The following is a 71,257-nucleotide window of genomic DNA, read 5'->3' on the forward strand; positions in this document are numbered from 1 at the left end:
AGGGATACTATTGTTAGCTAAGATTAACCCTTATTAATATAAGTTTAATTATTTGAACCAAGATTCATATTTTTTGGTAAAACAGGTATCTTCCTCCTCTAGTGAGAATATTACTTGAATTTATTTTGCTTCATTATACTATGAGCAGTTATTGACCATATATATAGACGGCCTGGTCTATTATATTAGAACTTGACCATATAATGTCGAGCTGGGTCGTAATTTACGATGCCACAAAAATTAACAAATAAAATTATACATATTCGTTTTTGTACTTATTCTAGGAATTTGGTCCTATATACATTTAGATTTAGAGGTATACTTGTTTTCTAGTATGCTTCAACCAGTGTTGGCTAATTACTCGCGTGCTTCTTAAAACCAGACCAAATTGCCAAGTGTTTTGAGGTAATTTACATTTTGAATCGACATGGGATATTGGTGTGGTTCAATTAGATTACAATGTCTCCACAAGATTGTAGAGTTTGCAATTTAATTGAGCCGTGCCAATATCACATGCAAAGAAAATACATAGCATCCCTCGTCGAATAACTTCTCCTTTGTTGTAAATAGTTTGTGGATGGATTTCTATGTTGTAAATAGTATGAGAATGGATTTTCCTACAAGATATCTATCCTTGCACTATTCAAGATAAGTTTTATGTTACCTTTCTTGCTTATAAAAGCATGGCAATTTACATAGGTAAAGACTGCCCAAAGAAAGTGAAAAGAAAGAGTTCTAGTACAACTGTTCTTAATCTTATATCTCTTCTTGTTATTTTATTTTGCTAAATTGCTTTATTTCATAACATCAATTCATGTTTTATTTTATTCAGATTTTCCTTCATATTTTGGCTTTATTTTATTGCTGCTGAATGCTCGTCTTATTACACTTTATATTTATGTATTGGGCGTGTTGTGCTATGTATATATATTGGTCTCTTCCCTTATGTTGTCTTTCTTTTTCTTTTTTGATTTGCATGTTTTATATGTAGTAAGTACGGGCAATTTTTCTTTATCTTTATGTACATATAGTGGAAGAGATAAGCACTGTACAAGCATACCATGTGATACAAACCATACAATACCAATTGAACAAGAAGATCTTATAATAGCTTAATTTTAAGAACAAAAACTATATATGAGTTGTTTGAAAAGCTAGCTAGCACACATTCTTTCAAAAAGAGCTAATTAGAAATTGAATACTAAGAACTACATGCGGTTTTTGTATGCGTAGAGTATAATGACATTCACTGTTTTCTTGAAAAGTATTATATGGACTTGGCGTACATGTGGCTTATAAAATGTTAAAATATAATCTATTTCTATATGTCCGCAACTATATGTTGGTGATCACTGTGCATTATTCTAAATTGAGCAACTTTTAGATAATAGATTAGGGATGAGAGAGCTAGTTTTGTGGTGATTTCAGACTTTTTTCCTTCTATGTGCCTTAACATTATTAATTCCGTTCATTCTCTCAGAAAAATTATAAATTGAGAAAACCACAAAAAGACTCTAGGTATTATATACATCGATCGCTTAAATCGTTTGCCTAGTGACTGGAAATAAGGACTCATCAACTCAAAATATGACATACTAATATATTAGAGGCACAACCATAAACTACGCACATATTTTCGAACTTCTTGCCTTGCCTTTCATCCCCCCCTTTTTTTTGGGCATGTGATGTAACTCCATATCCCCCAAGAAAAACACAATAGGCATTACCTTAACAACTTCCTTTTATTTCTTCCTCACGGCCATAATAAGGCAGCCGCTCGCAACGTAATCCATAAAGAAGATCCTAAAATGTAAGTATGAAAGAAACACCATTTGATTGATAACATATGAAAATGGCATTTGTTTGCCATATTCTTCCCCAAGTGATTTAATTTTCATCAGAAGTTTTCGTCTGATTGCAATTGGATCTATGAGTCAACTTCAATAAAGAAGGGAAGATTGGAGCAACATTAAAGTTATCTCCGTGTGATGTATAAATCACGGCTTCGAGCCGTGGAAGCAGCTATTAATGCTTGTATTAGAATAAGTTGTCTTCATCACACTACTTGCAATGCGATCATTCATCGAATCCTCCATAAACGCGAAATACTTTATGCACCAGGCTGCCCTTCGGTCGATTTCAATAAAAGAATGATAAATCATTAAGGATATAAAATTGGATTGGATCAGAGGTTCCTTCCACATGATTTGTCCTTGGTCTCGTACATGTTAAAATATGCAGTGCAGGCCTCAACATTAAACAAGACTAAAAATGGATTTGTTCTTCACCTGCCACTTGTGGCCCCTAAGGGGAAAAGCCAAATTAACATTTTCATTTTCTGATCTTTGATTGCATGCGGTGGAAAGTATTATAATTAATGTTGTATCTGTTTTATTAATTTGTCTGCAGTGGATTAATATCTTCGATTTATACTCGTAAAGTATCTAAATTAGGGGTGTTTTTCTCTAATATATGTAGTACGTACTTGTTCTTTTAAATAACTCCTTGTTATTTCCCATTTTTTCAGATTCACTAGAGGAAGACTTTCACTTGCGTGGGGAGGGTGTTAAGAATTTAAAAAAAGAAGAAGCAAAAACATAAAAAATAAAGATTTGACTTATCCTATTAATTACTAGTACTAATATTAATCAAGAAGTAGGCTATATTAGTTTTTATTTTTATTATATAAAGAGGGGAGATTAGATTAAGAGATCAACAAAGACAGCATAAAGCAGTAGTGGAGGAGGGAAGAAGAGAGAGAGAAAATTAAATCCTTAAATGGACAACCTATTGGGTCTTTTAAGGATAAAAATCAAGAGAGGTGTAAACCTGGCTGTACGCGATGTCCGCAGCAGTGATCCCTACGTTGTTGTCAAGATGGGTAAACAGGTAGGTTCTCTCCACTTTTCTTCTTTCTTTTTCCATCCTCGCCATTCTTTCCATTTTAATTTTTAAATCGTCTGGGTTATTATTATTAGTTTTTTTAAAAACAATTCTGAAACGGGTCCAAATGGATCGAAATGGGTATTAACCTTTGTTTGCATGGAGATGTATCATATGATGCTTTGATTACGTAACTAGGATTTAAAGCGGGTTCAAGATTTATATTCTTTGAAGTTACTAGTTTTTAAATTAATAATTTGTACATATTTAATGAATTTATTAGGATAAATACATAGTTTGGACCAAAGCTATCGTGTTCCGACGACCCATAGCTTCTAAAAAGGTCAAACTGTTGGAAAGCCATACTTTGCCTCCAATCTTTGTGCACTGGGGTCTATATAATCAATGAATGTGACATCTGTAGAGGTTTACTTTTAGAACTGGTTTATCAATCACATTAAGTAAAAATTAGAACAGTTTTAGGTATAGTTCTGTTGTTACATTTTCATATCTGACGATTAGCGTACCATTATCAAGCTATTAACTTGGAACTAAGTAGGATCATGTTCTCCGGCGTTAACTATTCTTGTGGTCTTGTCGTGCTTCGAAATTCTTGTTGAATTTTCAATTCAGATGGCCCTGTAATTAAGTTATGACTTGTAGTAAAAAGGGGGTTGGGAAGGGATTGTTGAGTTCAATACAGTGTTCACATGTTTCTATCCGTCTTTAGTCATTGACTCCTAGAAGGTGTGACAGAGGAGATATGGGCTTTTAGTAATTGTTTAAAATTGACATCCCTGGTAGCATTTACCTTTTGGAAATAGGCTATGTAACTGATACGATGTTGTCTTATCTCACTTGTGTATTTGTTTGAGCCAATGATACCCGTTAACGGCGAGAATAGATCTGGATCAGAGTGCTTCAGAGTTTTAATTTGTGGCTGGAAAAATTATTTCATCCGTATATGTTACTGCTTTACGTGGTTTATCACTGCTTTACTTGGCTTAGTAGAGTGTTTTTAGCTTTCATGTGTCCAGAGAGATAAAACCTTTAATTTAACAAGCACTACTACTCTTAGGATAGTACAACACATTTTATGATGTTCTTTTCGCTCATAGAGTAAGAAAAATATGTTTGAAACGTCCGTAACTTTAATTTTTAGCCTTTGGCTGTTTTAATATATTGCGATTCAGAATAAGTTTAAAAGGTCCGGCTTTCATCACAGATGGAAAGAAGTCGTTTCTTTTCATGATGGAAAAGGTAGGGAGAAGTAAATTTAATTTCTAAAACTGTTGGTGGCCATTCTAGGATTTGCAGAGCTGCTGCAAATATGCAACATAAGTCACTGTTTTGTTTTGGCGAACTCCTCTGAGTTTCCATAAAAAACAGCTATGATTTTAGTGATTACATGTTCTAAATTATGGATTGGAAGAAAAGTATGTGCTTAATGTTCAGTTACTTCTACCGGATGCAAAATATTTATCTTATACACGTAATGCATGTTTCAGTCGGACTATTAAGCTTTATTAAGCCAAGGATTATATAGAAAGTTAGAAACTATATTTGTACTAAGGTAAAATCAGAGGACCCCTACATGTAACACTTAATTATTTTCATTCAAGGTTCTGGCTAATGTATATCATTCTTATGAGTAGATTCACAAAATCTCATACTGTTTGGGACATGATTGATAAGTAACTTGGAATGTGGCATTTAATTGCAAATTCTTTCCTATATTTTATAGTCTTTATAATTGCTCTTGCGCCAACTCTTAACTTGCATATGTTTACAATTTGAACACAGAAACTGAAGACGCGAGTTATAAATAAGGATGTTAACCCTGAGTGGAATGAAGATCTGACCCTTTCTGTTTCAGATCCAAATCTTACTGTTAAGCTGGTAAAGTTTCTTATTTGCTGGTGATAGTAAAAGATAAAACCTATCTTTTCTGTAGAGTATAATATTCCTCGTCTTATAAGCCTTTTAGGAATGCTCTGAGATGATCCTTTGTCACTTCAATTATTCTGATTTTGCATTTATGTTTGCCTCCAGACTGTATACGATCACGATATGTTTAGCATGGATGACAAAATGGGAGATGCAGAATTTGATATCAAACCATTTTTAGATGCTCTAAAGATGAACTTAGATGGCCTCCCATGTGGCACAGTAATCACAAGAGTAACGCCGTGCAGGTCAAACTGTCTGGCCGAAGAGACTAAAGTGGTATGGCAAGATAACAAAGTTGTGCAAGATATGTGCCTGAGATTGAGAAATGTGGAATGTGGAGAGGTCGAACTCCAACTTCAGTGGATCGATCTTCCTGGCAGCAAGCGATAGAATACGCAGGATACTATGAACTCTGGTTGCTGTTGTCTGTTGCTTATACTGTTTGTGGTTTGACATATAGGCCGAGTTCCATAAATATGTCCTTTGTACTCTGCAGCAATATGCAGAAGGTTTGTAGCTTAGTAAATTATTTGAACAACTTTCAACTTCTCTAGTAATTTGCTGGAATTGCTTAAGTTATATATGGGGATAATGATGATATAATTATATTTAGCATGCCATGTCATCTTACCAAGAGTGGGTTGCTCAGTGGTGAGCACCCTCCACTTCTAACCAAGAGGTTGTGAGTTCGAGTCACCTCAAGAGCAAGGTGGGGAGTTCTTGGAGGGAGGGAGCCGAGGGTCTATCGGAAACAGCTTCTCTACCCTGTGGTAGGGGTAAGGTCTGCGTACACATTACCCTCCCAAGACTCCATAGTGGGATTATACTGAGTTGTTATTGTTGTATGCCATGTCATCTCATGAACATAGTTGTCCACACATATAGGCATCTAGAAATTAGGCATGTTATATGCCTAAAAGATCTGGAATCAAAGAAATACTAAAAGTATACAAATGCAGTATTTAGTGTAATTTGTTTTGGAAAGGAAGACTACAATAGCCACATTTCCAAAAGTTAATTTACCCATAAAGGATTAGAGCATTGACATTACTCTTTTTATATCAACATGCTCTGTAATGTCTGATAATACTACACTACTAATGTTTTTTTTATACTATTTTCATGACCTTTCAAGAATTTAAAATTCATGAACATTTTCAATTCTTAATTTTTTTTTCTTTTTCCCAAATTAGGAGTATATATATAGTGTTTTCACACTTCCCCTCCACTGTGACTCGAACACAGGACCTAACAATCGTAGGTGGATGTGCTTTTACCAACAGAGCGGGCCTCACTTGTAAATTCTTAAATTTAGATGTAAAGCACAAAGAGTAGCACAGCATGCATTTTGTGAAAGGAAACATAGTCGCATGTTTAATATTCAACACAAATAATAGAAATTGATACTCTACGTTGTAATCATCACCTTAAAAAAGTTATTGCAATGTTAAAAATGACTCATAGAGAGAAAGAGAAGGAAGACAAAGGCTAAAAAACAATTAAGATAGCTGAAATCTAAAGATAGAACAGGGAGCAGTAATTGCAACTTTATTTTGCACAACTAGGTGCACCAATTATTGAACCCATGTATATATGCCGCTACTTTTATACCAAAACCTTCCAGTAAGCCATGATTGAACAAAGTACTCATATAAACAAAAACAAAAAAAGAGAACCGCTGCTTTCTTGTAGTTTTTTTTGTTTTTTTATGTTAAAAATATGGGACAGGGAGCAAACATTATGGTGGATGAATGACATGTAGTGTGAATATAGGGCAGTAATACACAGATATATTGTGCATTTGGAGAGATTCCCAACTCGTGTATAAATTATGTCCAAAGGGTTGGTTTATTGGATCCATCCAAAAGTCTTCTGCACATCCTTACACATCCTGGAAAGGCTGGGGAGACTGAATAAAAAAACCTAAAAATTAGTAGAGAAATGAAAATGAGGAAGAAAAGGGGCTTGGTTGTCGGTTGATTTGCGAAGTTTATTAAAAAAAATTACACTCTTTTTAGTGCGGTCTTCCATTTTTAATATTCGCTTGCAGAATTTCAAGGTGAAAAGTTAAAAGTGTTGTCTACGGACACGTGACAAATACAAAAGGGAATTGGTCATTCGCTTTGAGGCTATTTGTGTGCTTCACCCAAATTTATCTTTTAATATTTGAAAGCATGAATCATCGAGGTGTGAGTGGACAATCTATAGTACTTTGCATTAAAAAATTTGGATCCAAAAAAGAAGTTTACAATGTTTTTCTCTGTATTCCAATAATTCTTTATGACATTGTTAGTTTCAAATATTTGGAGTATAGTGGATTGCTCTTTGGAATACTCAAATCTATTTTGCTACATATACTGTTTTCAAAAACTTATAGACATCTCAATACTTAATAATACCATGTGATCTAAACTAGTAGTAATTTTTTCTATGTTTGTTTTGGGGACATTGGAGGTAGTGGCAGCACTAAAATACTTGGGAAACAAAATCAAAAATCTTATGGTATATTTTAAAAAGAAATGAAAAATGATAAAAAAAAAAATCTAGACTAATGATAAGACTGATTCTTTTTCTTTGGAATTTGTACCCGAGAAATAAGACCACAAAATATAATATTCTCTTGATCCAATGTAAGGCTTTTAAACTATAAAATTCAGCCACTGCCCTCTAGGCTACATGTACCACTATATAAAAAAAGCAAAGTAAATAGACTTTGAGTTTTATGCATAATGAATATAAAAAATATTTATACAATAAAGTTACTTATTAGATAATTTTATTATCATGGCATTTTCTTATGGTCCAAGCGAACTGTAGCAATTGCCAAAGCACTCCACCATTAAAAGCTCAAAATGCAGCATAAATATCTTATTAAAAAATAATTGATATCTGATAAAATATTAACAATGTTAAAATTTACTAATAATGAAAAAAAATAAAATCATAGCGACTTAAATCTCAAACATAAAAATAAGCTTGCTCATGGAAGTTGAATTTAACCAAGTGTTAGCGGACGTTATAAGTTTTAAAGCAAAATATATTTTCTAAATCAATTTCTGCTGGTTGCTTTTTTACAAAGACAAAAATCAGCAGAGTTCTCTTTTCGGTGGTTTCGTCGTCGCCCGCCTATAAAGAAGCAAGCCACCGCAAAACAAATTCATAACATTTTGCGCTTAGCTGATGCAGCAAAGAGGTAGAAGTTGTAATTGTAAATCGAGGTCCTTCTCTAGATCTCGCCTTGCTATTGAAGGCTTTTCGCTGCTATCGTAATTCTACCTCCATTCTCTGCAATTCAAGTTTCTAATCAAACAGTTCTCACAACCATGGCTGCCATTGATATTGCTGCTGCTCCAGGTAACAGAAATCTTCATTCTTTTATTAACTTAAACTTTTAAACGAGACAATACACACGGTTTAATATGATATCAGAACGTGTAGAAGTCTTGAGTTCAGTCACTAAAATATTTCCACATTTATTGGTCCGAAATAATCATATCATACATAAAGGACGTGTTGCAGATTAAGATAAATAAATGTGTCATGTCTCTAATTACTATGTTTTTAGATGAGAGTGTGCACGCAAGTTAACTTCGTGGTTTGTGGATTTTTGTTTAATTGGACATCTGCTAATGTTTTGATTACGAATTAATGTGGTGTGTATTAGAACAAGAGCGTGAGATTCAAAAGAGTTATTGGATTGAGCAAGCTGCTGAACTCACTTTGAAAGCAATGATGCTTGACTCAGAAGCATCTGATCTTGACAAAGAGGATAGACCTGAGGTACATTTTTCTGCTTGTTTTTTTTTTTTTTTTCCTCAATTGCTTCCGCGACCATTAATATGGTCTTGATTGCGTAAAAACCAGTTCTTTTTGGACCAACCATACTCTTTCCTAGTTTCGTTGTCTTAATTTATAAATTTTCTCTTTGTTCTGAGTCATTTTCATGGAATATTCTAAAGAGAATTTATCCTTAGCATCTACACTTAATTAGCATTTGAAAGACCATGCTTGTCCAATGAAATGGCAGTTAATCAAGACTTGTTAAATGTGAAATTTTGCTATTTTACTTGAGGAGTTCAGAATCAACACCTGATTGTTTCTCTGTTTCATAGTTGAGTATGAATTTATAAAGGGTGTTCCTCTTTTGATTATACTTGCTTTTCTAGTATCATGGAACACTGATAAAGGTTTAGTGTGTTCCTAATTTGTTTCACTCATAGTTGCCAAGCATTTTGCTGATGCATTCAGCTTAGTTCTTAATTATGTTTACTGGAGGCTTGCTCTGAAGTTATAATGCTGATCCTGCATATTATATGCGCTTATTTGCATTGGGAATTTGAGCTTCAATAAATAGAAGAGGGATTTTGATCCGAAACCAACTTATATTAACAAAGTTTTATGGTTATACAAGGTGTTTTTTTGTGAAATTACATGACTTGCTGCAAGAACATGTATTGGTATCCACTTAAATATTTGTGACGTGTGGATGGTAATGTAGGTGCTCTCACTGCTCCCTCCATATGAAGGGAAATCTGTGTTAGAACTGGGTGCTGGTATCGGCCGTTTCACTGGGGGCTTAGCCGAGAAGGCTGGGCAACTTACAACACTGGACTTTGTTGAAGACGTGATTAAGAAGGTTCGAGGCATTTTATCCTTGAGACGTTTGAATTTTCTGTTTTTGTTATATGAACCTGTGAATGAGTTGGTTCTGAGATTCACTTGTTGTTGCTTCAAGCTAAATAAATGGTGACGAATCTAGTGAATGGATTTTCATATACTTGCTTATCTATTATAATCTGTTTCCTTGCAGAATGAAAGCATCAATGGGCACCACAAGAATGTCAAGTTTATGTGTGCTGATGTGACTTCACCAGATTTGACGTTTTCACCTGAATCTGTGGATTTGATATTTTCTAACTGGCTACTGATGTATCTTTCTGACAAAGAGGTATCTTTTTTTCTTTTAATTTTTCCCTGCTTCCTGCATGAAATGTTCACTAAAGTTGCACGCTTACAAACTGATGCCAGTAAATTGTTTGGCTCAAATCTGGGAGGCATGACACAATTCCTATAATATGTTGAGTTTGAAAGAAAAGATATTCAGAACTTAAGTTCCTTCTAGGTAAAACTTTTGTTGACACCCCTTCTTCGTAGGAAGATTCTGTAAACGTTATGATTGCGCGAAAAAAGAAGTATGATAGGCACATACTAAACTATATCAATGACACATGATATTTAAAATGACATGCTTGATCAATTTTATTCTAACAGCATGTCCGAAGTATGTCCAATAGCTTTTTTCGCAGTGTCTGCGTCTAGCAACTGGAGTATTTGCATAAACAATTCCCAATAAGGCAACATTTTAGATTCAGTAGAATACTACTCCAAATGTAGATAGGAACATCTACCATGTATGATGATTATAGTAAACTGAATTTTGAAGGATCTCCGTTGTTCTTCATGCATTTTTCTTTCAATTCCAATTTGACTGATTACTGTTTAACATTTGAACTTCCCCTTTTTGCAGGTTCAGGACCTTGCAGAGAGAATGGTCAAATGGTTGAAAGTTGGTGGCTATATATTTTTTAGAGAGACATGCTTCAATCAATCAGGAGATAACAAGGGAAAGAACAACCCAACACACTATCGGGAGCCTAGGTTTTATACAAAGGTCATCCAAAAAGTGCTTTTCCATTCACACTCAACAGTGCTTCTATGTGTATTTTCTTTCCTTTTTTCCTTTCCTAGCAAATTTGCCCTGGAAAGGAAACAATTTTTCTTGGAAAATCCTAGATAAAGAAATTTTTCCTGCAACTTTAAATTAAAAAAAATCACAATAAGTTTATAGCTTTATTTAAGTCATAAGTGCGTTGGAAGTTAATGATGAACGCTCAATTACCAGTTTGTCTAGTCATCTTGTCATTCAAGTCCTTGGTTTATAACAAAATAAAAGATTGCATGCAGGTTAATGTCACTCCAAAAGAGTCATAAGCGTTTTCTTTGCTTAAATTAAACTACCTGAGTCGGTTATTTTGTTATACTCTTCTGATTATAACTTAATGCAGGTTTTCAATGAATGCAATTTAAATGACGATGCTGGAAAATCATGTGAACTCTCACTCATTGGTTTTAAGTGCATTGGAGCTTATGCAAGGACCAAAAAGAATCAAAATGAGGTACTATAATATTGCTATCATCATTACCCCTTTTGTTATATAGAATAAACCAACAATTCAATCAATGTGTTCTTGCTGCTTGCGACTTGCAGATTTGCTGGATATGGCAAAAGGTTCATTCTGCAGATGACAGGGGATTCCAGCATTTCTTGGACACTGTTCAGTACAAGTCTAATGGCATACTGCGATATGAACGTGTCTTTGGACATAGCTTTGTGAGCACCGGAGGAATAGGTGTGGTTCTCTTAACATATCAATTGCAAGTTTGTCGTTCTAGTTCTTTCTTTCCACTCACTGTTATTTAATCCTAGGATTTATCTAGAGTTTTCTGATTCTGTATTTCTTCTTGAGTAGACACTACCAAAGAATTTGTAGCTATGTTGGATCTTCAGCCTGGCCAAAAAGTCCTTGATGTTGGCTGTGGTATCGGTGGAGGTGACTTTTACATGGCTGAGAAGTATGATGTTTATGTTGTTGGCATTGACCTCTCAGTTAACATGATCTCTTTGGCCTTCGAGCGTGCTATTGGTCGTAAATGTGCGGTTGAATTTGAGGTTGCTGATTGCACAAAGGCAACATATCCTGAAGGAACATTTGATGTGATATACAGCCGGGACACTATCCTTCACATCCAGGTAATTAGCAGTCTTGCTATTCGGATGTGATTTTCAGTCCCTCTTTGAAGCTTCAATATTGTCACTGACTAGTTCAATCTCAATCGTTACATTACCACATTCTTAGCCGGCCTAACTGTTGAACAATGGTGTGTTTGCAGGACAAACTTGCATTGTTCAGATCTTTCTATAAGTGGCTGAAGCCTGGAGGCAAAGTCCTCATTAGTGATTATTGCAAAAGGGCAGGACCAGCATCAGAAGAATTTGCAGGGTATATCAAGCAAAGAGGTTATGATTTACATGATGTTGAAGCATATGGCCAGGTATACATTAATCTCATACATACTAATGTGTCCCAACTCCCATCCTCTTTCTTTGCTAGTGGTTTTAGAATGATAGAGCTTCTTTATAATTTCACAATATAGATGCTCAGAGATGCTGGTTTCAATGAAGTTGTTGCCGAGGATCGAACTGAACAGGTGTGTCTTCTGTGACTTGATTGTGTAAATATTGTTTACTCCGCAGTGCTTCGCTTTGAAGACATTGATACAAACCTAAAGTGTATGTTACTTGGATTGCAGTTCATTAAAGTTCTACAGAAGGAGTTAGATACTGTGGAGAAGGAAAGAGAGTCATTTATCCAAGAGTTTTCTGAAGTGAGTGCATTATTATCATATACTCCATTATGCACCTATATTGAAATGCCTAATGATTGTTGATATATGATTTCTTCTTATTTTTATTTCTGATTTTAACTTTACAGCAAGATTACAATGATATAGTTGGAGGTTGGAAGGCCAAGCTAATCAGGAGTACTTCATCTGGTGAGCAGAGATGGGGTTTGTTCATTGCCAAGAAGTGATTGTCCAAGTGCATGATATTTTGTGTTACTTCATGCACTTAAATCTGAATTTCTTGGTTTAGTACTAAATATATTGTGTTGTTGTCCTATGTAATATCATCATCTACCTGTCTTTTTCCCAAAGTTGTCCTTAGAGTACTAAAGAGACTCAAATTGTCCCATTTTCTGAACAAGTCATGACCTGTACCCGATCACTAAATTTGACCGAGCGAACCATCTGCCCTTATCAAATCTATTATAATTTAAAATTTTATATGCAATACTTTAACCAAATACTTTAAATCGTAGTAGCCACTGAAATACTGCTAAGTTATTATCAAAAACATCTGAATCTTAACCCATCGACTGTGTCTATGAAACCTCTACTGATAAACTGACGCACTGCTCAGGACATGAGATTGCCTGGCTAGTTCTCCAAGTAAACAAAGAAATAACTAAATAAAGATGACTCAAAGGAATACTCCATGAACAAAAGCGGAGCTCACCAATAGTACTGGAAGAGAGGGAAGTCCTAACCTGTAGCCTGCTCTCTTACAAAACCGGTTCCTAGTTGTACCGCAGACCAACGTAGGTTCCCAAAGGAGAACGTCAGTACCATCCAATGTATTCAGTGAGTCTCAACGACAGGGGACAAAACTTTAATAAAATATACATTATGAACAAAGATTCTAAATGCATGGAAAAAAACATAAAGCTTCTAAGAACAATTCTAAAATAATTGCATAATAGCAGTTTATGAATATTCTAAAAGAAATTATTTTCTTTTTATTTCTTATCTAAAAAAATACTTCACTTTATGCTTCGGGAGTTCCAACTATCCTGACTTATTTCTGTCTTAATCACCGTGTGATCGGCATGGGTTCGATCCCAACCTGATCGAATAGGCCCAATCCACGAGGTGCCATTCGCTTCATGGTTCTCAGCGCTCATTTATCATACCTTAGCCTGGCTAAGTAAATTCTCAGCAATGAGACCCTCGGCTCGTGTGCTCCCTACTTTGGCACAAGTAGTTTCAGGAAGTCAATGCCTTGGTCAGGACCCTCGGCCTGGACGATGACCCCTTCTCAGAATAGAGAATACTCCCAAAAATCTTTGCTTTCTAAAACTTCTTCTTGTGACTTTTTAAGTCTAAATCTTTTCTGGAACATCCTATACATACTCATACTGGTATCCTTAAATGTAAAGCATGACTTTAGAATGAAATAAACATTCAAAAGTATTTTTAAAGATTCTTGCTTCTTCATAAATTTTCAACATGAAAATGGCATATAAGAATAACACAAAAATCTAAAAATTTATGCACATATATCATAATAAATCATCTAAACTTTAGCTAGAACAATTCTAAGTTAATAGGTACTCACTCGCTCCAATTAAGTACATATTAACTCTTTTAAGCAATTCATCAAACACCTTATATGCGTACTTTTGTGAGTTAAACCACTCTAATAAAGGGTTATATTAACTCATCTCAAAACTCCTACCCGTCAAAAAATCGATTCTGCAAACGCCATTCATTTTAATTAATTTCAAAGTTTCACACCTAAACATGGAATCTACTGTTGATACAGAAAAAGATGGGAATTAACTATCTAATTCTTATACTATAGGATAATTGGGAATACGAAATTTTATATATTTGCGTTCAAGAACTAGTTATTTGTAAAGAAGCCTAAAAATTTCCTTGTCTGCGTGAATAGTCGCTAGAACTTGTTGCCTTTGTTTCTGTCCTTAAAAGTCTAATTATTGAATTGGTTGCTTTGTATTCTTTGAAACCCAATCCCTTGTCCCCTTTTCGTCCGAGGCATTTAAGCCTTTTTCCTTGCCCTTAAGTACAGACTATCCTATGGGCTTTAGGCCCAATTTTAAGTGTCTTAGCTTTTTTTGTTGACTTAATTAATATTTAATTATACCTACTTTTAATAATATTAAAATTATTAATATTTTTCTAATTGTATATCCAATTATTTATAAATAGAGAAGTAACTCAAAAATCAAACATAAGGGTTTAAATCCGTAATAAAAGTATAATTTAAGATTAGAAAAAACAAATTCTATGTTGAGCATTTTTTGAAACTTTTATAGATTTGAGAAGTGTTACACAAAATATCTGTTATATTTTCAATGAACAAATTAAAGAGATAGTAAAAGTTAATATGATCAATTTCATTATTAATTAATATTAAAATGTGAATTCCTTAATATGTGTGAATATAACCAAAAAATCAATTAAAATGGATCGGAGGGAGTATATTTTTTTTCATATATGTTGAAAGGATCTAAGTTTGATGCAACAAAGATTTTTTTCTACACTATCAATTTAGTTTGACCCGTAATAGTAAGTTAGTGACCATTATTAGCATGTCACTAGTAATCAATGCTTGTCATATTGATCTAATTACTTTATGAATTTAACTCATATACACGTGTAAAATTTTCTCACATTATTGGTATATTTTATTAGCTGAGCAAGGCCAAATGCACTATATAAATGAAGAATACATTCTACCTTTAGATTTCAAGTTGAGAGGGCTAAATTTAAAATTATTTATTCAGCAGTAAATTTGGCAAATTAATCATGCATTAAGTATTATTAATGAGTACCTGAGGAGCTCGATCTGCAATTTGAGGTATTTTTTGCAATTCGATTTGAGTCCTGTTAAAATACCAAGTCAACTTAGTCAGTTTCTTAAATATATATATAAAACACAAAAATCAATTTAATATAAGTCTTATTGGCATCAGTTTTAGCGTTTTTTTTAAAATAAAAATAAAATAAAGATAGTAAAAATAGGAAAGAGAATTATAATTTTTTGGGTTTTCTGCAACTACATTGTTAAAGCTCAAACAAAATATCACGTACGAACACGCATCAATTCAAGTGGTGTCGTCGTCGGAAATTAAATCCAAAAAAGGGACGCAACGCGTCTTACACACGCCTAAGTCCGAACACGTGTCTAATGCGGTTTTCCACTTGTCAAAGAGCCACCATTGCCCCATCCTTTGGGGACTTTGTTTCCGTTCATCAATTTGAACAATTTTTCCGTTAATTTCAAAATAGAATAGAGGAGAGTTTCATGGAATAACAGTAATATTCTCTTGACATTAATTAGTTGTCGTAATCTCACTAAATTAGAAAATAAAGACTTTACTTTAGTAATGTGACGTAGAAGCTTTAAAAACCAAGACTTCTGATATTTTATTTAACTTAAATAATAATGTACTTAAAAGACACATTGTTTACTAACGATTTTTGTAACCGTACCCAATTTATTTTGCATTGAACGAAGTTTGATGTTGTTATCAAAAATTTTCCTTTTAATAAAATAATGCATGCAATTCGATAACACCAAATATAACTTACACGAAGAAAGTATATTTATTTGGTAACAAGGAGGAGAAAATATGAAGAAAAAAAACTTATTCGACAGCAATACTAAACCAAATGATATTAAATAATATTTTAAAGTAATAAATTAAGATAAAAATATATATTTATTATTTTGTGTAAATGTAATTGTATGTAAAGAAAATATTTATTAAGCGTATACATTAAGAGGTCTCGAGTCGAGTCACGAGAATAGAGTCACTTTCAATAGGAGCCCTTTGTTTGTCGACGAGAACTCAAATTAATCGGGGCCCAAATTATGTACTCCCTTTTGTTCTAACTTATGTGAAGGAGTTCGGAATTCAAGAGTTCACTGTTTAATTTTAATCATTAATTCGAATATAAAATATTTAAATTTTTTAAAATAAAATTTATATTATATTTATATATAAAAAACACTATAAATCATATAATTAACCATTCAAAATATTTACGAGACACATAAAAAAGTTGGCGATCAATGAACAACGAGTGGTATTTCCCTTTTATTTCCTCGACCGTACCACTTTATAGGAAAATATAATCAAATCCGTTCGTTTCAACTGGCCACGAGTAAACACCTCTTTATCTAAACTCTGCACCTCTCAATCTTTCTCCCCCTATATATATAATCCCCCTTATATATCTCCCTCCATTAATCCTATAACGTCTCCATTCACATATAACGCCTTTTCTCAATTTTCTTTCTTCTCTCACACACAATCGAAAACAACAATGGCTACCAATGCTACCAAGCCTTCCGTTTACCTTCAAGACATGGAGGAAGTCAAAAAAGTATTCGCGCGCTTCGACGCCAACGGCGACGGCATGATTTCCGGCGACGAGCTTTCCGGCGTATTGAAAGCCTTAGGATCCGACACTTCGCCGGACGAAGTTGAACGTATGATGGCTGAAATTGATACCGACAGAGACGGCTGCATTAACCTACAGGAATTTGCTGATTTTTGCAAAAGTGACGATTCCGTTGACGGCGGTGCTAAGGAACTCAAGGAAGCGTTTGATCTTTACGATCAGGACCATAACGGCTTGATTTCTGCTGCGGAGCTTCACCAGATCCTCAACCGTTTGGGCCAGAATTGTACCGTTCAGGATTGTACTAGAATGATCACCTCCGTTGATGCTGACGGTGACGGTAACGTTAGCTTTGAGGAGTTTAAGCAGATGATGTGTAATAATAGTAAAAAATAAGCGATGCTTTTTTTTCTCATCCTTTTTCCGTTATTTGAGTGGCTGATAACGGTGAGGTACACCGAATTTTGGTGCATCCTCCAGTAGTGTGTAATTCTTTTGACCTAATAAATGGCGCTTGGTTTTCCATCGGCTTTCATTTCATTGTCTAGTATTAATTAATAGATTAATATAATGTAAATATTTACATGCTTCCTGTTCCGCCGTTTAAAAAAATTGTTACTAACAAAAATTGCAAAATCTATTCTCGCTTTGCTTTAGAAAATCTAATTGGGTGGGGCTTGCTGTTTTAGAACTGTAATTAAGTGGCTGGTTGAATTGAAAGTTGTGGAAAGTATTTGGAATAATACTATTAGCAAACGATACCAAATTCTAAATTTAGGATGCTCAAAACGAAAATAATGTTATATAATAAATGCATACGTACAATTACTTTTTTGTGACGAACATTTTTGGCAATTATCAAGACTATGTTTTGCTTTTCCCCAAACTATGTACAAGTACAACAATAACGACCAAGTAAAATCTCAGAAATAGAGTTTTAGAGTTTGGGGAGGATAGTGTGTACGCAGACCTTACCCCTACCCGAGGGGATAGAAAAGTTGTTTCCGATAGATTTTCGGCTCTTAAAAAGAGCGATTTTCCCAAACAATGTATTTTGAAAAAATGTGGAAGTTGAGAAAAGCTGTATAAGAGTAAAGATACGTGCCATTGAGCAGGAAAAGCTTAGAACCAAAGATGGACGACGCAGTTAGACCAACTCACGAAGCCCACCCCCTCAAAAAAAAGAGGAAATTTATTAAGTAACAGCCCCTAAACAAACGTCTGCTTAAATTGTTACCTTTGCAGTAGTTGAGAAAAGAGATTCATATTCATTTCCTTATTTACTCTTATTATAATACACACTAATTTTCCATATTTATTCTTCTTACTTATTTCCTTATTTATACTTTTATTTATTTCCTTCTTTATTAGTGGTCCATTTATTTTCTTACTTCCTTATTATGCTTTTATTTATTTCCTTATTTCTTATTTATGAATTTAATTAATTCATACATTAATTCTTGACTCTTTTTCTCCTATAAATATCCCTCAAATTCTCAGCTCCAACAATAAGTAAAGATGGCAGATATAGAGGAAGGATGTGAAGCAGCTTGTCTTGGTTTTCCAGCATGCCTTAGCCTCATCTTCTTTGCGCTTGTAGAAATATTTGTAAGCAGTTTCATGTGTTTTCTTGCAATCAAATCACCAAATTGTTTACCACATATGTGAGGTATATTCGTCAAAATCTCTGCAATTGCACTTGGTGTGAGAGTTGGCCTCACTTTTATTTGGCAATCCTTCTGTCGAGGAAGATGAAGCTAGCTAGTAGACATCCAGATATTTCAAGACTTCAAAGTGTATATATATATATATATATATATATATATATGAAGAGAAGATCAATTATTTACTGCAACTTTTAGTTATTATTAGGATTCTAAAACATTTTATTTTTATTTCAGATTTCGAATTGTTTAAGAGTTACAATTAGTTTTTTTTCTTGCAAGTTGATGTCTTATGTGATAGTCTAGGTTTACTATAGTTGATTACGGAGAATTTACTATAGCTGTTTTACAACTTTAAGTGGATGGTTAAATATCAATATTGAAAGCCGTGAAAAGTATTTGGAATAATATTATTAGTAAAACTGATACCAATAAATTAAATAGAAAATTTTACTTCCTATAACAAAGGTATATACTCTATTTATTATAAACCAAAATTATTTTAAAATATTATTTTCTATAGCTACCTTTTGTATTTTATTGCAAAATAAGTATTTTATAGTATATACTACCATGAGGCATGAAATAAGTCATGAAATACGCTATTTATGTTTTTCCTCTCTCTTAGACATCTAGACATACCTATTTTAAGGGATTGTCATTATTGTATTCATGAATACATGACGCGAATACATGTAAATACATGCGCATACAACTGTATTCATGAATACAACAGCGTGAATACATGTGAATACATGCGCGTACAGCTGGACTGCCCTGATTTTAGGCGCTTTTTGCTGTTGTATTCATGAATACATAACACGAATACATGTGAATACATGCGCGTAGAATTGAACTGTCCTGATTTTAGGCGTTTTTTACTGTTGTATTCATGAATACAACAACGCGAATACATGTGAATACATGCGCGTACAGCTGGACTGCCCTGATTTTAGGTGCTTTTTACTGTTGTATTCATGAATACATGGCGCGAATACATGTGAATACATGCGCGTACAACTGGACTGCCCTGATTTTAGGCGTTTTTTGCTGCTGTATTCATGAATACAGCAACGCGAATACATGTGAATATACTACCGTAACAAACTAAATAGTAACTATAGGAAGTAATTATGTATATGATACCTATAGGAAGTTAATAGCCACTAAACAATAGTGGTTTCTGAAAATACCTCGTGCCGAAAACGAAAAACAGTGTTCTATAAAGTGAGGCAGAGTAATATATAGCATATATGTACGTATGATATACGCACTCAAAGATATGTTTTCAAAATATATATATATATATATATATATATATATATATATATATATTTACGAAACCAACCAACTTTGGTCGGTTTTCTTTGACGCAAAAATGCGGGAAACTATTTTTGAGTCCCACGAAATTTATTTTTCAAGAAACCGACCAACTTTGGTCGGTTTTTTAATTAAAATTAATAAAAATTAATATTAAAAAAACCGACCAAAATTGGTCGGTTAATTCGGCCGGTCATTTGTCCGTAATTTTATTTTTTAATAAAATCGACCAATTTTGATCGGTTATTTTTGTGCGAAAATACAATTAAAGAGTATAAATCAAATAAAAGACAGTTTTAAAACGAAATACACTAATAGTCTAGTGGTAGAATAGTATCATGCCACAGTACAGACCCCAGTTCGATTCCCAGATGGTGAATCTTTTGATTACATAATTAAAAAACCTACCAACTTTGGTCGGGTTTTTTTTTTGCAATATTTTTTTTTTGAATTTAATTGACCGACCAAAGTTGGTTGGTAATTTCCGACCAACTTTGGTCGGTATGCCTTTCCGACCACTAAAATACCGTCCACACGTAAATGGTCACGTTTTGGATGGTTATTGGCCATTACAGACCAAAGTTGGTCGATATTTTTGATCAATTTTTACCAAATTTCTAGTAGTGAAACTATGTGTTTTGGGTACTTCTATTAGAGTAGTGAATGTGGAAGATTATAAATGCGTCGTGTAGATAGAAGGATTATTTATGAAGTTATATACATTATCATCTTATTTACACAATGAGATGAATCATGAGTAGCTATTACAATAAGTATTAATGGTAATCCAAATAAAAGTCGTACATAAATTATTATAACCAGTTAGAATATAAAGATTGTGTACAAAATATTTTACATTGATTGTTGCCTACTAATATACTCTCTTCGTTTCACTTTACCTGATTTTTTGATCTTTTTTTGTGGTCCAAAATATTTGATTTTTTGAGATATTAAGAAGGAATTAACTTTTTCTTTCGAAAGTTGTTCTTGTAGTAAAGAGTCTAGGAGTAATTTGTTATATTTACAATGAGCAAACTAAAATTAATATGATCAATTTAATTATTAATTAATACTAAAATTATTTAATGTGTTAAAAGAGCCCAAAAAAAAAAAATATTACTCCCCTTTTTCCGTTGTTTGAGTGGCTGATAACCGTAAGGTACATCGGATTTTGGTGCATCCTCTGGTGGTGTGTAACTTTTTTTAGATCTAATAAGTGGCACAACCTTCTTGGTTTCCTATCACCTTTTATCCACTACTAGTCTATGTCTAATTTTAATGTGGATAATAAGTTTTTGCTTTAAGTAGCTGATCATATTCTGAATTTATTGGACGGATTAATTCTGAGTTGTGTTGTTCAGTAAACTGATCACGCCCAACTGTGCCTTATAAAAAGGATTAAGCGGTCGTTGCAAATATATTCCGATTAACAATTTTGGAGTCGAATCTCACAAGGAATTAACCTATTAAACACAGCTACTAGACTCGCACAAATTCACGCAATCAGTATTCAGAAATATTTAAATAACAGATTGGATGTTTACTAACTAAATATCACGTAATGAAAATACAGTAATTAATAACTAACTACGAACATGTTGTAGACAAGAATTGGAATGGTCTAAGGTTCTAATTTCCCCTATTGGCGGAATCCTTTCTGCTACTTTTCCTATAAATTTGCCTAAGTTTTCTCTACCGATCATGAGCTCTCTGAATGTCATAATTCTCTCCCGAGTAACTACCACAATTTACTAGACATATTCTTCTGAATTACGCTAGCTGGCACTAAGTTACGGCTCACTCGGATCGCACCAAGGTTTCGTCATTCCTAATTCCACCTTTAAACCCTCCGTATTGATCTCTCATGTACGTTAGGAGTGATGCTGTTCAACAACTACCTAAATATGCACTCTCTTCTGAGTAATACATACTAAATAGGCACAGTTGATTGAGAGCTCTTCAATCAACCACAATATAAACGTAGTTGAACAAATAGAGAAAAAGCTACGACAAATCTATATTAACGTAACAGAAAAATTATCCTCCAATAGGTTCCATCAAAACCCTAGATTAGAAGTTTAGCTACTCATACTCATAGTAACAATATCCCAAGTATTTTTCATAAATAAATTATAAAGTAAAGATGAAGCAATGTAGAAATCGATAATTTTATCTCCCCAACAGGTGTTCCACGAGCTATTCTTGCCTCCGGTCGCAAAACTCCTTCAAAAATGGTGTTTAATGTTTATTTATATGTGTAGGATAAGACCTAAACGACATAGCCCAAGTCCCAATTAAACAAGGAGACAAAATAAACCTTCAAAATCCGGATGAGGCTCGCCTTAGACCGTGCCTCGCGAGGTAAATCGCGAGATGCATCTCGCCCCAAACCGTGCAACGCCAGGCATTCATCCACTCATCCTCGCCTTACCCCTCATGTCGCCTACTCCCACGCGAACTCAGAGGCTCGTCTCGCCAGCTCTAACGCGAGCTCCATAGCTCGTTTCGCCAGCTTCTTCATTTTTCTGCTGCTCACTTCTTTCTTTCTTCTTTCCAACTGTTTTCGAGCACGCTTTATACTTTAAATTTTTCTTTTGCTCTAATTTCATCTCCAATGTACCTACACATAAAATAGACTCCATTACGCGCAAATAAAGTATAGTTTGGCATTAAAGCACCTAAAATATAAGGTAAATAATGTACTAAAATATGAAATTATAGCCGAACATCAATACCCCACACTTAAAAATTGCTCGTCCTCGAGCAATCAAACTACACTTATAGACATGACCTTTATAAGCAATTTCCTTAATTCGTCACACCGAGAATCTTTAAAATATACTAAGCACAAAGGTGTAACATCCTCACCTTAAGATTTGGCTCACAAATACCATGCATTATTCATAATTCACTTACTTACTCTAACATGGAGGTCAACGACATTATATCTCCATCATGAATCACGTGCCCTCACACAACAAAAGAGATTAGTTCCACACACAATAAATTTTAAGACCGTAGGAACTCAAGATAGGAAGAATTCACTCGCTCTCAGAAATAACATTCATATGCCACAAATGATGCACCATAGGCTTGCCCGTAGGGTAATACTCTACTAATCAAGCTCATTCAGTCTAGGATAAGTAGGACTTTAACTGGTTGTAATGTAGGCTGTGGGTCGGTAGGATACATTTGGATATGAGTGACTACACCTCCCTTAAGCACTTTAATATATATACTTTAACACTCGAGTCCATACTTATGTCAAACCAAAACTCCACATTCACATCAATGTATATTACCCCATACTTCTTTAAGCACAATTACATCACTAGCCACTACTATCAAGAATTATTTTTCATACAATACAATTATATATATATATATATATATATATATATATATATATATATATATATATATATATATATATATATATATTATTTTTTATTCTTTTTCAATCCAAGTGGCTTTTATTGATATATATATTTGTTTTCTTTTCAAAACGGTGCACCTTTCTCCTTATTCTATTTGTTCCACTCAAAAGCCAAACCACCACCCCATACTTTAACTTTTACATAATTCATCATAATTCAAATGCTCATGAGAGGTGACAAGGTTCAAATATATGGTCAATTCAAATAAATGGGTAAGGCTTGTAATGTGGTTACCAAAGAAACATGATTATAGGCTCAAAGGGGTTAACTACGTTATATGACATTTAGGCGGGTAAACTATATATATCTGGCTCAACAAAGAAATGCTTATATCACTTCCCAAACTGAACAAGACTACTATTTTTTTTTGCATACACACGGGGCAAGTTCTAAACATCAACTGCACTGCACAGAATACATACAAACCTCACACAAACATGACACATAACTCACTCAGGATTGATTTTATCATGACACTCTAGTCAAAACAGTTAAGCAAATTTAAGAATCTACGATTTAAGGTGCTTATACTAGAGTCAAACACAGAGCTGAAGCGTCACAACCAGAGTACTTCACTATTCTCAAGGTATAACAAAGTCGAGAGATATAGCTGCAATTCAATTCATAGCACAAGTGGTTTCTACTCCTAAAAATTAAAACTAACTACACCTGATTCAACTAAAACCCTCGAAAAAGAACTGCGGCACAAAGAAAAACCAAGGGGACATTACTACACTACCTACAAGAAAATCTTTTTGGCTTTTATTCTTTAGACTTAATTCCCTCAAGAAAACTGTCTAGGAGATCTATCGTCGGGAAGAGTCCAATTTTTTCTACTCTTTTTTTATTTTTATTTTTTATATCACGCTAAAACGACACTAACCAAACAAATAACTAAAACAAAACTAATATTTACAAGTTACCACCCCACACTTATTGCATGCAATGTCCTCAGTGCATACACAAACTGACAAAACAAGAAAAAAATGAGTAGGGTGTATGAAAACTCCTTGATCAAGCTGCATCATCGCCTTCCTCCTCTGAGGCTACCCACTCCTCATCTTGTGCTTCCTCCTCCTCCTCCCCCTCCTCCTCCTCATCATCTGACTGCTCCGGCTCGGCCTCGGACTGCTTAGGTGTGTTGACATCCTCATTCTATGAGAGTCTGTATCCATCACCAAGCCCAACCAGCTGTTGAGCATGAGCATTGAGCGGGAACCGCTCTTCCAATATGGCCCTCTCCTCTGTAGTGGCCGGCCGTCCCCCAATCTGAAGCTGCAAGTCCATCATTCCATATAAATGGGCCATAAAGCTGTCATCGTGAGCATTACGCTCGACACCTATCATTGATGGTATAGCAGTCTCCTCCTTAACCCGGACACTTTTAATGTCCATTAGTCGTAGGGGCTGATCAATTATGTGATCGAAAACTGCTTCCTCTTCAACCTCTTCTTGTCTCAAATATTGTGTTAACATGTTTGCAAAGGGCATTCGATCAATTCTCTTACTAGTTCTCACTAGAGACATCTGGTATCGGATCATGTGGCCAACATTCACCCGCTGGCCAGTCATAAGGAAATATAGCACACACGTCCTCTCACGGCTAATAAGAGTGTCATAATTGCAAGGTAGGAGTCGTATATTAATCAATTTCAGTCATACTTGAGCCTCTGCCCTCATTTTCTTTTTAGGGAATTTTCTATGACGATTGGTTTTCTTGTCCCGAACACAAGCCGCCACATAATATACACCATAAAGAGTGTGTCTCAGTTCTCGATATGTAGGACGGGCGATGAAATTTTCCAAGGGTTCCTGAGGAACATCTGGAGCACCTAAGAAATTGCATATTGCTGAGGCTAAAAAATCTATCAACCTTTCCCGAATGGGCACCAGCTGCTCAAGATCCTTTGGATCAAAACCGGCATAAAATTCTCGAACCAGATTGACATTTATATCCCCGGTATGTTTGAACACATAACTCAACACCAAATCATTAATACCTTTCCAGATTACTTGGTACTTGGCTTGTAGGCGACGCTCATGAATAATAAATTACGTATGTATATGTCTCGGCCTACAACGTTTGTACCAGTCCTTAACATGTTGAGGTATGCTCTTGAGTCCAAACTCTCATTGTCCTTGAGGTTGTGGGCGAGTGGCTGCTATAGCTGCCATAGCTTGCAGTCCTTCATCCTGACTGGAAGTAGCTTCCCCCATTTTCTCTTCTTCGGTGTAGGTGCGGAGGGAGCCTTAGCCTTAGACAGAGCAGTGGATGTGGCCTTGCCTTTACCGATGTCCTTCCTTGGAAGCATGTTTGTATCTACACAAGTACATTAATCAGTAAATTCAAAATATGGTCTTGCGACCCCACACTTAATAGTTCAACACATGATTTTCAACAATTTCCGAGGTTACTCAGACTTCACCTCATATTTTCTTAGTATGAGAGTCAAGCAATGACACATGGGTGCTTCCTCCAATTTCAAAGCATCGGGCTACCAGTGTGCCACCCCACACTTAAAATTTTAAATTGGTGCACGGCTACATAGCATTAGTCTTACAATCCCGGAGACTCGGGCTCCAATGGAGACAAAGAATGCCTTTGAGGCATTATGACAAACACTTAGTATGCACTAGTGCTATGGGAGTGCTTGTAGGGATGAGAGATTGCCTCACCCTCCCAAATCGGCTTGGGAGTTCCGTGCTACCACTTGTTCACACAATAACAATACCATTCCTATGGGGTTTATGGGGTTGGGACACACAAATGCATTGTTACAATAAAGAACAACCCCAAAATTTTTATCCAATGACATGCATTAAACAATTTGAAATTGCCAAAGAATGGAGGTAGAAATCATACCTTAGTTGTTTAAGAGGAGGGATTGCCCTTGAATTGATGTTGCAGGTGAAGGAAAGAGCAGAGGAATGCTTGTCTTCAATGGGTTTGTGATGGAGGGTGTTTGGCAGTGTGTTCTTGGCGTGAATGTGTGAGCTTTTATGAGCAGTAAGGTTTTGGGCGTTTAAGTTAGGTTTTAAGGGAGGGGGTTAAAAGAAACAAAGGAAAAGAAATTAAAATAAACCAAAAAATCACTTATCTGGCGACGCGAGGTTACTGCCTCGCCTTACCCCTCGCGAGGCGAGCTTTAACGCGAGCTCTGGGGCGCGCGGCGTGAGACTCCATGTGATATGCATCTTGATGTAACCCATGTGAGGCGAGCTCCCACGCGAGAATTTGATCTGGCGACGCGAGGCTTTTCGCCTGGCCCAGCTCGCTGGGTACCAGGCGACATGAGGTCCAGTGCATGACCCGCCGAAATTGCCTGCAAACATGTTAGTTCCTACAAACGAGAAGAAAAAATTCTAACTACACTAAAAATCAACTACGAATTGGGTTGCCTCCCAATGAGCGCCTTAGTTAACGTCACAGCATGACGAATACAACATTATAATAGGTTGCCTCCCATGAAGCGCCTAATTTAACGTCGCGACATGACGCAGACAATCGACTTAAAACTCGCTCAACATTGTTGGCTATAGCAAATGAGTCACCGATATTACTTTCGTCTCATCCATGCCCAAATAATGTTTCAACCTGTGACCATTGACTCTGAACTTGAGAGAGCCATCTTCTGAAGCAATATCTACGGCTCCAGTGGGGTGAATCTTTAACACACAAAATGGTCCTGGCCATCTTGACTTCAATTTTCCCGGAAACAACCTCAGTCTCGAATTTAATAATAATACCACGTCTACCGGCTTAAAATTTTGCTCAAGAATGTTTTTGTCGTGCACCAGTTTCATTCTTTCCTTATATAACCTTGTACTCTCAAAAGCATGGTAACGGAACTCGTCAAGTTCATGCAGCTCTGTGACTCTACTGGTTCCAGTGGCCTCCAAGTCCAGATTTAATTGTCGTAACACCCAGAAGGCTTTATGCTCTAACTCCACCGGTAAGTGACATGCCTTTCCAAACACCAATTTGTACGGTGAGATACCAGTCGAAGTTTTGAATGCTGTGCGGTAAGCCCATAGCGCATCATCCAATTTTCTCGCCCAATCATCTGAGTAACATTTACAGTTTTGGTCAAAACACTCTTGATTTCTTTGTTTGACACCTCGACTTGCCCACTTGTTTGTGGGTGATACGGAGTAGCAACTTTATGGCGAACGCCATATTTTTCCAATAACTTTGCAAAGGCTTGGTTGCAGAAGTGGGTGCCCCCATCACTGATGATAGCTCTTGGAGTGCCAAATCATGTGAAGATGTTCTTTCTCAGGAAACCAATAACTGCCTTTGCGTCATTTGTTGGAAGTGCCATTGCTTCTACCCATTTCGAGACATAGTCCACTGCTACAAGTATGTATTGTTGTTATATGAGCTAACAAATAGTCCTATAAAGTCGATTCCCCATACATCGAATACTTTCCCCTCTTGAATTGGGTTCATGGGCATCTCATGTCGACAAGAAATATTCCCCGTCCGTTGGCACTCATCACAACTTTTCACCCAGAAGTGTGCATCTTTAAACAGCATCGGCCAATAAAAACCTGACTCCAACACTTTAGTTGTTGTCCTTACACCTCCAAAATGTCCTCCATATGGTGAAGCATGACATGCCTGCAAAACAGAAGATTGATCTATCTCGGGAATGTATCTCCGGATCATGTTATCAAGATAATTCTTGAAAAAATATGGTTCATCCTAGAAATACATGCGACAATCACGAAAAAACTTTTTCTTTTGCACAGAAGACAAGTCATAGGGAATAATACCGCTTGCCAGGTAATTTGCAATATTTACATACCATGGTGTAGCCTTGAGGCTCGTTGCTAAGAGTTGTTCATCTGGGAAAGTCTCCATGATCTCCTCCACCTCAACCTTATTTTCCGCTCCTTTAAGCCTGGACAAATAATTAGCAACTTGGTTTTTTGATCCTTTTCGGTCCCGTATTTTCAAGTCGAACTCTTGTAGCAGTAGCAGCCATCGAATTAGGCGCGACTTTGACTCCCTTTTCTCAATTAGGTACCTGAGGGCGGCATGGTCAGTGTAAATAATTACCTTTGAGCCTATCAGGTATGACCTGAATTTATCAAATGCGAACACCACAACTAGCCTCTCTCCTTCTCTGTCATTGTGTAATTTAGTTGGGCGTCGCTCAAGGTTCTACTTGCGTAGTATATAGGATCCATGAATTTATCTTTTCGTTGCCCAAGAACTGCTCCCACAGTATAGTCGCTTGCATCACACATCAGTTCGAAAGGTTGCCCCCAGTCGGGGGCCACTATGATTGGTGCAGTCATTAGTTTCTTCTTCAACTCCTCAAACTCTACCCTATGGTCATCAGAAAACACAAAAGGGTGATATTTTTCAAGCAGTTTACACAAGGGTTTAGCAATTTTGGATAAATCTTTTATAAACCGTCTGTAAAAACCGCCCTGGCCAAGGAAACTTCTTATTGCTTTGACGGAAGTGGGTGGTGGTAACTTTTCTATCACATCAACCTTTACACGATCCACCTCAATGCCTTTACTTGACACTATGTGCCCCAAGACTATACCTTCTTGTACCATAAAATGGCACTTTTCCTAGTTGAGCACCAGATTGGTCTCCACACATCTTTTCAGCACTCTTTTCAGATTCTTAAGGCAGTCATCGAACGAGTCTCCCACTATTGAGAAATCATACATGAAGACTTCCATTATTTCTTCTACCATATCTTTGAAGATGGCCATCATGCACCTTTAAAATGTGGCGGGTGCATTGCATAGGCCAAACGACATTCTCCGGAAAGCGTAGACGCCATATGGACAGGTGAATGATCTTTTCTTTCTATCTTCCGGGGCAATAGAGATCTGATTATACCCCGAGTATCTATCCAGAAAGCAAAAGTGGGACCTCCCAGCCAATCTATCTAACATCTGATCAATGAACGGTAAGGGAAAATGGTCTTTTCGGGTGGCCTTATTCAATCTTCTGTAGTCCATACAAATTCGCCATCTTGTGACTGTTCTTGTTGAGATCATCTCGTTGTTCTCGTTGTGCACAACGGTCATTCCACCTTTCTTTGGCACACATTGAACTGGACTAATCCAGTTGTTGTCGGAGATGGAGAAAATGATTCCCGTATCTAACCACTTTATCACCTCCTTTTTCACAACTTCTTTCATGTTGGGTTTCAGTCGTCTTTGATGTTCTCTAGAAGGTTTGTGGCCATCTTCCAGTAAAATCTTATGCATATAAAAGGCCGGGCAGATACCCTTAATGTCTACAATGGTCCAGCCAATTGCAGTTTTGCACTTTATTAATACCTGCAAAAGCTATTCTGCCTGCACATCTAACAAACCAGATGAGATAATAACATGTAAAGTTGAGTTAGGTCCTAAGAAAGCATACCTGAGGTAAGGTGGTAGCGGTTTCAGTTCCAACTATGGTGGCTCTTCGATCGATGGCTTAGCTGGAGTAGTCTTTCTTTCTTTTAAATGCAAAGACTCAAATTCGAGCTCTCTTTTCCAAAACCCTTGGCCTTCAAGAGCCAGCACTCACTCTGCCAAGTCCTCTCCATTTACTTCCTCTAAGTTCATGAGACAGGCTGCTAGAGGGTCTTTAGCGTTTAGAGTCTCATCTTCCTCCTCCAAAATTACATCCACAACTTCTATCAGAGAGCAGTTAGCAAATTCACTTGGTCGCTGCATAGAGTTCTACACATTGAATGTTATCTCTTCATCGTTCAGTCTCATTTTTAGCTCTCCAGTTTCACAATCAATTAGAGCTCTCCCAGTGGCCAAGAATGGTCTTCCCAAAATTATGGGGATCTCCTCATCAACCCGACCCAGAATGACAAAATCTGCTGGGAATACAAACTTTCCAAACTGCACTAGTACATCATCAAGGATACTTGATGGCCTCTTCACTGTCCGGTCGACTAGTAGTAGTAACATGGATGTGGGTCTTGCTCTTCCAATGCCTAACCTTTTGTAGATAGACAAGGGCATCAAGTTTATGCTTGCCCCCAAATCACACAATGCTTTAGCAAAAGCATAGCTGCCTATTATGCATGAGATTGTGAAACTCCCTAGGTCTGACAACTTCTCAGCTATGGGTCTCGTCACGACAGCACTACAGGTCTGGCTTAGTGTAACAGTGGCCAAGTCTTGAAAGTCAAACTTGAGAGACATCAAATCCTTCATCATTTTGGCATACCCATGCATCTCTCTCAAGGAGTCAATCAGTGGAATGTTCACCTGGATTTGTTTCAACATCTCCATGAATTTCTTATACTGCTTATCCTTCTGATATTTGGCCAATCTCTGTGGGAATGGTGCTGAAGGTCACTTCCTTCCTGTGATTTGAGTTTTATCCTGCTCAGGCACTGCTTCTATTGTCGTTTATTGTGCTACCTCAATCTCCTTCGCAACCTCTTTTTATTTGCTTGTGCTCTCTTGTGCATGTTGTATCGACACCTCAGTTAACCCTGTTGAATCATCTACTTCAATGGGTACTGGCACAAGTGTTTCAGTTGGTTGGCTTTCACGAGCAATTCCTTGCTCTAGATCTAGGTCTCTACCATTTCTTAGACTCACTGACATAAGCTGTTTCGGGCCATGCTCTTTTGGATTGACTTGTGTGTCTACAGGTAATGTCCCTTGGGGGCGATTATTCAGAGCCATTGATATCTGTCCTAGTTGAATCTCAATGCCTTTTATCGCTGATTCATGTGCATCCACACTCTCTTGCATTTTTCCATTGGACCCAATCAGTTGTTGCAACATTCTTTTAATTTCAGACAACCCATTATCTTGTCTCACTATTTGTTGTTATTGAGGCTGTTGATAAGCTAGCTGCTGATTTTGCTGGTTGCATCCATGTTGCCTTTGGTACGATACAACTTGACCCTGTGGTCGCATAGCTCCAGGATTGCTGCTATTATTGTACTGCTGTTGTGTTGGTCTATATTGCTAATTCTGTTGCTCCCAATTCTGACCACCTTGCCTCTGTCCTCCATAGTTGGTCACATAGTTCATATCTTCCTAATAGTGCTGGTTGTCACTTTCTGCACTCCAAGAGCATACACATGGTTGGTTAATGTATGGTGTACATAAGCCCCCATTAGTCGCATCAACTATGTGTACCTGCTGCTTCTGGCCTGATTCATCAATCTTTTTGGTGAGGATACTCATTTGCGTCATCAGAGTGACCATATTTTCGGCTATGGCATTGTTTGGGTCCGAAGCCACTGAGTGAACAACATGAGTGATCGTAGAGTCTCTTGTCATCCATCCTGAGTTTTGAGCCATTTTATCATGTAGGATCTTGCATTCTCTGAATGATTTGCTCAAAAATGCTCCACCTGCTGAAGCATCAACATTCGCCTTTAACCTATCTGCCAATCCCATGTAGAACCTCTTCCCCAACATCTGATCTGGAATTCCATGATGTGGACACTTAACCAGCATACCCTTGAACCTCTCCCACATTTCTTGTAGTGTTTTTGTTGGTCTCTGCCTGAAGCTCAATATCTCATCAATTTATTTGGCAGTCTTATTGGGTGGATAGAACTTATTCAAAAATTGCTTGACTAATTCCTCCCAAGTAGTGATGGAGTTTATAGAGAGTGAATTAAGCCAAGTCCGAGCCTCTCCTATCACCAAGAATAGAAACAATAACAGCTTTATTGCTTCCGATGTCACATTAGGTTGCCTTTGCGTGACACATATCGACAGGAAATTTTTCAGATGCTGCTGAGGATCTTCAGTGTAAGACCCTGAGAAGAGTCCCATGTCCTGCAACAAATGTAGCATGTTGTTTGTGATTTGAAATGATTCCGCTTGTATCTTAGGGACTGCAATTACGGTTGCCAGATTTTCGACGGTGGGTTGTGCCCAATCATACAATGCTGCTTCTGGCATAAGAGGCACCACACCCTGATTGTTTGGGTCATTCCCATTATTTCTGTTGTTTAGATTTTCTATTCCGTCATCCATGTTTGGTTCGATTTGTTCTGTTGAGTTCTGTTGTTATTTGCCCTTCTTGTTTGCACGATTCAGTGCCTTGAAAACTTTCTCAGGATCTGATAATGCTTCGAATAATTCACCAGTTCTTGAGGAGTTTTTAGGCATGCAACTGTAACACCCAAGACTACAAATGTTAGAATTTTAATGTATTTAGTTTAAAATGAAGAAAATTGGCTACATTAAGAATTCTAGCACTTCTTTTAGCTGCAATTAATAACACCGTAAATTTTTCGGTAACGGCACCAAAATTTGAACACGCCCAACTATGCCTTATAAAAAGGACTAAGCGGTCGTTTCAAATATATTCTGGTTAACAAGTCCGGAGTCGAATCCCACAGGAAATTAACATATTAAGCACATCTACTAGACTCGCACAAATTCACGCAATCAATATTCAGAAATATTTAAATAACAGATTGGATGTTTACTAACTAAATATCACGTAATAAAAATGCAGTAATTAATAACTAACTACGAACAAGTTGTAGACAAGAATTGGAATGGTCTAAGGTTCTGATTTTTCCTATTGTCAAAATTCTTTCCACTACGTTTCCTATAAATTTGCCTAAATTTTCTCTGCCGATCATGAGCTCTCTGAGTGTCGTAATTTTCTCCCGAGTAACTACCACAATTTACTAGATATATTCTTCCAAATTACGCTAGTTGGCACTAAGTTACGACTCACTCGATTCACACCAAGGCTTCGTCATTCCTAATCCCACCTTTAAACACTCCCTATTGATCCCTCATATACGTTAGGAGTGATGTTGTTCAATAACTACCTAAATATGCACTCTCTTTCGAGTAATACACACTAAATAGGCACAGTTGATTGAGAGCTCTTTAATCAACCACAATATAAACGTAGTTGAACAAATAGAGAAAAAGCTACAGCAAATCTATATTAACGTAACAGGAAAATCATCCTCCAATAGGTTCCATCAAAACCCTAGATTAGAAGTTTAGCTACTCATACTCATAGCAACAATATCCCAAATATTTATCATAAATAAATTACAAAGTAAAGATGAAGGAATGTAGAAATCGATGATTCTATCCCCAACGGCTGTTCCACGAGCTATTCTTGCCTCCGGTTACAAAACTCCTTCGAAAGTGGTGTTTAATGTCTATTTATATATGTAGGAAAAGACCTAAACGACATAGCCCAAGTCCTAGTCAAACAAGGAGACGAAATAAGCCTTCAAAATCCAAATCAGGCTCGCCTCAGACTGTGCCTCACGAGATAAAACGCGAGATGCATCTCGACCCAGACCGTGCGGCCCCAGGTATTCAGCGCACTCATCCTCGCCTTGCCCCTCGCGTCGCCTGCTCCCACACGAACTCAGAGGCTCGCCTTGCCAGCTCTAACGCGAGCTCCATAGCTCGCTTCATTAGCTTCTTCATTTTTCTGCTGCTCACTTCTTTCTTTCTTCTTTCCAACTGTTTTCGAGCACGCTTTATAATTTAAATCTCCCTTTTACTCTAATTTTATCTCCAATGTACCTACACATAAAATAGACTCCATTACGCGCAAATAAAGTATAGTTTGGCATTAAAGTACCTAAAATGTAAGGTAAATAATGTACTAAAATATGGAATTATAGCTGAACATCATAAAGATTTGTGCCGCTAGTATAACAGAAGAAAAAAAAAGAACATAAGTATAAAAAATATTAAAATATACTTATCATAATCAGTATTATATAGAATTTCATATTACCAGAAATGATATATAGTGGTAATGTCATTTTATAATCGGCATTTTCTGCATGGAGCCGAAAGCAAGGGCTGGGTTCAAGCAAGTCCCGTTCTTTGGCTTTCCCTTTTAAGTGAAAGGAGGGTGAGGTAAGAATCAGTGGCGGAGGCAGAATTTTTACTAAGGGGGTTCAAAAAAAAAAAAGTTAAAAAATTAAAAAAGATTATGACTGGAATTGAACTTGCAACATTACGAGAGGTTTTAAACCCAATAAACTATGCTTTTGGACTATGTTAAGGAGATTCAAAATATAAATTATAGAGGTGTAAACCAAATTTTGTTTTATATGTACAATGTAAATTTTTCACGAAGGGGGTTCGGGACCCCCTTCCGCCCCTGGTAAGAACTAGTATAAGAATGATTTGATCATGAATAAAGTCTCTCTTTATTCATTCTATAGCCAGGGGCGAATGCAACTAACTGTCACCCCTAGGCGGATCCAAGATTTCAAGAGTATGCAAGTGCACTGTTGTGAAAAGGTTGATCTAGAATTTACACTTGATAGGTTTAACTTTAGTCTCTTACCATGAACCTACTATACTTTTGAAATTATAGGTTCAAAATTATATTCTTCTTAAAATTTTAGTAAGTTTCACATATATATCTATACTCTGTACCGAAAATAAGACCATTTGGAGTGGGATTTGAACTGCCAATGTCACTTGTAGAGGTGCACTCAATAATAATTGCATCATATAGGTGTCTTTGAACATGGGTGGACACACATATATTTAAATAATATTGAAGAAATATGATATTATATTGTTATACATGGTTTTGGGAGAGGAGTATGGGTTCACGTGAACCCATACTCCTTAACCTAGAGACACCTCTGTTGTCACCGAGTTCATCTAAACCCAATACTTTCGGCGCATATCAAAAATTTATATGTAAAATATCACGAAAAAAACAACAAATAATAGATATCAACCCATAACTTTACAAATATAATAGGTTCAATAGTAAGAACTTTGAAGATTGAACCAATAATATTTAAGTCCTGAATCCGCCTATAAGGTGAAGATACTAATTTATCTATTTTCAAGCTCGAATCCAAAATTACTATAGCACACCTTGTGTTGATATTTTCTTTAATAGTATGGGTTATTTTAACGTAAACATTTATATGCTTTAAGTTCAGCGGTTTGGAATAATGAAAAATAGCGTTACATAAATTGAGGCAGAATAAAAACATATGTACAATTATTTTCGTGATGAATATCTTTGGTAATGGCCTAAACAATCAAAGCTATGCTTTACTTTTCTCCAAATTATGTATTTTGGAGAAGTGTGGAAGATCAGAAAAGTTGTATACATTATCAATATATTTACATTTTACACAATGAGATGAAACGTAAGTAACTCTTACATTAAGTATTAATTAATAATCTAAAAAAGTTGTACATAATTTACTATAACATATAACATGTTAAATTGTAAATATTTGTGTACAGAATTATTTACATTGAGTTTATGTACAATATATAACTTAAATCTTTCGCGGATGTATCTGTTGAAGAGTCCCATATCGCTAGTAAAAGGAACGAAGAGATGTCACAGTTGGGATTTTGAATTAAAACGACCTTTTTTTTTTGTTTTTTATATAATAATAATAATAATAATAATAATAATAATAAGAGGTGCTAAGCTTTTTATTATCTTGGGATCGAGCTATTTTTTGCATGCAGGACCTCCCCCTCAGTATAGTGAATTTAACCACCAAGTTCGGGATGAATTGGTGTGGTTCCTCTACGTGGTCTCTTCGTATGACTTGGGCTGTACTCGCCTCTTTAACTAGATTTTGTAGTTGAGTCAGACTGAGACCCATCCCAATAAGTTGTTTATCCGATGTGAATTTGGAAGAATATTCCTTCAACATACGTGAAATTATGAGCAGAAAAAGTATAGAACCAAAGATGAAAGAAGCAATTAATTACACCAACTCATGAAGCAAAAAAGGAATACCCCTTCAAATTAATGAAGGAGTATAAGTAACATTAATGAAGTATTAGTCTCTAAACAAGCGGCTGCTTAATTGTTACCTTACGCAGAGAAAAGAGATTCATATCCATTTCCTTATTTACTCTTTCTTGTAATACACACAAATTTTCCTTATCTATTCTTCATATATACTTATTTCCTTATTTATACTTTTATTTATTTCCTTACTTCCATATTCATACTATTATTAATTAATTATTTCCCTCTTATTTATGCGTCTAATTAATTCGTACGTTCTTGACTCTTTTTCTCCTATAAATATCCCTCAAATTCTAAGCTCTCAATATTAAGTAAAAATGGCAGACATAGAGGAAGGATGTGAAGGAGTTTGTCTTGGTTTTCCAACATGCTTTTGCTTCATCTTCTTCGTGTTGGTAGAAATATTTACAATCAGTGTCATGTGTTCCCTTGCAATAAAACCACCAACTAGCTTGTTTACCACATATGTTAGATATATTCCTCAAAACCTCTGCAATTGCACTTTGTGTGAGACTTGGCCTCACTTTTATTTGGCAATCCTTCTGCGGAAGATTATTTTGCTAGCAGATTTCAAAGTATGAAGAGAAGAGAAGATCAATGATTTACTAGACTACTTTTTCGTATGTTATTAGTAGCTAGGTTTAGTTGATTTTTAAGTAGTAGTTTAATTATTACCACTACTTTAGGATTCTAAAATACTTTATTAATTTTATTTCAACATTCAATTTGTGTAAGAGTTATAATTAGTTTCTATTCTTGCAAGTTGATGTTTTGAGGTTAAGAGTACTTAATTATGTAATAGTATAGTTGGTTACGACAAATTTAGTTTTATTATCTTATTATGGAGAGATTTTCGAAGCTATTGTAATTATGCCTATACGTACTCTTCTTGATTTGTTTTTTCCTGATCAAGTCATTAAACAACAGTAACTTTTATTGAGTCAACATAAAGAAAAAGGTAGGCGATTAATGCCGGAGATAATGGAAAAGAGCATTCAACTAATTAATTGGTAACAGACAATTAATATTGAATGTTCCATCTAAGAAAATCTACTCTTGCTTTGCTTTAGAAAATCTAATTTTAGAACTCTAAAGTGACTGGTCGTATTGAAAGTTGTGAAAATTAGTAATTTGAAATAATATTATTAGCAAAAGTCGTACATAATTTACTATAACCTGTTAAATTACAGAAATTGTGCACAAAATTCACAAACTCATGAAGCAAAGAACAAGACGGAAATTTATTAACATTAACGAAGTAAACAAACTGCTATAAATTGTTACCTTTACAATAGTTGAGAAAGAAAAATAAAAGAGACTCATACTTATTTCCTTATTTAAAATTTTAGTAATTCACACTAAATTTCCTTATTTATTCATTATACCTATTTCCTTATTTAGAATTTTTGTGGTAATTCATACTAATTTCTTAATTCTTCTTATTTTTGCGTTTAATATACTCCGTACTTTTTATGAGAAAAGAATCACTACATTCTATACCCCCTCTCCAAAAAATTGCAGAAATATGACACTTTTTGGAGAGGTCACGTACAATTAGTTTTCGTGATGAACATTTTTGGCAATGGCCTAAATAATCAAAGCTATGTTCGTACTGCTGGCATGAAAAATCCAAAATGGACGATTAAAAGTAAACGGAAGGAGTAATATATAACTTAAATTTTTCTCGGAAGTTGGAAGTATCTGCAATATGGATACTTGAATTTCGAAGAATATTCCTTCAATATGATCAACAACATTATTAATTAAGGTCATTTTTTGACACTTATAAAAATACAGGCAATGAACCAACTTATATTTTACTGTTGAGTAGCTCTCGTTTGGCTATAGATTTTGGCTTCATTTTTTCAAAAAGAAAATTGAAATTTTTTTTTGTTTGTGAAATATGATCATGTTTTGGAAAATAAAAATTAAAAAATTTCAAGTTCCCAAAAACTTGTTTAGGGCAGTTTTTGGGTGATATTTTTTCTTCCACTCACAAAACTTCAGCTGTTCTTCAAATAAAATGCATGTCCAAACACAATTTCAACTTTTAAAAATTATTTTACAACACAACTTCAAAAAACTATTTTTTCAAGTTTCAATCAAATTTATGTCCAAACGCTAGCTTAATATCCGGAGGTTTGTTATCTCATTCAAATAGTGAAAGGGATTATTGTTTCCTAAAGTTCAAAAGTGAAATAATTCATATTTATTTTTTTATCCTTATTTGTGCGTTAATAATTCATATAATTACATAACTTTATTTTTTATTTGTTGTTCTTGGACTAAATATTAACTTTCCAGTAGTTGTGAAGGATATGGACAGGAAGCTCATACTTATTCCCTTAGTTATACTTTTAGTAATTTGGTAATTCCGTGTCCAAAGTTTATTATGTTTAACGAGGCCTAATTCTTTTAGGTTCGGTTTAATTAGTTGAATCCAAAGTTGTACGGGATTAGGTTTCTATTTTTGTAAGCATAAGTCGTTCGGCTTACAGGGGTGGCATGTGGGCCAGGCCCGGTCCTAAGTGGGCCGGTCCTAGGAGGACCGGTTCTAAGCGGTCCCGAATTTCGCGGGCTTCTTGTTGGAACCGGTCCGGGACCGGGACAATGAACTAACGGTCCCGTGTTAAGTGGGCCGGTCCCGGACCTAAGCGGGCCCAAACGATCCTAAGCGGGCCCAACAGATACTTTCTTTTTTTAAAATTATTTTTATACAAGTTAGACAAAAAAAAAATGATAATAAAAATATCTAAGGTAATTCCTAGTAAATTATATTATAGAATTGTCACCTAAATATTTTAATTCAAATTTAAAGACAAAAATATTATAAAGAGATATTCAAAGCAATGCGTTATATTTTATATATATATATATATACTATACTATACTATATATATATCTTAAGATATATAAGCTATATTCGATTTACTATATATACATCTTAAGATTTATACATTAATATTCGATTTATATACTATATATACATCTTAAGATATATATATACTATCGAATGTGGCTTAAGATATCTCTCTCTCTCTCTCTCTCTCTCTCTCTCTCTCTCTCTCTCTCTCTCTCTCTCTCATATATATATATATATATATATATATATATATATATATATATATCTTAAGATATATATATATATAGTATAGTATATATATAAGCTATATTCGATATATATATTTATATACTATCGAATATGGCTTAAGAAAATTTGGGGGGTTAAATGGCTATTTTGCAAATAGCCAACGGCTATTTTGGCAGACCAAACGGCTAGTTTTTAAATGGCCAAATGGTCAAATTTTTTTTTTAAAAAAAAATTATCCGCTGGGCCCGGATAGGACCGTTTAGGACCGCTTGAACCGACCCACTTCTCAGTCGGTCCCGGTCTCGCGGGCCTCGCCTATGAGACCGGCCCACTACCCGGCTCACCACCCCACGGTCCCGGTCGTATCCGGTTAGGACCGTTTAGGCCCACCACCCATGTGGGCTTGCGGTCCTGGACCGGTCCCGGTCCTAACCGGCCCACATGCCACCCTTAGGCTTATTGCTGCTAACTAGGGTGTACATAGGTCGGGTTGGTTCGGATATTTTAATTACCAAACCAAACTAATTATATCGAGTTATTAAATCTAAAGACCAAACCAAACCAATAAAAGTTGAGTTTTTAAATCTCGGTTTTTCTCGGATTTTCGGGTTGTTTCGATTTTGTTTTTCATAAAGTCTTCACAATACAAAACATAGAATTTGTGCTCCAAATATTTCTTTAATCCTAGTAAGGCAGAACTATATAAGGTGTTTTTTAATAAAATAACATAAATATGAGATGATTCATGGTATTGTACTAAAATATTCAACAATAAAGATGAGAAAATCGCATAAAATAAATATTATTAATAAGCCATAATGAAAACAAACATAATTTAAAATTACTAATAAGTTGCTAAAATAAGTACGACTAACAAGTACTATTATTTACGTGACTAAACATTAAAAGAAAAATAAGTTATGCATTTTATCTAAAACATAAAAAATTTAAATAATAGATATCCAACACTATTTTCATTCGTATTACAATTGAATTGAATGTAGTCTTTTATTATCATTAGTATTGATTTGATTTTGGTTTAGGATTTATTTGAGTTACTAACATTTATGCACTATAAAATTTATTGGCGCATCCAAAAATTATAAGTCCAAACTTGAAATAATACGTTAAAAGATAAAATTATGAAAAAACTTAAGAAATATTTATAAACTACACTACAATAAATTTTTTTATGTATTAAAATTATTTAAAATTTTTATACATATAATGTCGGGTTGGTTTGGTTTCGGTTTGACTTTATTTAGTTAAAACCAAACCAAATCAAATATCGTCGGGTTTTTTTTCCAATACTAAACCAATCAAACCAAACCATAGTCGAGGTTTTTTTCTCGATTTGACTCGGATTATCGGGTTGGTGCGGTTTATCGGTTTCATTTGTATACCCCGCTGCTAACTATAAATGTGGCCTTAATTAAGTCTTTTACAAATATCACTCAAAATCTCAGCTCTCAACAATATATACATAATTACTACTAATAAAGATGTCAGACATAGAGGATGAATGTTGTGCAACAGTTGGTCTTAGTTTTCGTTCTCACATGCCTTTACTTCATTTTCTATTTTGCTGGTTGAAATATTTGTAATCAGTTTCATATGTTATGTTGCATTCAAACCACCAACTTGTTTACCACATATGTTAAATATATGTCTCAAAATCTCTGCAATTACACTTCTTGTGAGAATCAGCCTCATGTTTATTTGGAATTGCTGCTCTGCTGCCGAGGACAGTTAATTTTTGGCTAAGTATATTTGGAGAACATCAATAGATTTCCTCACATTTATTTTTAAATTTTAGTTGTACGTCTAATTGATTTTAAGTAGTTTATTACTACTCCAGTACTCTAGGATTGGATCTATAACATTTTGTTTTATTTCAGTGTTCATATTGTGTAAGAGTTGCAATTAGTTTCTTTTTCTTGCAAGTTAAAGTTTTGAGGTTAGGAATCTCTGACTTCTTATTGTCTATTTTTTTTGCTTTTTGTTATGTCTTTTACTGTTACAGCATTTACAAACTTCATATAGATTGTTGCTGCCTGCTTAGTTGTTAGTCAAAATGAAAGAAAATATTTTATTAAATCTCTGAATGATCTCTGCAAGTTCTCCATAAATCTCCACATATAAAATAAGCTACTAATATTCCAACACCCCTATTTATAATAGTACGAAACATATTTCAACTAGAAACATGAAAACCTATTCCTATACAATTCTGACTACAAATCATATTTAAACATGAATTAAATAAACTTGCAAATACCAAACCCTAAATGAGTTTTGATTTCCCACTACAACTTTGAATTAGTTTTCCAACACAAAACATTTCAAGTAACAAACTTACAATGACAGAGAAGTAACTGCACAATACCAAATGTAAAAGCAAAATTAGATATACAAATGACGAATAAAGAGGGTAAGTAAGATGAGAGTGAACAAAAGGAACCAAAAAGATGAAGAATGAAAAAGAATAAACTATATATTGAATATATAGTAGTTGAGAATTCAGTTGTAACTCAGCAAGCAGTGTTGCTATCTTGCATGTAACGTGCAAGTTTCAGTTCTGTACCTCGCACAGAATATAAACTTCCCTTATAATTTCATAAGAAGGTCATCTGCATAAAGTTGGATGTAGAAAATAAGCAAAATCAGAAGCACATGAACCAAATTACTAATGCAGTGGATGCAAATTCGCAAGTTGAAACAAGCTAAAGTATCTAAAAGTATCAGCGTTGTTAGGGCCGGCTCTAATGTGTTTAGTAGTAAGGCTTGAGCCCTAGGCCCCCAAATTTTGGCTCCATTATTTTAAAAATAATAGGTTTATAGGTATTTAAAAAATAATATTTAGTACTTTTAATACAAAAGTAGAGTTTTTAATATAAAAGGAAAGAAAGCTCTTTAGATACATAAATAAAGTAATAATTTGACTTACTTAAACACGGATAGATGAATAGTTTTTCCAACATTTCAATTTTTCACTTCTTATTCCTTCATTAGATAACGTATAAAAATTTTAATCTCCTTTTCTGTCTTTCTCTTTAATATTCTTACTCACATTCTTTCTCCAAGAAATTTAAGCTTCTAATAGTTCTATACTTCTATTGCTCTATAAAATCTTATCTAAAATTAACAATATCTCAAGAAAGATTAAATGAGTTGGCTATATTATCAATTGAAAATGAATTATTAGGGAAAATCGACTATAAAAAGGATTATTAACACTTTGTATCTCAAAAAGTTAGAAAAATAGATTTCAAATAAAAACATATCGTATAACTTTCTTTTAAAAATTTAAGCCTCATTAAATTTTGGCTTTAGGCCATGTATATACTTGAGCCGCTCTTGAGAGTTGTTATGCTCTCAAGTCACTAAAGGGCAGTCCGGTGTACTAATCTCCCGCTATGTGCGGGGTCCGGGGAAGGACCGGACTGCAAAAGTATATTGTACGCAGCCTTCACTAAAGAGAGAAAACAAGCAACATTTTGGATTTTTTAGAAAGCATGTTAAGACAGAATTTCCATTTATTACATCTCTTTTGTGTGCTTGGCACATCTTAATGAGACTATTTCTCTTCCTTTTTCTTTTTCTTTTTATATCTTTTTGCTCTAGAACAGATATGTGCAACAGCTAAACTAGTTCAGGTAAATAGTCTATCTTGTCAACACTCATCATCTTTCTATTTTTTCAAGCTCTATCATCTGATATGCTTCCGGAACTTATCACGGTGTTAGAGAAGGACCAAATTTCTTTCAAAAAAAGCTTTCGGTCATTAGAATCTCAAAGAAGGTTAAGATTGCTACCAAACTTATAGAGCACACAAAAGACAATTTTACTCGACTCTCAAGTCAAAGTAAGTGCTTTCCGTTAACTGAAGTGAACCTAAAGAGATCATAATAATATACGAAGCTATTGAAATTAATTGAGATAAACCATATTTAATTAAACCATGAAAATTACCATGGTAAAAGATTGAAGTTTTACCAGCTTAACTCGTCTTGGGCAAGATTGCGACTGTACAAAGGAAACTCAAAAAGGAATACAGTTTTGAACCATGGAGGAAGCTTTCCGTATAATCCAGGGGGCAGCAGAATGAGAGGGCTGAAACATTCAAAATTTTCAAATCAATGTTACATTTTCCATCAATAATCAGGAAAAAAGCAGTTAGAATCTATGTGCTGACCTTGTTGTCCTCTTATATACTCTATATTCAGCTACATTTCCATGTTTCTTGTCTGCTGATTCCTGTTTAATGTACACTTTAATGGTATAAGTTAATGTTTGAAGGGGCACATGCGGTAGTCAAAAGAAATAAGTAAACGATAGCACCTCAAGCAGGGGTATGCCACTAACAAAAAGAAGCAGCAATGTTAAGAATATTGGTCCAAGAATAACGAGCCATTCAGCACCCTCAAGCACTGGTGTCGAAGCCACAAATATTCCCCACCACAGAAGGATCTGAAGACAAGTAAAAAAAGCACGATGTAGTTTAATGATAGATGAAACTGGAAAAAGATGAAAAAATACAACCAAGAAATGAAGATTTCAAGAATTCAAATAAGCGTTTCCTTACTCTTCATGTGAAATGCAACACTTGTTATGCGGAGAAAACATAATTACATTGGTAGCCTAAAGCAGAAAATCTTATTGATTTGCCTCTGCCGTCTAACCAACCAAACCAAAAAAACTCTATCCTTTCTATTTTTTGACATATAACCACTTCAGCTCATTATGCAGAAAAAGGACCCCTCACCACTCCCTGCTCGCCAAAAGTGGCAATGTATCATTGCTCGAGACATGAAATAAACACATCAAGAAAGGATAAACAAATATTGTGTGATTGAAACCAATGAGTTGTAAGCTTCAGGATTTGATTTGTGCACAGCACTGTGTAAATTGACAACTTGTTGCTATGAATTCGTATTATTCCCATTGTCCCACGTTACTAGTCCTATGTTGACTGGGCAGAGAAAGTTAAAAACTATGGTATTCTAAAAAATGTAAACATAGTAGAGCTGTAGAGTTGAAAATTACCTTACAGGAAGATTGAAATGTTCCATGTACTTCTAATCTAAAACATTCCATTTAAGAAAAATGGACATCATATTGCCACCAACCAAAAAGGGAAGTAGGACCTCGATATTTGAATAAGGGACAGCCCGGTGCACTAAGTTCCCGCTATGCGCGGGGTCCGGGGAAGGGCCGGACCACAAGGGTCTATTGTACGCAGCCTTACCCTACATATTGCAAGAGGTTGTTTCCGCGGTTCGAACCAGTGACTTCCTGGTCACATGGCAGTAACTTTACCAGTTATGCCAAGGCTCCCCTTCAATATTTGAAGAAGGAAATATTTCTTAGGAAGATAAGTAGGATCATATAGAGATCAAAACGTTCCTTTGTGGTACAATAATGCTTGTGTATGAAACATTCTCAGCACAGAAGCAAGAGAACTCTAGATCCGACATGTTTAGCCCCGAGGATATCAAATTTCTATATCCCAGCAATATAAAGAGAAAATTGAAAGTCTGACCTCGCCAAAATAGTTTGGATGACGGGAATACTTCCAAACTCCAACATTGCACCACTTTCCTCTATTCTCTGGGGAGTTCTTGAATGCCAACTTTTGTTGGTCAGCTGTAATCTCCACTGAAAATCCAATAGACCACATAATCCAACCAATAATGTCTACTGCTTGAAGAGATGGCTGGTGGTCACTTGCATTAACAACTGTTACCGGTAAACTAACAGTCCATACCCAGATTGCCTGTAATGGAAATGAAACTATGATTCACATTAAGTGAGAAAAATCTTATCTTGCTGTAAGCATAAAACCAGGATATGCATGATAATTTGGTAAGATGGTTTTGAAAAGGAAACAGAACCTGAAATATCCAAAATACTGCCAATTTACCCAGATTATCACGCTTATCATCAAAACGTCTATCCTCGCCCCACTGTAATATCCTGATTCGAACAAAAAGGCCAATTAGTATCTGTTACGAACATTCCTCTCTGTTTTTTCTACAGAACACAATAATTTTGTAATCAAGCAAACTGAAATATCATATCACTTGTGCAAGATTGAGCTATTGCATTCAACACACCTCCAATGTGACTTTAAGATGTGTGAATTATTTTTTTCCAAAGAAAAAAGGATATATCCACTGTAATATCCTGATTAAAACATTCACTAATGTGGAAAGATGCCTAGAAGTGCAAGTGAAAGTCGACACTAGTATATGAAGTTGAGAAGGAAAGGATAGAGAGTGCTCGACTGCTCGTGCTGTAAAGAAGCAGAGGAAACATTTCGACAGAAACTTAAATGTGGAGGTGGTACCATTAAGAGTATTTATCAGAGTGGTGTTTCAGTACTATCCACACAGTGTAACATTAAGTTACAAAAATAGGATGCTATACATACAACTAGAGCATGGAAACAAGGTAAGGGGATTTTGTGAATCTGGAATTATGAGAAGACAGAATTAGGCTCTAATATGAAAAGAGCAATTATCTGCTTCTTGAAAATACTAACACATGACACACAATAAAATGGCAGCCTTACCTCATTAATAGAAATAGCCCGAGTCGAAGGCCCCATACCACGACAAACACAGACAAAACCACCTGAAAGATGAGCAAAATAGAGTTTAAAAAAATATATATGCAACAACTTTGGGGCATGCTTAATTATGTATTTAAGCTCATTCTTGATCCAAATATGCACAAAACACCGCCAATATGTGCAACAAAAACTTAAAAGCTCGTAAGATTGACTTCAGTGGAGCAAGAAATTGTCAAAGTGGAGAAGTAATGCTGTCCATTTCAAAGCATGGAAGTGCTTGTTGAAAGCAAAGTTCCCATCTCGAATGACTAAAGTTAGATGGGACAAAGAGGAAAGGAAGCTGCTTTTCTTTCTATTCTCTTGTGTAGGGGCTGGGGGAGATATGTCAACAAAAATAACTTGAACAAATTAGACAAACTGCAAAATTAAATCAGAAACTGAAGAAAACGACTTACCTGTCGAAAATTCCATGAACCCTTTAGTATCAAAGTTAAAGCAGCAAGCACAATGAAATTTGTACCTCCTGTGTGAAGATAATGAGAAAATGACAGACATCATTAACAAAAAGTGATAAATCATGGTTCATAATTGAGCTTCTTTTAGCAGTAACATGGTGAACTTCAAAAATAAATGTAAATCCCTTTGATATCCCCTGAGAATTTCCACAATAAATGCAAATCCCTATGATACATTCGAGAATACAAAGTCTTATTACAACAACAACAACAACATACCTAGTAAAATCTCACGATTGGGGGCTCGGGAGGGTAGTGTGTACGCAGACCTTACCCTAGCTTGTGAAGGTAGGGAGGTTGTTTCCGATAGACAATACAAAATCTTATTGCACCCCAAAAATGGATTCTTTATTCTTAAATGCAAATTTCAAAGAATAAGGCTTGCTGATCTTGCTACGCAACAAACCTTTTACTTAACTTTGAAAAGCTCCAAGATAGGCACAAAGCAGTTATTCTTTAAGTAAAACAAATTCCAAACTATTATATTGATTACACTAAACATAGTTTTAGAGGACAAACATTCTTACCCGCGAAGTCAGTCACTTTATCAAACTTGAGGAGTGCTGTAATTATAAAAAAGATAAACTGGTAACCAACCTGCCAACAAAAAGATATTAAAGAGTGAATTAATTAGAGAGATTTTATTTGTTTGTAAAGGGTGTAAAGGAAGAAAGAATGAAGAAAAAGTAAGGAGGTGGTTACTGTAACAATGGCAGTTAGTCCCAAGAAATGGGAGTCGATTACTGTCCCCATTAATTCTTCCAACAATTGGTACGTACTAATGCCTAATGGAATCCTTACTATATTGGGTAATTGAGAATCTTCAAAATACGTACTACGTCACCACTAGTATTGTCCTCATAATCTACTGCCTTTTGTGTGGTTAGGATTTGTTGTTGAATTTTTGCTGCTTTTGACTTGTCTACCCAAATCTTTTCTCATTTAATTTTCTCGTTCATGATTTTTTATTCCTTCCTTGTTTACCTTAGCTGGTACTTTTATTCCTTCCTTTTGTTTTACACTGCTTCATTTAAAAGATTTGGATATCATGAGCATGTAAGATGGTACTCTATATTTTTAGCAACTACTGATTCCAATGCCTCACTTCTGTCCTTCAGGGGTCGTTTGGCAGGATGTATTACGGAAAAATAATAAGTAGTATATTGTATTAGCTTTGTTATTATAAATCTCTTATATGGTAGTGTTTTTCAACTTATGTATAACTAATACATGATATTAGTAATACCATAATTTTTAATACATGGATAAACATGTATACACCCCTACACAATGTATATTATTTTTAATATACCAAACCAAATAGTGGATAAAAAATAATTTCACTATAACTAATCACAGTAAAACTAATCCCAACATTTCAATACTATTCTCATACGCCCTACAAAACGACCCCTAAGAAAATATAACATGCATATTACCCCATTGTTTATTACTTCTATGCCCCAATTATGTGTTCGAGAATCAATTTTGATATAAATTCGGCTGTCGAACCTTTAAAAATTTTAAAATAAAATTTACATATTTGAAAACTACGTAAAAAAAAAAAAATTAAAAAAGTAAATGACAATTGTGAGACTCGAGAAATCCGAACACTGCCGTATAACTTGGTACGGAGGGAGTGCAATCTTTGCGTTTGGGTTAGTTAAACGCTTATTGCAGAGAAGAGTTTGAGCTTCTTTTAAGCAACAAATTCCTTTTTAATTACAAAAGAGAATTTCAAAATGAATATACAAGGGCAGATAGACAATTTTCAAGACCGGGGAACACTGCCAAAAATACTAAAAAGATGAAACAAAAGAATCACCATTGGCTCAATATGAAGTAATGTATTTGTCAGGATCTTTTGATGCCTTCCTTTAGTTTCTTGTGCACAAATTTACACTTGTCATCCTTTCTAACAAGAGATACTCCCCTTTCCTCCTTCACTAATCCTGATCTGCAGTTGGATCTTCTACGATTCGCGATGGCTGACCCTTTATCGGACCTCTGCCAGCCCGTGGTCTTGGTGCCTGGGAACTTATAGGCTTTTGTAGTGGTTTCAAAGCAGCCATAATCTCAGCAAATGAAGGCCGTAACCTTGGATCTCTGCACGTAAAAAAGCACATTGTTTAATCATCTATGTTTATCCTGAACTAGTCGTGGTCGGCTATATGAATCATCTGTATCTTTATGTTGTATTCAGAAAAGCATCAACTAAAAATTTATAACCAGCAGGATGGCTGGCCGAAATTCCGGAAAAAGATAATGAAAAAAATCTACAAGCTGGTCGCCACAGGACCGAAACATTATAGATACTCACGTTTGCCAGCATTTCCTGATAATGTCTGCAATAGCCGGATCCATATCCTCTGGTATGTCAAGACGTCGGTGCTGAAATCCCACAGCACCAACAACTTGCATCGGGTTCATTCCTCCCCATGGTTGCTGCAAAGTACAGAGCTCCCATAGTATGACGCCAAAGCTATATACATCACATCTGCAGCACACAGTTTAATAGTCCAACATCAGCATCATACACCAGGAAGAAATACACACAATTTATTTTTGAAAATGTCACCCTTTATTGCCTGGAATTTTTCTAAACCATTTGTTTAGACATACTTTTCATTGGAAGGTTCATTTCTCAGCACTTCTGGGGCCATCCACTCTGCCTGAGAAACAAAATGACTCAAAGAAATATGAGAGCTGATGTGGAAAATCACTACATATATAGCAAAACATAGAAACCAATCAAATGTTTCACATTCCAAAAGTACATAAAAACACTTAAAAGATCTCTAAGCAAGCATAACAGTGACAAATCTGCACTAAATAACCAAAATTTTATACTTCGATGCATGTTAAGTTAACTCATAAAGAAAAAATATCGCATGCTACACCTCTGCAGGTCTAAAGGAAATTGGTGTACTACTGCCATTGTTAACTTTCTATCCTCGTTATTGCAAATGTGTGCTGCAAAAAGCTTAACTACACAGTGTCTTCCACGAAAATACCAAATAGTACAGCTTTGTTTCTTATCAAAATTGGCATGTTTATCAATCACCATCATGAGCAAGTATATTCCTATAACGTAGCTAATTACCTTGAAATATCCAGAGAAGCTTTAATTTTTAATCTAAGATCAATAAAACAGCAGAAAGTAATATCAAATAGAAGCTGGCTTTGTAATTATTTTTTCACAAATCTGAAATCATATAGATGAAAATCTAAAATACAGAATTGGTAGCTAGACACTCTTCCCTGAAGGTAAACCTCTCATGAATTTTTATTTTCCGAACCATGGATGGATCATAGCAACATTCTTTCAGGAGAAAATGGCAATAAAAACATCTTCAAAGGCCAGAGAGTATAAGGACCAACAGCATTGACCTTATCTTCTGAAGGGCTGATATAAAATGACGTGCAATTATTAGCCAGTATACAGGACAGAAGCATTACAATTTACATCAAGAAAGGCTCCCCAAAGAAATACCCAGGCATGGTGTGGAACAAAAAACACAATATATAAGAGAAATATCAATCATCGGTTTGAGTTATATTGGCAAGACCAGCAGCTCTAGAATGCAACAAGGAGCAAGTATATTGAAGTTCAAACAGAAAACCAATAGATTTCAACTGTCCTGCTTACCGTCCCAGCAGTCGACCTGGATGAAAGAAATGTGCTGTGCTTCATTCTTGACAGTCCAAAATCACATACCTAGAGACAGAAAATCAAAACGTATCACATGGATTCTTAGTGAAAAGCAAGCAGCAACATTTCCTAGTTTTAAGAGTTAACGGAATTCCACCTTCACAACCCAGTTCTTATCTACTAGGAGATTTGGAGACTTCAAATCTCGATGAACTATCATGGGTGTGCAGTTGTGTAGATAGTTCATCCCTCGAGCCTGTTAGTTTAGTAAAGCACACAGATCAGAAAGTCAAAAACTAATGTAAATGGCTTAACATATGGAGAAATTAAAAATGAAAAAAGTGTGATCATACAGCATCAAGAGCCATCCTCAACCTTCTTCGCTCATCTAACTGATTGTTGGGTCGATGGATTAATCTGTATAAACTGCCTCTGCAGACCAAAAAAAAAAAAAAATTGAATCCAAGTTATCATTACCACAGTCCAAATTTCCAGCTGACTGGTGGTTCTATTTCAGATTTCCAGGTTAACATATAAACCACCACTTCACATAAACTGACGACCAAAATCACCATAAAAGTGAGGTATATTTCAATTATCTCTAAATTTCCCATAGTATTTAACATACCGATGAAGAAACTCAGTAACAATTGAAAGATGTGGAGAACGAGTGACAGCCCCCATGAATAAAACAACATTAGGATGCCTGAGCCTTTTCATGATCCGCACCTTGCAAGCCACAAGATGAATTTAGAGTATACAACAAATTGCAATCCAGAAGTTAAGGTAAGCAACACATCAGAAGATGAAGCACTGTAATGCTATCATCACAGCTAGGGGAAACTGGATTGGTTTAGTGTCAGAATTCAGAAAGTGATTAAAATGGATTGTTGCACACAATACCTTCGGCGACGCCCTTCAGAAAAAAATCTCATGAAAACTTTCATCGGCTTTGTTAATAATGCAGCAGAACTATAAAAAAGTAAAACTATTTTTCTTTGAAGTTAAAATAAATAATTATACCGCCTTGCTATATGATACAAATGATAATTCCTTGCAGAGTTATCTCTTATCCAGAAGACAGTTTAAAGTTTAAACCCGAATTACCTCAAGAACAAAATGTTCGCCAGCTTTAACAATAATACGGCAGAACTGTTAATGATGACCGGACATCATGCTATGTATATATATTTGATAATTCATTACCACGACTTACAGCAAGAAAAGCCCGTAGGAGATTATAAACGTGATCAGGAAAAGCAGAACTAAATACCTATGTTTCATCAGGTATGAGTTAGGAAAAAAAAGTGACAAAAGTTTTTCAGTTTTCTGGTAACTTGAAATTTTGATGAAGCCAACCAAAACAGAAATGAATACTAAATATCAGGTTGTGTATTGCTATATATTTGTTCCAAGTAATGTTGGAATACAGTTCGGATAAAGTATCTGGTACGTATTTGTCCCTTGAAATTTTTTGCTTAACAGATAGAAGAATCCTCTGGTCAGATAGGAGTATGCTAAAAGCAACAAAACTGTTTTCAGTAAGTTAAGATTATGCTAAAATTGTACCTGAGGAATTCACATTATGTGGAAATTAATGAAAAGGATTAATTAGGGCATACAGGGAATACGAGTGTGATTTTAAACGCAAGAGGAGGAGTTCGGATTCCAGCGGTGATGCAATGCATGAAGACTGTTGTTTCTTCCATTTTATGCAATACTAGACTAGATTTAAAATCTTAAACTTACTACTGTGTTTGATAGTGTAGTTTCTTTTAATAATCCAAGTTAGTTATAAGAAAAGGCAAGAGTACGAACGCAGACTCGAGATCTCTGGTATATATAGCTGAGCAACAAGACACTGGGGCGTCGACTAGAAAATTGATAAGAATTAAAAAGGTACTATTGATCATACAATTTCATACTTCTTTTTACATTTTCCTTTGAATATGTGAATGCTTCTCTCAATATGTGCATTTGACTGAAAACTAGAGCATCTGTCACAGGCTTGCAGCTATAGTTCTAATTGTGCATTTGACTGAAAATTATTCCCTCCAAGATTTTGCCATCAGCTTTTAAAACTTATTCAAGAGTAAGATCTCTGGGGGCACGATGATAGTTTCAAGCGTTGTAATATTTAAGAACACTGATAGTGGCCTATGTTAGACAAGGGTAATACCTCACTTCTAAATTCTTCGAGGGAGTCACCGGTTATATCTTGATCCAGGAACTTCTTCACAGCAACTTCCTGTAAATAAGAAGGCTTAATCTTTTTGTATTACTTCAAGTTGAAGAAAATAAGGAACACTTAAGTGCAGTCTATTTGTTTTCATTTATAGTTGATGACTGTAATGAATGAATGAATGAATGAATAACAGAAGCTATTGTACAAGATTACGTGTATGCTACAAATGTATTGACCCAGAACCGGACAGGTTCAGCAAATAACTCAGCAGTCGAAAAAACAGAGACATCATCATATAAAATAAAATAAAAAGGACAGCCCGGTGCACTAAGCTCCCGCTATGCGCGGGTCTGGGGAAGGGCCCATCATATCAAATTTGAAATACAGAAATTTAAGCAGATTCTCAAGTGTAAACAGTGTCTAGAACGTAATGCAAATTTGATCCACAAGAGAGTCGCCAAAAGATCAAGGAATCTTCTCATTATTAAGTTCTTGAATATTTGACCCGCAATTTGGATCTGTTAGCTTTAAGTTGCAATCAATCTAGTTATTCGGCTAGATAAAAAAAGAAAGCTCTGCTCTGCCTTTTTATGCGTGAAGGAAACAAATACCACGTAAAATTTCTTTTGAACCAACCGCAAAATAAATTAAATGAAACCCCAATTGGCACAAGGATAATGAACTTACAGTTCCATGCCACTCTCCACGATAGACCTCTCCATAGGATCCTAGAACATAAAGATTATGAGAAGTGTCAGATAACAGAGTTTAAATCACCTACACAACAGAAGCTTCAAGTTTGGTAAAACATAATGCAGGTCATACCAAGTCCGATACGCTCACCCAAGGCGATATCCTCCCATGGAATCTCACAATCTGCCACATCATCAAGTGTCACATCTGATTTAGCGCTATCATTACCGCTTGACCTATCTGATATTCTTTCACCCTCTGAATTTGCTCCTAGCGCCTCATGCTCTTGATCACCACTTCGCTGGTGCTCATAAATGGCAGTATCAGCATCTCCATCAACTCTTCCATAGTCTACATGATTAAGGAAGACAGCAGGATTAACTGGTGAATGGCACATCTCTCCAAATTTTCATGTTGTTACCAAAATGGAACAAACAATTTGTTGACAAGTTGTATATACCTCCTAGTGCCTCGTATTGCCTACTGACAGCTGCAGTTGTTGCTACCACTGCTGCAGCTGTGGCAGTGGCAGCAGCTGCTACAGGGAGGTCGGTATGAGAGTTAGTCTTGGCTGCAGCTACTACCATCGAAGAAGCAACAACAGCTGCTGCTGCAGCGGCGGCAGCAGCAACAGGCATTTGTTTCATAGGTTTCGACGGAGCAACTTCACTCTGTCTGGAGACTTGCTGTTCCCCAACTTCTCTCACATCTGGCTGAGGTTCAAATGATCCACATGCGTTGCCCTTAGAGTATGAACCGTGATAAGGCAGAGGAGGTAAGAAGCGGGCACGATTCGCATCAGATTGACCCCTGAATTGGAACTCGCCTCTTTTCTTACGTTCTATTTCCTCTAGTCTGGATTTTCCCTCTACATGAGATACATCTAATTGCTCTGGATACATTTCAGCGAACAGGTTTGGTGGTGCAATAACTCCACTTTCAAGTAAAACAGTGTGAAGTTTTTGAGCTAGCTGTGGATTTTCTTTTGCGGCATCAATCATGTATTGCGAAGCATCCTTTACTTTCATTCTGCGTACAGCTGGAGAGCTAACACCTTCTGTCCATGAAGGAGATCTTGCATGTGTAAAAGGAGATCTTGCATGCCCAGCTCTCGAAGAAGTTTCTTGTCCCTGCTCCTTCGTAAAATCATTGAAAGTTTTATAACATCCTTTCTCTGCTTTTATCTGCTGTTCCGAATTACTAGAAGAGGGAGATTCATTTCCTGCAGTAGTGCTTTCTGCAAACCTGGATCTCTTGTCTGCCGTTCCATAATCTGAATGATCTTCCAATGATGAAGCAATACCATTGCTAGAGGAACCCGGATGAGAATCAACATCTTTAGAGGACGGACTGATGGAGAGAATAGATTCTTCATAGTCTCCATGAATTCCAGATGTATCAGATGGAATAAGTGTGCCGGGGTCAGCCATCAAATCGACAATATACTCCCTGCAAATGTATCATCTACTTTGTAAATAGAAAGAGACAACTTCAGAAGAAATTATACTATCCAAAAATAATCTCAAACAAAGTATTCAACGAATCCCTGCAGTACATAAACAACAGCACCAATTTAAGATCATGACATGCTGATTATGAAGGAAATTGGAGAAACATATTCACATTCCAAATTAATTACTATAGGTTTTTGAAACGTTTTATCAACTAAACCAAACAAACTTTTCAAGAATTTTATCTTAAATTTTGAACATTATGCTTCCTATTGCTGTCAAAATGGTGCTTAAGCCCTAAAGTGAGACGCAGGGCAAGCTCTGCACATTACCTGGCTTGGGTGGTGCTCCAGTGAAAGCGCTAAGTTGTGCACCTTAAACCAGTCAAACAACTGCTTTTTAAAAGTTTAGGGTAATATATGAGCCTCAGAGGCCTGGAAAGAACAGTAAATGAAGCTTGCGAAACGATATAGCAATTTTAAGGAAACTTTATAAATGAGTACCTTAGCAAGAGGAACTTTAAAATTCAGTACAAGAGAATTAGTTACTAGTTAGAAACTTAAAACGGTATCTTGCATCTGATCAAAAGCTTAAGAAGGCTTTTACTTCATACATTCCACTTCTTTTTCAACTTTCCTGATAATATTAGTGGTGTTTGCGTTTATAGTTTTTCTTTTCAATTATGTAAAAGTTTTTTTCTTCATTCTGTGCCTTTTCTTCATTAAAGCACGCATCTTAAGTTGCTCCTACCTTGGCAGTTTGCTACTACATTTCGTGTTATAAGGCTGATGCTTGCTCTGACTAACTCATAAGATGTATTCATGCAATGCATACCAGCCAAGGAAGAATATCCAAGAAAAGTGAAAATTCTGACCAAGTCCCAATATGTATACTGCTGACGAAACATAATAGAAAAAGATCGCAACTATAGCATCAAGGAAAGAAGATAAGATGAATAGCAGCAACCTTCCATCAATCTTCACATAGTTCATTGCAACATCATCTGAACCTGTATACTGCTTTCCTTTTACTAATCGGCAAGGGATCCCCACGCTGTCAGCCAAAACCTATACAATTTTCAGAAGTCAAAAGAATGTTATGGCATTATAGTCAAATCGTAGAAAATGAAAGGGTAAGGTTGACCAGTAGCAAGCGGAAGAGAAAATATCCAAAATAAAAATAATAATGTTGATGACGATCATGTAGGATGAAAATGGTGATGATGATGATGATGCAAAACAGTCAAAAGCACTATATCTGCAAAGCAATAGGACTCTTTGTTGTTCATGGCTCAAACTTTAATTAGTATAATTAAAGTACATATAAAAGAAGTGGGACAGAGGGGAAGGGGATATCTAGCAGATTCCATTTGACAAATAAAAGCACCCTTGAGATGCTAATGCACCAAACATAAACAAAACCTGTGGACGAATGTCATCGTACAGACACAACTAATCTCTACAAAAAGGATGAAACAGAACAAGGAGATACAAAGGCAGAAGCAATGGATATAGAATACTGACAAGTAGTTGGAAGGAACGAGAACTTGGGGACAAATACTGGAGTTAACTCAGATTAGAAGTGAACTCAGATCTAATGGTGTATCCAAGGCCCTCTGCTGACGTTCTGCCTAAATGAGTTTATTGTTCTATATTAAGATTGTACACTCTCCATCCGCAGAACCAATCATTTTTTGTGATGAGTAGATATCTTCTTCACCAACCCAAAGAAGGTCATCGTCATACATTCACAGTCTTAGCCAACTATAAAAGTTAATTAGGCTTTGGAAGTGAGATAAGGGTATTCAGATATCTCATGCATTTTCATTGTCAACAAGCAAGAGAACAAAAAAATCCATCACAATCAAATAAAAATCAAATAAGCTGTAGGTTTTAGAGTCCAAAATGCTTAGTACCTTGAATAACAGTGCACGATGACGAGCCAGTCCAATGGTCAAAGAACCAAGAGGCAAAACCATACTCCCTAGAGTTGCCTTTAGATTAAAACTAAGACTTCGCCATGCAAGCAACATGCTGTCTGGATCCGCAACTGGGCCCCCCATGTGGTCAGAAACTAGCACAGCAAGCTTCTGCATCAAACTGCTGTCTGAAAAATCTATAAGTTTTGACCTCAGCCCAACAGCAATCTCTAGAGCTCTCTGTTCAAGTTTCAACAACTTGGAGTCTGCAGCTTTACTGACAAGGATGGCTTCCCAACTGATATGATCTGATACTTTTGTTCTTTGCAGATCAATGAGGGATGGCATTTTTGAAGAATTGGACTCCATCAGGACGCCATACAGATCATAAAATCCATCCAGGATCTTGTCATCATAACTTAGAGCATTGTAATTCTGTGAAGCATTGATAAATCTATAATATGAGATATGTCATGTGTTAGAGAGGAATAGGACTAGAAAGGGAATTTTTTGCACAAATAGAAACTAATTTGATGATACAACAGAGCACTTATACACCACAAAATAAACCTCTCTACATTTCAGACAATCTAGCTGTCTACAATTCCACTTTCTGGTTGTTAAAGACAGAAAACCTATTGGTACCACTTTCACGCCAGACAAAGAATATGGAAACAAAAAAAAGGAAATATGTGCAGAGCAATGACTATGATATCTCCACAGCACAATATAGATTCGAACTATAGACTCTTGCCTGTGGCAAATGAAGGTGCTTGTAATGTGTTGCGAATCACCTATCATATGAGCTAGCAGGAAACGCTACACTGAGATGGCGCCTAACATGTGACAAGGTGGGTTTTGAGTGTGACCAGAACAAAGCTTACCCTCCCAGTACTACCAAGGTAAAAGATGGAAATTTCTTGCGAACGCGAACCTTCCCAGATGGCATGTCAACATTGCCACAGAAAGTTTGTATTCTCCATGTGTAGTCGTTGACAGTGTTTCCTCTAAACCCATATTTCGAAGCTTATTCCTTTTCTATTTTGTTGAGTAATTTCAGGTCCAATAATGTCAGTAGAGTTTGTACTTGGCATCTCTCTCTCCTCACTTATATCCATCAACTATTTATACTCATTGGTCACATAATTCCTCAGTCAAGCTAAACTCGGGTTTTTCCCGCTACTTTCACTACAGCATTTTGAATTCTAATATTTCCAGTAACTTATATGTGTTACTAATGGGTTCTCATCCATAACACAACCCAGGACCCCATGATATGAGTATTTGTGTTGGTTTCCTTCAATGAGAAGACAGTATACCTCCTAATTGCTGCAAATTGAACTTTTCTTTTTAGTTCTTTCAATTTCCTTTTTTTTTGGTGACAACCGTGGTGTACGAACCAGCTTTCGCACACCTCTACTGGATACTTGGTACCTCCCACCAGTATAGGTACCGAGCAACTCTGCCCATGAAGGATTAGCAAGATGGGAAGAAATCACCTATTGGTTTTTGTCTCTGTTGGGATTATGTAAAATTCATGCTCAAGTCAGCTTGAGGCCATCCCCAGACTTAGCCGAGGGCCCAAGTGCTTTTTTTCAGCATTAGGATTAACGAATCTAATAACCAACACCTTGAGGAATGACAAATACAATCAGCAGCAAGACAACTACCATTACCATTACACTTACAATGCTGGAATTCTAAAGGCTGAATTACATATACAACTAAAAACTAGATGCCTGTTCAGCAGTATTTCAACCAAAATCCACAGAAAAGATATACAAACTTCAAAGGCATACTCAATTTATCACATCAAAGTAAAATCAATATATGCTCAGTCAGATCATAAGGGATTGAATGACATGGCCATTTCCTTTCTTCTTCTTATTTTTTGGTGAAATGAATTTGATATACAATATATTTACCTAAAAGATTACTAAGCTATGCCTTAAAGTGTATAAAGCAAAGTAAACTAAGAGTTGGAATATGTATGGAACCAAATAGACAGCGACAAACATACCCAATACCGATATGCTACAACTTCTGCTGGAGCATTCTCTGGGGCAGAAGAGCCTAAACTGATCTGCTTAACAGCCTCAATCTGCACCGCCTCAGGGTCTTCCTTCGCACTCAACTCTAGAGCCAACTGAATTTGATATTCTTCCTCTACACTGGGATCCCTTGAGTTGCTAGACTCCGAATCACGCTGTACAGCATCTAAAGCAGCATCCAATTCACCAATAGTCACAGAGTCAGAATGTTCCATTCTGTTCCCTCTACTCACATTCGAGGAAGACGGAGGACTAGGACTTTTCCGATTTGTAACTGAATTTAACCATCCTGAAATTGCTGAAAAAGGTTTATTATCAGACCCCTGAGAGTTTCTAGAGTTTGAATTCCTTTCAGGAGATGAAACATCACTCAGTCTCTTGCTCTTTGAGGATGAGGTTGACCCTTCTGAATCCTCTGATTGATTTGACCCAATATGCAGTTTCTTGAGAAAATTTTTCATGTTGAATTCACTATACGCTAAACCACAATACTTTATACTACTAAAGAAACAAAAAAGCTGGCCATAAACCTCTCCATTGTCGCACTCCAATCATGAATCAATCTCAATTACAAATCACTTACCTTAAAACAAGCAATAACAAGAAGTGCAGAGTTTAAGCTCTTCCAATAAACCTTTAAAGTCAGCATCCAAAAACTTGACCAATCAAATCCAAGAACCGAACTTTGCTTCACTTCTGAATAGACCCCAGTTGTCAGTTCTCTCCTGAGCAGCAAAAAGACTCAATCTTGAAAACAATTTAAGAATTCACCCTAAAGAATACTCATATATTCTATACACACAACCAATCGACAATCTTGAAAAAGGTTTCTCCTTTATTGCCTTAACAATAAGAGCAAACCAATAAAGGGGTAGCAAAATGCAACAAAGATATAGAAAATGGTGCTTAAATGGACATAGGGAAGAAAGACTAATTGTATAGTCGAAATAAATGTAATTAAAGTGAAAAGGGATTTCAGTGGTCAGATTGGGAAAGGGAGTAAGGGCAAAGACAGCAAAGACCAACTAGTGGGGAGTAGGACCTCAATAATCAGAGCTGACCCACTTGGTTTTTTCTGAGGTTAAGGTACCACCACTGGCAACACCAACTTATTATATTCCCGTGTCCAAGAAAACAAAGAAAAAAGTTTGTACTACAAGTAATAATAAAAAATGGAGTAGTGAGTACTAGTAGTCTAGTACTAAAGTATTTTGCTGGGGAAGAAAACCAACTTGCCTGCTTTGGATCTCTCTCTCTTACACACACGCGCACTACTGAATGGCTATTGGCTGTTTTTGCTCCCAATACAGTACCAGGAGTTTGCATGAACGGGGCGGAGGTGGTTCGATCAAACCCAGTAATTTTTTTTTAAATCTTGTATTAAAAAATTTAATGAATATATAAAAATTATTAATTTAAAACTCATAAGCTTAAGATGATTATAATCTTGAACTCATAAAGCTCAAATCCTAACTTCATATCTAACTAGAAAGTGGCCGTAAGTGGTAAACTTGCTATAACTACAAAGAGTATAATATTGGAAAAGAGTAGTATAATATTGGAAAAGCACAACTCGTTACGTTTCCATAAAATGTAGAGGCAAAACTCAATTAACTCATAAGTACCTCTTATAAAATTCGATAAAATTTCTTACTCTTTCGTTTCAATTTAGATATCTTTCATTTTTAACTTGTTTTAAAAAACAGCAAATGGTCAAATATTTCTTTGTACTATGAGAAAATGTTTAAATATACCTTTCGTTATAACTTAGGTCCAAATATACGTATGCCGTAATACTATTGGTTCAAATATACCCTTATTTTATTAAATTTGTCCAAGGTGGATGTCACGTGGCATGCCACCTCAGCGCCCCTAATACATATATAAAAGATTAAAATTTGAAATATAATACTTATTTTTTATGGTAGCGGTAATGGTGACAATAGCGGTGGAAGGGAAGGGAATTTTAGTGGTGATAAAATATATTGGGGGTGCTGAGGTGGCAAGCCATGTGGCATCTACCTCATCAAATGTCAGTGACACATAAGATTGGATGTCCACACTTTGAACAAACTTAATGAAAAATAGGTATATTTGAACCAATAATATAACGATATGGATATATTTAAACATGTATATTTAAACTTTTTCAAATAGTATCGGGGTGTATTTAGCCATTTTCCGTTTAAAAAAATATCAATCTTTCTATAGTTAGCAACATATTTGAAAGATTGAAAGGGTTTATATTATAAATCTACAAGAATAAAGAATAGTACCGGAGTAGAATTTTCTCTCCCTACTGAATGGTGAATGGCTATTGGCTGTTTTTGTTCCCGGCATAGTACTAGGAATTTGCAAGTAGAAGAGTGGCAATAAGCGGTAAACTTGATGTAAGAGTGAGATATTGGAAAAGAAACTAACTTTTCTTTATTGTAGTACTATTTCTATTAATGAACGGCCAAAACTCGTCCTCCTCTATTCTACTTTGCATGACACAATTATTGTTTACAATCAAAGATATTCTACCTTTATTCATGATTTTATTAATTATAGTACATATTTTTACGTAACTTTGAAATATGTAAAGTTTACTTTTTAAAAAATTAAAAAAAAAACTATTTGAATTCACACTTAAAATCAAATAGTATGATCCTCATATCCTAACATAGTTGAACACTCTCTCTTTCCCTAATTGGTTGTGTAAAAGGAAATTTTTTTTTGGTAATAGGATTGTTGAATTTAAAGACAAGAGTGTGTTGCTCTAGTGGTGAGCACCCTCCACTTCCAACCAAGAGGTTGTGAGTTCGAGTCACCCCAAGAACAAGGTGGGGAGTTCTTGGAAGGAGGGAGTCGAGGGTCTATCGAAAACAGCCTCTCTACCCCAAGGTAGGGGTAAGGTCTGCGTACATACTATCCTCCCCAGACCCCACTAATGAGATTATACTGGGTGTTGTTATTGATTGTTCAATTTAAATCAAAATATGTATGTAAATATGCAAATTTATTATTTCATAGATTATAGAGACGATAGTTTTAAAAAGGATGTTTCTCATATAGTTAATATCTCAATAGTTAGTTAATAGTGTAATTATAATTGTATTCAATCATAATAGATTTTCACAAAATTTTATAGTAAGAGGTCAAGTGCAAGTTTTGTTACGTATCCTCTCTGATCCATTTTAGTTGTCATGTTACACGTCTCTTAAAAAAGTATTAAGTATTAATATGAAGTACTTTTAACTACTATGCCCTTATTTATTTTTCTCAATTAGATTTTCTATGCTAAGTGATTAATCTTATTTTTTTACTTTTAAAGACAAAATGGAAAAAAATGTAACTAACTATATCTTGATTTTTTTAAAAATGAAATGTATTTTGGATCGATTATTTTTAGTAGCGGCGTCAACTAAAATGATTAGGTGAGCATAACTCAAAATTCTTCTTTTTGAGGATGTCTTATTCAGACATTATAAAGACATAGTTTCTAATTCCAAATTTATCCCTAGTGTGAATTGACACAATCTGCTATAAAGAAATTTTAGTCAAAAAAAGACAACGACGATAAATATGAAAAATCAACGCAAGGTGGAATTGAAGGAAAGATAGCGCCCCCCCCCCCCCCCCCCACCCCCTCTTCTACTTTTATCATTTATATATACATTTTAAGCCACTAACTTTCTCTCTTTCTTTTTTTTTAAAAAAAAAATTGAAAAACTCGAAAATGACAAATAAAATTATCTAAAAATTACTTCATCACACCCACCAACCGAAATAGAAAAAACAATAAAAGAATGTCCTTTATGTCCTCATGCCAAACTTTTCTTTTTCTCATTATTATTTCTTGAAAGGATAAAAATGATAAGTAGAAACTTTGGAAGAGAATACGAATAGTGAAAGTACTCTGTGTGGTTGTAAATGCCCAAAAAGAACAAAAAAAACTTGTGTAAATATAAATGAAAATGATAGTGTGTTTCTTTCTTATTTTTCTTTTTACTATTAAAAGTCGTCGTGAGATGAATATAATCCCTCCGTCCTTAACCAAATATATCAAATTCGAGAAAAAAAAATTCTAATAAGGAACACTTCCTCTTTAATGGACCCTATCTGTGATGCAAATTGGATTCGTCTGGGCCAAAGCGAGCATCAGAGATCGAGTGAGAAACAAAATAAGATACTCTCTCCGTCTCAATTTATGTATTACAATTTAAATTTCGAGAGTCAAACTTTTTAATTTTGATCATAAATTTGGACATAAAATTTTTAAGTTTTTTTAAAATAAAATTTACATATCTAAAAACTACGAAAAAAGTACTATCAATCAGTTACAATAATTAATAATTTAAAGTATTTAAAAGCTATATAAATTTCTTTTTACAAAAATAAAAAATAAAAAATTGACTCTCGAAATCCTAATCCACCAAACATGTGGTTGCGTGCACTTTTTAAAGGTTTCTACTTGTAATAGTTCACTTGCTATGCCTACTTTTAAGTAGACTTTCCCTAAAAAGCTTTATAGGGCTGAATAAGCTTGTGATGCTTTCCTTTTTTATCCAAACTTAGGATAGGAGAAAAAAATGTCTCATCTGGATAACTATCAGTATGATACTCCTCTTTCCTTCTAGAGTCCTACTTGGGTGAGAACCTTTGATGCAGAGAATAAGATTGATATGTGAATGTTTGTTTCATAATCATGCCTTGGGTTATTAACAACACGAATTCTGAATTCATATCTTATTAATTTCATCTCAATAAGAGTATATTGCACAAATTAAGTATGGATGAGCAGAGTGATTCGACATATGAATTAGTAGAAGATAGTAAGTAACCGTTGAATTTGTTAAGATGTGAGCAAGCTTATTGGAACACTATCGTAAAAGTTATACAAATTTGACTTAACTAAGATTCTTATTTTTAACATAAATATTAAAGTTTTTCACCTTTCACCAAAAAAGAAGAAAAAGAAACACATAGTAACATTCTGTAGTTTAAAGTAGGGCTTAATTTTAATCCAAATTTTGGGGAGGGAAGAGATGATTTCTATCATCTAAATGTATTATAATCCGAGTGGTCATGGATATGTTGCCCCTTAGTAAATTTATCGAAGACAATAATCATAATCATCATGTCATAATCACAATCATAATCATATAATAATAATATATTATAAGTATGAAGATTAAAAATTGAATATGTTTGACCAAAATAACCCTATAATATTATTGGACTTTTATGCCCTTAAAAGTTATATTAATAATGCCTTCAATGTTTATAACAAAAGTTAGTTTTGTAATATTAAATTTGACTTGGGATTATCAAAGAATTTACTAAAGTATACATATATCTAAATTCTTCACTTTACAAAGTTAAGCTCTTACCATACGTATAATAGTTTTTTTGAGCTAACATTTATAGTTCTTATATTTATCTTCTCCTTCTATTTTTCTTAGCTTCTAGTTATAAGTGCAATCCTTTTCTTATAAATGCAATTGTGATTCAAAGTGTTTTACCATCCAGGTATAAAATGATATAATTTTTTAAATTTTTTTTATTAATTATATGGGATAGACGTGCAACGCGTGCACAACAATTAGTTTATTTAATATTATAGTGCTATCAACGATTAGTGAAGGAGGACCTATATATTCTTTTTTTATCCTCGCGCCTATTACACTATAGGAGTTTATTTAATACTCCATTATATTATGGATGACTAGACTAGTTAAGGAGGGCCACTTCGTTTCATATAGGAGTATAAGACACGCATTAATTAGGTAGTGATACAATAGTTTTTGAAAGTTATCACCAAAAGGTATGTTGGGATGAGCAAGATCCATTCACTCTTAACCTATCGAATTCGAGCCTTGAGAATGTAGAATCTCTTGTTACAAGGAGCGTTCTCTTTTTAATAAATCATATTATATGAGAATTCAAATTAGTTAGATAAGTGAGTTCCAAATACCAAATAAATAAACAAAAAGACTTTCATGAAAGTTATATCATACTTTCTGCAGATAAGATGGTACGGTGTGACTGAAACAATGATACAACATTAACGGATACAGTAAATTATTAATGTATAGAAGGAGGAGTTTGGTTCCCAAAAGTAAGGTTATCTGACACTCTAAAAAAAGGAAATAAAGAGAGCTATAGGCAAAAGACTCAGAGAGATGAAAATGCAACCTAATGTTCCAAAAGAGAAGCGTAGTTTATCAATTATGAACCACACAACAACAACAACAATCCAGTAAAATTTCACTAATGGGGTCTGGGGAGGGTAGTGTATACGCAGATCTTACCCCTACCCCGAAGGAGTAGAGAGGCTGTTTCCGAAAGACCCTCGGCTCAAAAAAAATAAAAAGACAAAATGACAAAAAGGAAACAATATTAGTATCACAACAACAATCATAGGATAAATAGAAACACCATGAAATCTAGAAGAAAGATGCAAAGCAAAGGGAGACAATATTAGTAAATATTAGTATCACCACAACAATCATAATAAAAATAGGAAAATCATGAAATCTAGAAGAAAGATGCAAAGCAAAAGCGATAGCTAGTAAATAGGACATGCACTGAAAAGCGAAATAGTAAGCCACAACATTGCCAATAGCTATCTTAGACAAAAACCCTACATGGCTAGTCCCACAATGGTACGAAGTAAGGCACGACTCAACTACCTCCTAACCTACAACCCTAATACTCGACCTCCACATCTTCCTATCAAGTGTCATGTCCTCGGAAATCTGGAGCCTCGCCATATCCTGTCTGATCACCTCTCCCCAATACTTCTTAGGTCGCCCTCTACCTCTTCTCGTACCATCCACAACTAACTGCTCACACCTCCGTACCGGAGCATCTGGGCTTCTCCACTGAACATGTCCGAACCATCCAAGCCTCGCTTCCCGCATCTTGTCATCAATGGGAGCCACATGCACCTTCTCCCGGATATATCATTCCTAATCTTATCTATCCTAGTGTGCCCGCACATCCACAGCAACATCCTCATTTCTGCTACTTTCATCTTCTGGATATGTGAGTTCTTAACGGGCCAACACTCAGCCCCATACATCATGGCCGGTCTAACCACCGCTTTATAAAACTTACCTTTGAATATCGATGGCACTCTCTTGTCACACAGGACTCCAGATGCTAACCTCCACTTCATCCATTCTCCCTTTTCATTATTTCACGTTTGGGGACACCCAACCCTACGTAGTTATGGTTATGGTTTAAAATATATTTTCAAAATAATTCCTTTTAAATATTCTGACCATACGTGTGCTCTCTTATCTTGAATTCTCGGTGGTAAATGCTTTATCAATAATATATCCCATCATTGTTTATTTATACTAGATACAATAAGAGACTGACTAGAAAGTATATGTTGGGTTAAAAAATTAATTAGTACATATTTTTTATTGACCAAAAAAAGGAGCTAAGATAATTAAATGGCAAATGATTTTTATGTCATGGGTTGATCATCCTCGTCATACCACTACAGCAGATCACTTACTCTCCAGCTAATTATTTCCATTATAATATGAGATTTTGGTCAACTCTAATCTAAGCAAGCATCCTAATCCTTTATTTCTCGTCAAATAATGGCTGGAATTCGTCCCACATCAGCTGCTTCTCGACTATATAGTATTTTCCGGTAGGCCCTCATGCTGACCAACAATTGAACATCAAGATCACAAATTCAAAGCCAATGATAAACTACGTACTACGTATTGAAGAGATAAACGTTCACCATTTAAGAATTAGTATTTGTAAAATCCACTCATGTTACAAAAAATGAGGACTGGAAGTAGAAATTTTGGAAAATGGCAGCCGAAAAATTGAACATGTATTTAATATTTATTGTGCAGAAGACTTTTATCAGTATCATTTTGGAGTGAATTTATCACTTATTTTCCTACGTTTGATTGGTGAGTGAAATTTTTTTTTCAAAAAATATTTTTTAGTGTTTGTTTAGAAAATAGAAAATAATTTTTTATGCTCCTTTCTGTACGGGTCAAAATCTGTCTTTAGAATATTTGAGCCAAGATAGTATTAAGGGAAGAGTCCCCAAGTCATCGGTCGTCTAAATGGCCCCAAGAAGCAGCGAAGTCTGTGGTCGAAGAGTCAACGAGAGTTGTAGTCGAGGTGTCAACAACAGTGGCAGAGTCAGAATTTTCGTTAAGGGGTGTCAAAATATATAAAAGTAAACATACCAGAAAATTAAGGGGAGTCAATACATAGTATATATACATATAATTTATTTTTTACCTAGCTACACAGTGTATTTTTCTTGCGAAGGGGTGTCATTTGACACCCCTTCCTATAAGGTGGCTCCGCCACTGGTCAACAATGGTCGAGGTCGAGGTCGAAGTCGAGGTCGAGTACCGTTGACAGAGTTGTAACGGCTAGTTTTCAAGATAGGGTATTAAAGAGAATGTTCTAGTGGATATTCTCTATGCTTGTACTATTAGGGTTTTTTAGAAATATGTCCCATATAAATAGGAGAAGAGACAATGATAGGGGACATGTGAAACTCATTTGTAAAAGCACACACTTTGACTTGAGAAAGAATATCAGATCTCATTTGCTAAGATACAAACATCATCTTTTCACTAAGATTCTGGTTTATACTTTTCCACCCGATCCAAAAATAATTCAAACAATCAAGGGATTGTCTATCACTTTTCTTTGTCAAAAAAAAGATCCACCTATTCCATCATTTATTGGGGGGAATCATCCCTCCTATTTGCTTAAATGACATTTATTGTTATTCATTATAATTGAATGCTACATTATTGCTCTTGATTTTTAGAACATTTATTATATGTTATTGCCATTATCCGACCAGATCCACACGATATTTATTGCTTCTTTAAAAAATCCATCTAAGGATATTATTGTTAGCTAGGATTAACCCTTATTTACATAAATTTAATTATTTAAACCAAGATCTACATTGTTTGGTCAAACAATTTGGCGTCGCCTGTGGGAATTTCTTAGTTAAATTTTTAGTTTCCTCTAGATCAACAATTGACCCAAGTCACTAACGTCAAAAATCCCGAGATCTTCCTTCTTTGTGTGTGCAAAACCCTACATGGCAGGTAACCGAGAGGAAAAGACGAGGATAACAGGTAGCTTCCTAACCAACCTCTTAAACGTTATCAACGAAAGCTGTGAAACGGTAGGTGAGGACACAACGCCCAGTGCGTCCCCTAGGCGAGAGCAATCACCGCCCCCACACTGCAGCATAACAAAACCCAATGGGAAAGGGGCCTCCACGTCTGCAGAGGAAGGGACACCCCCAGATGTGAAAAACTCCTCGAAGCATGGATAACCGACTTGCTAACAAGCATCCTCAACAAAACCGCTCCAGGCGCGACTGCAGAAACCACGAGGAATTCCACGATACAACAAAGAGATGAGCACTGCAACCAACCCCTCCCTCCAACGATAGGTATAACTTACAATGTTATTGATAAAGCAGGTGATAACGCCCTCACCACCTCGTACCATCAACATGATCATCGAAGGTGGTGACGATGCCTCTGTCAATGGCATAAAGTTCACCACCACTCACAAACTCAGCGGTCGATCACCCGCGAACGGTATGACTGTTGATACCTAATTTTGTCCTCATATTTTTATAAATATCATATATACTTTCAAAATATCATTTCTGCATTATCACCAATTTACAAGAGTCATATAAAGACTTTCAGTAATTTTTCATAATTTTTAAGGCTTTAAAATTGATTTTGTTTTGCATTTAAATTGTTCAAATATTTATTAGTTATCCTTTAAAATTATTTTGTGATGACTTAATCAACCAAATTTATTATTTTACACTTACATGTATGTTTTATAATATTTTACTTCATTTTCTATAATTACATTTGTATTTTTATGATAATTACACATTTTTACAATAATAGCCTACACTTTGCAATTCATTATATTTATTATTTTATTTAGAGTTAAATAACTTTTTACATGTTTACAACCTTTAGCTATTATTTTAAAGTACTTATTTGCTTAAATAACATTTTTTATACTTATCTAGCTATTTTGTTAATTTATTTTTTTCTTTAATTTTTTTATTTTTAAAGCTGGCCCAACCAAGCCATTTCTTCGGATCAAATAGGCAGCCCAAACACCTCAGACTTTAGCCCAATCTCTCCTGGCCCAAACCAAACGACCCTTTATTTCGACCTGATGGGGACCCATTTTCTCGACCCGCCCCACCTTCTTTTAATCTTGGTCATTGATCTCAGATGATCAACGACCTAAAATAAAACCCACACTCTCCTTATATCCTTCACCCTAGAGACCATTTCCCCCACCCAACTGCCTCTGCATTCTCTCATCTCTCTACTCTCACACTAAACCCTACCCGACCATGGAGATCCTTTCTTATTCTTTCCTTATACGCGTTCATACGCGGGTTATACTTACCTTTCCTGCTACTATCGCTCATTTATGGTATCTTTCGTTACCATTAAACTTATAGCAAGCTCTATTCTCACAAATCCAGCTTTGATTCTATGATTCTGTGTGCGATTGTGGTTCTACACACTGGAGAAGAGAAATTTCTCACTTGTATATGGTATATCTTCGTTGATTCCGTCGTGATTGGGGCTTGCGAACGATTTGCACTGAGTTCGATTCCAACTAGGGGTTGGATTATGATTCTTCTTTTATGGTTCTATTATTGATTGCATGTATGACGAGCTCAAGACACACACTTAAATATGCTCGCTAGTCGAATATAGTATAATATAATATCGTATCCACAGGGATTGGAGTTAAACAGTATTTTCGTAGTTTATAGCTTGGTTGCTATCCAAGATGATCAACAATTGAGAATTATGTGATTAAAAACTAAAATTAACTAAGAATCTAAATCTAATTGATGAATGACAATCGAAACAAAAGTAAGCAAAGAAGATATCAATGGGAGAAAATAGGGATTGATTGGATAGGTGCAAGATAATTATTTGGGATTTAACTTTAGTTAATTCACTTCTAATGTTCAAGTGAGTCTCTCAAATTCACTTAATTATTAGTTCAAACGTTTAGAAGAAACTCCTCTCTCGATTAAGTCTCAACCTCACAATGTGAACCAATTTAAACTCGGTGAAGATATGCAAGAGTTCGGAGTGGATTGGTCTTTAGGATAACCTCTTTCGATTATCCTCCTAACTAGGTCTAAACAATAATTCAACTAACCTCTTTTGATTATCCTCCTAACTAGGTCTAACAATAATTCAACTAGCCTCTTTCTATTAGTAAGAAGAATCAATGAATTCAACTAACAAGATGATGTAAAAACATCACAAGTTATGCATCTCTCGATTACATGAACATGTGAATATAGATGTAATAATTAAATCACTCAAAACAATTCAATACATAAAAATTAGAGTTGATATCCACAAACAAAAATCAAAACACCAAATCCATCAATCCCTAAAGAGAACTACTCCATAGATATGGAGTAATTCATCACAACTATAAAAAAAAGCATTAAGCGATCCAAACTCTTGTCTTGAGTGAGGATTGAATGATGTATTCCTTGTGCTTTGTCTTCTCCACCTTTTCTCTAGCCTCCTTAGGTATTAGATGTGTCAAACGTCCAGAAAATACCGTTTTTCATATATTTATACCAAGTAGGGTCGGGCCCAAACGAAATCACCCTTTCCTAGCCGAAATAGGAAAACTTGCAAACTTATTGCTTTTCATGCGTCGCACTGTGCATAGCAGGATGCGTAGCATTAGTGCTTTTTCCTGACAGACCCCAAAAATCCAGTCTCTGAAGTTTGCTATTTTCTGACAGATTTTTACACTGATGCGTCACCCAGTGCGTCGCCCAGTGCGCCATACCAGTGTATTTTTTCAGCAGATTATTCTTCCTTAAATTTTGATGCCCAGAAGTGATCCTCGATCCCCGAACACGATTCCGGCTTATTCCTTTGGGCTTTTACTCAGACTTCAAAGCTCTAATTAGCTCGAATTAGTTCCATAACATCTACATAGATCGGAATCACTTCTACAAGGCATAAAATATATAATTAGTATAAAACACTAGCAATTAATGCTCAAACTCAATTAAAGTGCTGTAAATTGGAATGTAATAAGCGACTAAAATACAAGATTATAGCCTACCATCAATGTGATATTTTCTTTCTTTATTTTGTGCTTAATTGACAGTCTTCTATGTTTGTTCGTTCAACTTCTACCACTATATAAACCCCATTTCCTGTTACCCTCTTGGGCTTAAGGATTCATTACTTAACTACTACTACCACTATTCTCCCACTATCATCCGTTCTATACAATTCAGAATTTTGATTTTTAGCCAGTCGAAAGCCAAGGCCATCGGATTCTGTTAATTAACCTTCCTCCAGTGCAAACACTGCTCGGGGTCCATTTCGAGACTCCTGTGAACTCTGAAGCACTGGGGAATTGGGGTTTCACTATTCTTCAGTAATTACAGCTATTCGTGAGATTTTTGAGTTCTTCATCCTTTATTTAGTTTGTTCGCAACTGGTTAGTATGTTATACTCGCGTAATCTCATTACTCTCTGATTGTGTGCATTTCTTTGGGTGTTTAATGTTATGACACTTCAAGCCTGCTCTAATTCTGACTTTTTGCTAAGTGATGCATGATGTTTACTTGGTCTGCTGTTAAACCTGATTAATGCTTATCATATTTTGTTTGGATTTCTGGAAAATTATGCATGCCCGGAACTGTTTTCTTCTTGTTGAATCCCTTATGCATCACCTGCTATCCTGCTGTAAACTATGTGATGACATTGTATAAATGCTTAGCCTAGTATGCTTTCCTTGACATTATTAGCCTCCATGCTTGCCTATTGTAGATGACCAAGTTGACTGATTGAGTATCTTCACGTTTAAGCCTAATTGACTACACAAGACTTTTGTTTATCATGAACCATGACTTAGGATCTCCTAGGAAATTAATGCATGCCTAGGACCTACTGAAATATGTCTATGCCAAATCTTTTATGCATACCTGCTATTCCCTGAAACCAACTTGTGATCATATGAATTCTATATGCCAGTATTGTTGCAATGTCCATGCATACTTGCTCTTTTCTTTGATGTTTTGTGCTCACTGATCGTTTGAGACTCCTAGGGTGAATTTCAGTCCATGTCTTGTTTACCTCTCTTCATATAGTGCTTGCTTACTTTATTTACCTGAAAGTCAGCCTCTTCTCATCTGAATGCTCACTAATTGATAAACTGAGTTTGCCTGACTATTCCATATGT

General features: G+C 35.5%; 8 protein-coding genes across 12 annotated transcripts; 3 read left to right on the forward strand and 5 right to left on the reverse strand.

The window, feature by feature from the left end:
• The first annotated feature begins 1,651 nt into the window (after window positions 1-1,651).
• On the forward strand, window positions 1,652-5,445 carry LOC104092139 (protein C2-DOMAIN ABA-RELATED 4-like). The gene is made up of 4 exons (XM_009597662.4): window positions 1,652-1,810; window positions 2,528-2,889; window positions 4,687-4,782; window positions 4,936-5,445. The coding sequence occupies exons 2-4, from the start codon at window positions 2,779-2,781 to the stop codon at window positions 5,221-5,223; spliced, it is 495 nt and encodes a 164-aa protein (XP_009595957.1). The 5' UTR covers window positions 1,652-1,810; window positions 2,528-2,778; the 3' UTR covers window positions 5,224-5,445.
• Window positions 5,446-7,992: 2,547 nt separating this feature from the next.
• On the forward strand, window positions 7,993-12,698 carry LOC104092140 (phosphoethanolamine N-methyltransferase-like). The gene is made up of 12 exons (XM_009597663.4): window positions 7,993-8,187; window positions 8,498-8,613; window positions 9,332-9,469; window positions 9,644-9,781; window positions 10,361-10,504; window positions 10,899-11,009; window positions 11,102-11,243; window positions 11,364-11,644; window positions 11,785-11,946; window positions 12,049-12,102; window positions 12,205-12,279; window positions 12,387-12,698. The coding sequence occupies exons 1-12, from the start codon at window positions 8,157-8,159 to the stop codon at window positions 12,483-12,485; spliced, it is 1,491 nt and encodes a 496-aa protein (XP_009595958.1). The 5' UTR covers window positions 7,993-8,156; the 3' UTR covers window positions 12,486-12,698.
• Window positions 12,699-16,399: 3,701 nt separating this feature from the next.
• Window positions 16,400-17,188, forward strand: LOC104092141 (calcium-binding allergen Ole e 8-like). Its single transcript, XM_009597665.4, has one exon. The coding sequence runs from the start codon at window positions 16,588-16,590 to the stop codon at window positions 17,059-17,061; it is 474 nt and encodes a 157-aa protein (XP_009595960.1). The 5' UTR covers window positions 16,400-16,587; the 3' UTR covers window positions 17,062-17,188.
• Window positions 17,189-25,248: 8,060 nt separating this feature from the next.
• On the reverse strand, window positions 25,249-28,660 carry LOC138894822 (uncharacterized). The gene is made up of 6 exons (XM_070179552.1): window positions 28,258-28,660; window positions 27,870-28,156; window positions 27,638-27,707; window positions 26,648-27,150; window positions 26,370-26,427; window positions 25,249-25,406 (listed from the first exon to the last, which is right to left on the reverse strand). The coding sequence occupies exons 1-6, from the start codon at window positions 28,658-28,660 to the stop codon at window positions 25,249-25,251; spliced, it is 1,479 nt and encodes a 492-aa protein (XP_070035653.1).
• Window positions 28,661-29,788: 1,128 nt separating this feature from the next.
• LOC138894823 (uncharacterized) lies at window positions 29,789-30,355 on the reverse strand. Its single transcript, XM_070179553.1, has one exon. The coding sequence runs from the start codon at window positions 30,353-30,355 to the stop codon at window positions 29,789-29,791; it is 567 nt and encodes a 188-aa protein (XP_070035654.1).
• Window positions 30,356-31,615: 1,260 nt separating this feature from the next.
• LOC138894824 (uncharacterized) lies at window positions 31,616-32,071 on the reverse strand. Its single transcript, XM_070179554.1, has one exon. It carries the CDS (start codon window positions 32,069-32,071, stop codon window positions 31,616-31,618), a length of 456 nt encoding a protein of 151 aa, XP_070035655.1.
• A 9,132-nt stretch (window positions 32,072-41,203) lies between these two features.
• LOC104103406 (uncharacterized) lies at window positions 41,204-46,876 on the reverse strand. 2 transcript variants are annotated; one of them, XM_009611306.4, is made up of 10 exons: window positions 46,720-46,876; window positions 46,545-46,614; window positions 45,958-46,025; window positions 45,503-45,564; window positions 44,823-44,904; window positions 44,471-44,704; window positions 43,270-43,398; window positions 43,124-43,185; window positions 42,925-43,041; window positions 41,204-41,558 (listed from the first exon to the last, which is right to left on the reverse strand). In XM_009611306.4, coding segments are annotated over exons 1-10 (876 nt in total). In that variant the 5' UTR covers window positions 46,771-46,876; the 3' UTR covers window positions 41,204-41,557. The 2 variants fall into 2 exon arrangements, with proteins under 2 accessions (XP_009609601.1, XP_009609600.1); XM_009611305.4 differs by having other exon boundaries at window positions 42,901-43,041.
• An 835-nt stretch (window positions 46,877-47,711) lies between these two features.
• Window positions 47,712-59,110, reverse strand: LOC104103405 (probable serine/threonine-protein kinase SIS8). 4 transcript variants are annotated; one of them, XM_033658007.2, is made up of 15 exons: window positions 58,551-59,104; window positions 57,937-58,265; window positions 55,914-56,351; window positions 54,965-55,065; window positions 53,008-53,996; window positions 52,680-52,898; window positions 52,542-52,582; window positions 51,849-51,917; window positions 50,298-50,398; window positions 50,023-50,101; window positions 49,827-49,925; window positions 49,667-49,735; window positions 48,640-48,689; window positions 48,338-48,514; window positions 47,712-48,123 (listed from the first exon to the last, which is right to left on the reverse strand). In XM_033658007.2, exons 2-15 carry the CDS (start codon window positions 58,180-58,182, stop codon window positions 47,964-47,966), a joined length of 2,838 nt encoding a protein of 945 aa, XP_033513898.1. In that variant the 5' UTR covers window positions 58,183-58,265; window positions 58,551-59,104; the 3' UTR covers window positions 47,712-47,963. The 4 variants fall into 4 exon arrangements, with proteins under 4 accessions (XP_033513898.1, XP_009609596.1, XP_018628740.1 ...); XM_009611301.4 differs by having other exon boundaries at window positions 57,937-59,105; XM_018773224.3 differs by lacking the exon at window positions 58,551-59,104 and having other exon boundaries at window positions 55,914-56,370; window positions 57,937-58,075.
• Between the last annotated feature and the right edge of the window lie 12,147 nt (window positions 59,111-71,257).

The sequence above is a fragment of the Nicotiana tomentosiformis genome, chromosome 6 (genome assembly GCF_000390325.3).
Source record: "Nicotiana tomentosiformis chromosome 6, ASM39032v3, whole genome shotgun sequence".
Classification (NCBI taxonomy): Eukaryota; Viridiplantae; Streptophyta; class Magnoliopsida; order Solanales; family Solanaceae; genus Nicotiana; species Nicotiana tomentosiformis.

Coding starts and splice junctions, on each gene's coding strand:
- LOC104092139 (XM_009597662.4), top strand. CDS start 2,779: ATGGACAACCTATTGGGTCTTTTAAGGATAAAAATCAAGAGAGGTGTA. Junction 2,890..4,686: donor TTGTCAAGATGGGTAAACAG/GTAGGTTCTCTC, acceptor ATTTGAACACAG/AAACTGAAGACGCGAGTTAT. Junction 4,783..4,935: donor CAAATCTTACTGTTAAGCTG/GTAAAGTTTCTT, acceptor GTTTGCCTCCAG/ACTGTATACGATCACGATAT.
- LOC104092140 (XM_009597663.4), top strand. CDS start 8,157: ATGGCTGCCATTGATATTGCTGCTGCTCCAG. Junction 8,614..9,331: donor ACAAAGAGGATAGACCTGAG/GTACATTTTTCT, acceptor ATGGTAATGTAG/GTGCTCTCACTGCTCCCTCC. Junction 11,645..11,784: donor ACACTATCCTTCACATCCAG/GTAATTAGCAGT, acceptor GTGTGTTTGCAG/GACAAACTTGCATTGTTCAG.
- LOC104092141 (XM_009597665.4), top strand. CDS start 16,588: ATGGCTACCAATGCTACCAAGCCTTCCGTTTACCTTCAAGACATGGAG.
- LOC138894822 (XM_070179552.1), bottom strand. CDS start 28,660: ATGGTACAAGAAGGTATAGTCTTGGGGCACATAGTGTCAAGTAAAGGC. Junction 28,157..28,257: donor GGATCCTATATACTACGCAA/GTAGAACCTTGA, acceptor CATACCTGATAG/GCTCAAAGGTAATTATTTAC. Junction 26,428..26,647: donor TGGGCATGGATGAGACGAAA/GTAATATCGGTG, acceptor TCTCGTTTGTAG/GAACTAACATGTTTGCAGGC.
- LOC138894823 (XM_070179553.1), bottom strand. CDS start 30,355: ATGGAGATGTTGAAACAAATCCAGGTGAACATTCCACTGATTGACTCC.
- LOC138894824 (XM_070179554.1), bottom strand. CDS start 32,071: ATGGATGACGGAATAGAAAATCTAAACAACAGAAATAATGGGAATGAC.
- LOC104103406 (XM_009611305.4), bottom strand. CDS start 46,770: ATGGGGACAGTAATCGACTCCCATTTCTTGGGACTAACTGCCATTGTT. Junction 46,026..46,544: donor TAAAGTGACTGACTTCGCGG/GTAAGAATGTTT, acceptor ATCTTCACACAG/GAGGTACAAATTTCATTGTG. Junction 43,042..43,123: donor GTATATAAGAGGACAACAAG/GTCAGCACATAG, acceptor TGAATGTTTCAG/CCCTCTCATTCTGCTGCCCC.
- LOC104103405 (XM_009611301.4), bottom strand. CDS start 58,428: ATGAAAAATTTTCTCAAGAAACTGCATATTGGGTCAAATCAATCAGAG. Junction 55,066..55,913: donor ATCGTGCACTGTTATTCAAG/GTACTAAGCATT, acceptor AAAATTGTATAG/GTTTTGGCTGACAGCGTGGG. Junction 48,690..49,666: donor CCAGGTCGACTGCTGGGACG/GTAAGCAGGACA, acceptor TTTGTTTCTCAG/GCAGAGTGGATGGCCCCAGA.